We start from the raw sequence: 72,089 nt of genomic DNA, 5'->3' as shown, positions 1-72,089 counted from the left end.
AGCAGATGTTTATAGCTTTGGAATTGTTCTGTTAGAGATCGTGAGCGGGAAGGGTAACATTGCTGACAGGGCAAAGGAGAATCAGTTTGTTCTTCTTGATCGGGTAACTAACTTAAACCTATTACTAACAAAATTGATGGGCCTGGTGGGTCGGGCTGATCCTTTTGACGCCTTTTTATCCATTTCGAGCGAAAAATTAATATGATTTGAAAGACAATAATCTTAAACTAATAAGCGGTTTGTTTTAATAAAGACATTAAGAAGTTTTATGTATTTGAAATCACTTTGGGTAACTTTCAAACCGCGTTTAGTAAATAAAACACAATTATGACATGAAAATAACCATGTGTACGGTTGTCCTTATTTAACTCAATAAATAACAAGTCGTGTTTGGGTTGACTTATTTAATACTATAGTTAAAAAGTTTGGCATGCTAACCCGTTTAATAAACGGATCATGTTTGGGTTGACATGTTTAACATGTATACCTAAACATGTCGGCCCGCTAACCACTTCAGACGTATAATTGACAGGCGGTGTTTGAGTTGACATGTTTAACACGTATAATTAAACAGGATGACCCCGCTAACCTGTTTAGGCGTTTAGTAAGCAAGCCATGTTTGGGATGATATGCTTAGCATTTATAAATTGGTACCACTTGTTAGCGTTGACCCATTTATGACAACCCACCAACCGATTAGCACGTTTACAACTTTGTCGCTAGATAAATGGGTCATGTTAGGAAAGATGTTTTTGACCCAAACAAATATATGTTCATGGGTTGAACATTTAAGCCCGTACATAAACTTTAATATTGCATTTGTTCATCTTGTTTCTTTATTCTAGGCCATATCTTTGAAAACCACGGGTAATTTGTTGGAGTTAGTTGACCCGAAACTGGATTCCAAATACGACACCCAAGAGATGATGGTTGTTATAAATCTATCTCTAGCGTGCACTGCAATCTCTCCAGCCGACAGGCCAGCCATGTCTTCAGTGGTTAGAATCCTCGAAAGAAGAATATTTCCTCAAGAATTTGCTTTTGAACAAACCCGCTCCATGACGGATATAGATCGTGACAAAATGATGAAGCAACTTGAGATTACAAACGAGAGCCATGTCGAGGAAATGTCAATCCCGTACACTGATTCGTCTACATCCGCTGTGGATTTGTACCGGGGAGGCGGTTTTAGTGAATATTTGCAAAACAGATCCAGTGATACGAATAAGTTGTTGTCTTAATAGAAGGATAAATAATAGTACCGTATACCATAAGCTTTTTTATTCTATTTTTTACATAAGGTGTCTTGGATCACAAGTATATTATTTTTTTTTGTTTTTATGGTTCCTGTAATATTATGGTAATTCAGATTTATTTATTTTAAGACCAAAAGCAAATCCTATACGGTTCAATTACCATAGTTTAGAGCCTCCGAAGGTTGATTGTTCTATACATGTACATAGTTGGTATAAATTATTGTACCAATATTACACAACATACTCTAATATTCACCTAAACAATATGATCAATTAAGTATTTGAGAATGGCAAATCAATTCGATTTTGGATTGATACTTGGGTCCCGGACTTGTTAATTTCAAATCGTGGTAGTAAAAAACAGCCTGATTGCGTATTGTTACACTGTGTTAGGCCGAAACCTCAGTGGCGAGGCTTAGACGAAAAAATGTAGGGGGTGTGGGTGGGTGAGGGTGGAGAGACAGGGCGGGACGGAGCCAACCCGGGCCACAATAAAGGTTTGTCCGTGACTACAGTATAAAGTCGTCCGATCATTGCTAAGACAGGACGCGTGGGGAATATAAACATGGTCATTCGGTTGGGATAAATGGCTTCCATTAAAGGTCAACATACTTGATTGACGGGCAGAGTTGAACCGGATACCAATGTTGGTGGCTCTCAGTATAAGAAGAATAACTTTGTCATCACTTGTCGTTTGTGCGGGGAGGCCGTCAATCGATGGATCATTTATTCACGGGTTGTTACTTAGGTGTCAAATGTAATATGGCAACATGTAAGTACTTGAAGTGGAATTCATCCAATCTTTGCGTTTTTCTTAGTTAGGGGTCTTATGACGCTTGAAAAAAACACATGCCTATAACGAAATAAAAAATCGGATGATAACTATTATGAAAACACCAAAGAAACGATGAAATTGACGTAATCGATAGCTTTATTATCAATGGCGATTACAAGTACGAAACATAAACAAAAGGAATTATCAAATAGAAAAAGTAATCTAAACTATTCTAATTGGGGTATATATTTGAGCCCTAACCCCCCAAATCATCAAGAAACCGTTCTTAACAAACTCCTAGAGAGATTAGGCACAAGTAGTCCCTATACTTCTGTCCGCTTATCACTTTATACCTAAAGTATTATATATCAAGTTATCAGCTTATAACATCTTTGATAACTTGACATTTTTGACCCTTCAACTATTATTGACTGAGTTGACTAACACCAATTTTAACCTTACCATAACAATTCTCCACCTAAAGTCATAATTGTTTTTAACCAAGCCCCAACTTATTACAATACTCCAATTTAGGCCCCAGAAGAGTTTTGGTAAACATATCTGTAGGATTTTCATCTGTTTTCACCTGCAACACCTTAACCTCTTTATTATTGAACACTTCTCTAATAAAGTGCAATTTGACATTTATGTGTTTTCTCATGGAACATACTATTCTTTGACAAGTGAACAGCCCCCTGATTGTCACAAAACACCATTGTATCATCCAATTTAACACCCAAATCTGATACAAACCCCTCTAACCAAATAGCTTATTTAACCCCTTGTGTTAAAGAAATATATTCTAATTCAGTAGTTGATAATGCAACAACTTTCTACAACTGAGCTTTCTATCTAACAATATTGCCAAACACTTGAAATGCATAACTAGATATAGATCTTCCTCTATCCAGATCTTTAGCAAAGTCTGAATCAACATAGCCAATTACCAAATTACCCTTGTCTTTAGATGTTTGTTTAAACACTATACCAAGATCTTTGGTACCTTTTAGGTACCTAAAAATCCGGGACTTCTTCCTGGATTGGCCATGTATCTACTCATTGCCTATATCCGGTCCGGTACACACCATAAGATACATTAAACTACCAACATCATTTCCATATGGTATTCTTTCCATATTAGTTCTTTCTACTTAATCTTCTGGAGAATCATTGGTTGAAAGTTTGAAATGTGCAGCAGTGGGAGTTGTTACAATTTTCACATTATCATCTGACATCCCATAGTTAACCAGAACCTTTTGCACATAAAAATTTGTGATAGTTTTAACACTTTCAAACTTCTATTCCTTTGAATCTCCATACCCAAGATCTTCTTGGCATCCCTTAATTCTTTCATATGAAATTCCTTCATAAGAATTTCTTTAGTAGCTTTAATCTCTTTATTATCTTTACAAGCCACCAACATGTCATCTACATACAAGAGAAAATAGACAAAATTACCCTTGCAGTATTCCCTATGATATACACAACTATCATAGGAACTTCTCTTGAACCCATTACTTATCATACACTCATCAAATCTCTTGTACCATTGTCTTGGGGACTGCTTAAGTCTATATAGAGATTTGTTCAATAAACAAGACTTTTCCTCATTATCCACCACCTCATACCCTATTGGTTTCTTTATATAGATCCTTTCTTCCAAACTTCCATGAAGAAAAGCTGTTTTGACATCTAACTGTTCTAGTTCAAAATCTAAGGAAGCAGTTAAAGAGAGAATTACCCTTATTGAAGAATGCTTTATTACATGTGAGAAAATCTCACTGTAGTCCACACCAGCCCTCCGTGTAAACCCCTTGGCCGTAAGTCTTGCTTTATACCTTGGTTCTTCTCCAGGTTTCAATCCTTCTTTTACTTTGTATATCCATTTGCAAGACACAAACTTTTGATCTTTAGGCTTCTCCACCAGTTCCCAGGTACCATTCTTGTATAATGAATCCATCTCTTCATTCATGGCAGCATACCATTTATCTTTATCTCTTGAACTGATAGCCTCATTGTATGACAAAGGTTCAAAAATACTTTCATGCTCAGCAGCCATAAAGGCTACTGCAGATACGTCTTCGGTATCTCTAAACCTCAAGGGAGGTATAATAGTTCTTCTAGTCCTATTTCTGGCTAAACTAGGACTATTTCCAACAATACCAGAACTACCCCTTGTTTGATTTTCATCAGTATTCTTTAAGGCTTCCTCCACCTCAATCTGAACTCCTTGATTGACAGAAATACCCTCAAATGTACTTTCATCCCTACACATCACATCTTTATAAACCATGTCTTCATTAAATTTGACATCCCTACTTACTATAATCCTTTGACCATTCCCTTCCAATCTCAACAACCTATAACCCTTCACACCATCTGGGTAACCTAAAAATATACACTTCAGTGCTCTAGGAACTAGTTTCCATTGGCTTATATGTGCATAAGCTAGTGATCCAAAAACTCTAAGATTACTATATTCTTGCTTATGACCAGACCAAGCTTCCATAGGTGTCATCATGTCCAGGGCTGCTGATGGTGACCTGTTGATCAAATATGCTGCAATAGTCATTATCTTAGCCAAAAAAAACTTTTTGGCAAATCAAAACTTACTAGTACATCTCATTTTTTCACCAGTAGTTCTATTCATTCTCTCAACCAAACCATTTTGCTGAGGAGTTCCTGACATTGTTAAATGCCTAGCTACCCCACTTGACTTACACAACTGGTCAAACTCCTTATTACAAAACTCTAAACCATTATCAGAGTTAAGGTTCTTAAGCTTCTTTTCTATTTATGTCTCTACCAATGTTTTCCATTTTTTAAACTTCTCTAAGGCATCATTCTTATTCTTAAGTATGTAAACCCAAACCCTTCTAGAATAGTCATGTATGATTGATAGATAGTATCTTGCACCACCCAATGAGTCATGTCTTGCAGGACCCCACAGATCAGAGTGAATATAATCTAATATTCCCCTTGTAGTATGTTTACCCCTATTAAAACTAACCCTTTTATTTTTCCCTAACACACAACTTTCACAAAAACTGATGTCACAACTTCTTAGTTTTCCAAGAACTTGTTGTTTGTTTAACTCAATAAGTCCTTGTATACTAATATGACCTAGTCTTTTATGCCAAAGTAATGCATCATTTTCAACACTATTAGATGCAACGTTCACAGAATCAGCCTCTTTGACCTTACCATCTAATAGATAGATGTTGTTATTTTTTCTAGATCTTGTTAACACAACCATAGACCCCTTTACTACTCTATCCTTCCCATCTCTTAACTAACATGATACCCTTCTTTTCCAAAAGTACCTAAAGATAAAAGACTTCTCTTCAGGTTAGGAATATACCCCCATCAGTACAAAGCTTTTATACATATAATATTGCATGAGCACACCCCGTCCAGCTAGGTAAAATAAGCAACAAACATCCCAAACAGCATAACTACTCCAGCCACGAACATGCTAGCCCTAGTCATCATCTGGTGTCCCTACACGAACCTCCAACTCCATAATCCTACCATGAAGCTCGTGAAGCAGATCAAATTCATGGGCTCTCAAGAGTCGGATCCTATCAATGTCATCTCGGATCTGAGTAAGGCTCGCCTGCAGTGCTCGAGTAGACCTCTCCAGCGGTCCAATAGTCAGCCTCATCTCTCGGAACTCAGACTTGGTAGTATTCTTAACCTGGTGAACCATCCCATGTAAATCATCCAGATCCGGTCCCATCATCCTAGTAGTATCCTGTCTCATCCTCCTAACATCAGATAGCAATGCCTCAACATCCCTAATCATCCTCTCAAGATGATGGTCATGTGTGTGGGTCCTGGCTACCAGAGTCGGTATGGTTACCTCTATTGGCTCCCTAGTGTGAGGTAGTGATGGAGGTGGCTGAGAGGACTCACCAACCTCAAAGATAGAGGGAGTACCCTCAAGGTCACGCCAATCCATCCTGGGCTCCTAGCATACGATCGATACTCAGGTCTCTTCTCTGGTGGTTGTTTAGTTTTCTCTGGCTCATCTCGTGCAGCTAAGTTTCTCTTATTGGGGAGTGGGGGATTCTTCCTAGCACTCTTCATTTGTAAAGGTCCGTTGCCTATCCTAAAGAAGATGGGCGGCTCACCTAAGGCTACGTCAGGAGGTGTAGTGCTCCTAACAATCCTCTTCCCACGGCGGGGTGGGGATGGAGAACGTGGAGGTGGGGAAGACAATAGTGGAGAAACTGGTAGTGGCGAGACTGGTGGTGTCTCCATTACAGTATCCTCGTCGTCAGAGACAATCGGCGACTGTGTGGGAGGTGTGTCTGAATGCTCGCTCGGGTCCTCGTCAGAATCCATGACGACAATTGGGTTTTCTTTAGACATGGCTGTGACAACAGTATCCGTACAATGTGATATAAGTTTTGTTTATGTGTATGCATGCAATGAAAACATTTTTTTTAGTCACCGATTATAGACCAGATTATCTAGTTCGCTATAACCAATGGCTCTGATACCAATCTGTCACACCCCGCCAAGGCGGAAACGCGGGCACGTGACGTCATGAATATCGTAAGCATATGATTATCACAAACATAGTAATATTAGGATACTATTAGTTTTCATAAGAGTTTTACAAACAATGAAATGTTTTTAATTAACTAGATAATTATACATAATAAGAGATTTCTCGTATATGACCCAGATATAAATCGGGTTATACATCTGAAATCCCTCCAAGATAGGTATCCTAATTATGCATCGTGGTCCCGGTTCCATGATTTCCTTACAAGCTTGTTAATTCCCTGAAAGAAACATACGATTTAAAAGGTCAACACAATGATTAGTGAGTCCACAAGTTTTAAGAATCGATATAAAATCACGTTATTTATAAAACGTTGAATCAGTTCACAAATAAGTATACGATAATATATTGAAACAAATACGGTAATCCTTCGTAGACTGCGCTAAAGCTATGAACTAATATACGACCTATGAGCCTATAACCAAACCACGACTTATATCCGTTTTACCCTGTTCAAATCTCACAGATGGAATATACGCACCCTGTTTCGATGCAATATCGGAGGTTAGCGCGACCAACCTAAAATAGGGGGAATGTCAAGGAAAATAGTACTATTCGTATATTCTTGTGGCTAACTATGTTAGCTAATGGTTATATTATGCAAGCAATGGACTTATAGCACTACATAGTTCAACTCAAGTTCGTATAAGGATCGGTTGTTTTGTTTCTAACTATCGTATAAAGCAGTTGTGTATGTTTCTCCCCCAGTTGAAAACAACAAAACAGTAAAAAGGAGTCGTGGAACTCACCTTGTGAGTTCAGTGGTTGATTTGCTAGCAATTTTAGATTAATCACAGTTACGCTGCCTTCACACGTCCTAAACACGTAAGGTCAGTTAGTTCATTATCGACTCGCAAGTCGGTTTATGCCAGTCTCTTTCACCCAACTAGTCGTTTCGTTTATTATGTTTGTGTCGGTTGCTTTCACCAACCGAGCGTTTCGTTTGTTATGTTTGTGTCGGTTGCTTTCACCAACCGAACGTTCCGTTTAATTTCTGGACGACCCGTTGGTGATAAGTTTTTATATTCTTTTTGAAAATAAATATTTATATATATAGTTATATAAATATCAAGATTATAATTTTTATTAGTGTCGGTGTAAATTTGGATATAACATGTTTGTTTGGGCGAGTAATAAATATATTTTAAAATTATATATTTATATCTTGATAATTTTTCCTTAAGTTACGACAAATATTTTTGTGAATCATAATTGGTTTATATTTCGTTCAAAACTTTTAAAACCGACTTTATATATATATATATATATATATAGGGGACGGATCATGCGAGAAGTGAAATTATAACGAGAAGTGTGAGAAGTGAATCTTAGCCATTGATAAATGTAATCAATGGTACAAAATACAAATGGCGTTTTTGTAATTACAAATGACACTGATATGGTGATTATTAACGTGAAAGGGCAAAACCGTCAAATATATTTAGGCAGAAAAGAAAAAACGGATCACCTTTATCAAATCCCTAGAATTATGCCTAAATTAATTTACGTTGGCATTATTCCCTTTGATCAAAAAATTATGAGTTTTACTATTAAATTTAAATTGTTAAGGTTCAAGGATTTATAATTGTATGTCGTTTACATATTTTTTTTCTCAATTGGCATAAGGGGCATGATGACTTGACGTCATCCTCACCTTCCTCCGGCTTATCACCGGCAGTCTGTTCAGGGTTCCAAACTCAATGATGGCAACTAAACACGAGGGTTGCGCTCGTTGCGGGACAAAGGGTCGCGATCCCGCGAGGGTGAGCTAACTCCAAAAACCAGTCCTCAGTTCGGATTGCAGGCTGCAACTCGCCTGCATGAAGCCGGAATCGCTAGTAATCGCCGGTCAGCAATACGGCGGTGAATCCGTTCCCGGGCCTTGTACACACCGCCCGTCACACTATGGGAGCTGGCCATGCCCGAAGTCGTTACCTTAACCGCAAGGAGGGGGATGCCGAAGGGAGGGCTAGTGACTGGAGTGAAGTCGTAACAAGGTAGCCGTACTGGAAGGTGCGGCTGGATCACCTCCTTTTCAGGGAGAGCTAATGCTTGTTGGGTATTTTGGTTTAACACTGCTTCACACCCAAAAAGAAGGGAGCTACGTCTGAGTTAAACTTATTAAATAGATGCCTATATTGGGATTATCTACTGAGAATATTCAATCAAAAAATTATGATTTTTATATTGGCTCAATTTGTATAAAGGTAACAACACAATGTTCACCAAGCATTTCAGTTGTGTACTTGTGTAGGGTAAGTGTGTTTTTTAACTATGTAGTGTGTGTAGGATAAGTTTTATTACTGTGTAGGGTATCTAGGATAAGTTTTTGTTTACTGTGTACGGTGTGTAGAATATGTTTTTTTTCTGTGTAGGGTGTGTAGATAAGTTTTATAACTGTGTAGGGTAAGATAAGTTTTTGTTTACTGTGTACAGTGTGTAGGATATGTTTTTTTTTTCTGTGTAGAGTGTGTAGGATAAGTTTTAATACTTTGTAGGTGTGTGTAGGATAAGTTTTTGTTTACTGTGTACGGTGTGTAGGATATGTTTTTTTTTTCTGTGTAGGAAAAGTTTTTTTTTCTGTGTATGGTGTGTAGGATAAGTTTTTTTTACTATATACGATGCATACGATAAGGTTTTTTTTTTATTGTGTAAGGTGTGTCGGATATTATCGTTAACGAGTAAATGTGTAGAATTTGTAGGATAGATATGTTTACTTTGCGTGGTTCGTATATGTAAATTGTTGTGTTGGATGAACATGTTTATTCTGTAGGCTATGCTGAATAAATATGTTTAAAAAAGAAGTTAAACCTATTTATTAAAATATTACAATGCATTTACTTGGTGAAGAAACACTAATCGGCCCCGGGCAGATTACGGATAATCTGGGGGTTAGATAGATGTTTCCCACGAGGGTTTAGACCCGGCAAAGATGGTTCTTCTGATAACCTGCAAAACAGACACCGTGAGCTCGTCACTGAGAAGGGGGGGGTTCCTCCTTGTGACCACCCTCCGGCGTGAGAATCAGACTAGATTGCTCTTGAATATAAAGGTATATTAAGAGATTGCTAGAGCAGATATCAGGTATAATATGTAATACGAGATAGTATATGATAAGATGAGATGATCATACCATTTGGGGTATTTATAGCCGAAGGTAGGTTTCCAAGAAAGTGTAGCCGGCTGAATAGTATTCCTGTTCTACCAACTGTGGCCTATGCACGTGCCATGCTGGTAGTTGGTGGGTAGGCAGCGGCTGACAGTGACCAGGCCTGCTGTGTACTATTCCTTTTCCACCAACTGCCGGCTATGCACGTGGTATGACAGGAGTTGGTGAGTAGGCAGCGGCTAATAGTGACATACAGTACAAGAGCATGCTGCTCGCCATACTGTTGTCAATGAGCTGTCGTATCTTTGGTCAGATCTTTTGCCCATACCTCGTCAGGTACAGTACAAAAGATCTTCCCGTATCGTACGGACTGGCTTATTTGGGCGGGAGTATTCCCCCTCCCGCCTTTGTGCGGGATTGTTCCCGACTTTGCTCATTCCTTCAGGTGACAACTGAATTATTGAGAGCTAAGTGCCTTGTGCGTGTAGCCTTGCTGCGCGGGTGGCCTTCCCTGATGGCTTGTATCCGCAGCTGCGGGAACAGGCGGAGTACTTCACCATTGGGAGGCATTTCCTGCGGGAACAGCTTGCGTACTGCGCGTAAGGACGTCACGTCTCTGAGCATGGTGGGTCCTGCGGATCCGGTTGGTTTCTGCGCAGACGTCTCTCTTCAAGGTGAGTCTTGCGGGTCCAACTGGGCTCTGCTGGGACCTACCTCTTCAAGTCCCCCCAGTCCAATGTTCTTCTCATGAATGTTTAATAAAGTGAGGTGAACTTTTGGACTTAAGCAAAGGGTTTTGAAAAGGGTTTAGTTTTAAGGTTTTCCATGGGGATTCTTCCCGCGGAAGTCCTTGTCACTTGCAGAAATTCCCGACTTTCCTGCTTGATCTTTGGGTATGATGCGGGTAGGTCTGTAACCTCCTCGCAAGTCAGGAGTGTTGAGTCCCACTTGTGTGGATTCTCCATGAGGTTTTGGTAGTTTTGAACATAGTGATCAATTGTGTTAAAACCACCAATTCCATCTTGAAGCTTCAAACAATGTAGTTCCCGACATTCCCGCTATGCGGGGATGTTATTCCCGTTTCCGCAAGCATTGCCCAGAAGATCCTTCTTGGTTTCAATTCCCTGCGGAGCGCTAGGTATGTGAAGGGTTTTGCCTTAACACTGTACCCGCGCTCGTCTAACGGTTACTTTACTTCCAAGGTATTCCTGGCGTCAATTCCCTGCGGGTGCTAAGTATGTGAAGGGTTTTGCCTTAACACTGTACCCGCACCCGTCTTATAGTTACTTGGTTGCCGAGGTATTCTTGGCTTCAATTCCCTGCAGGTGCTAAGTATGTGAAGGGTTTTGCCTTAACACTGTACCCGCACCTGTCTTACAGTTACTTGGTTGCCAAGGTAAGGGGTATTTTCCCGCTTACTTTTGAATCTTTTTGAAATTTTTTGAAATTCGAAGAGTTGGTGAAAGGATAAGAACAGTCCAAACTGCTGAAACGTCGTGCGACGGTTTCTTCTGACTGTGTCAGGACGTGCAGGAAGTTATGGTGACGTGACAGTACATGGTCATTCCAGACGCTTTTTCAGGCGCGTGGGCGCGATTTTTCGGGCGCGTGGCCGCGAAATTAATGGCACGCGGCCTTTCAACAGCTGTTGCCAGCTTGCTTTTTGCCACGTGTCATAGTTTCATTGCACCTTCGATTTCTCTCTCTTCCGCATTAAATTCATCGCATTAATTGCGATTAGTATATAAAGGGGGAGAGGGTCCTTTGTAATCCACACTTTCACTTTTCTCTTCATCTTCAAAACGATTTCCGGCGAATACTCACCTTTTCAGTCGAGCATTCTCTTGAAATCGTTCTCTTTCATACCTGCAAGATGTCTTCTCACGATCTCGAGGCTACAGCCCAGGAGGCTGGGGTGTACGCCGATGACAAGAGTACTGCTGGCGAGTGCCAGTGTGCTCTGCCTGTCGATCTATATCAGTACATCGTCAGGAAGTTCATGCTCGAGTCTCTCGAGCCTGAGTTTCCTGAACCTCATCAGACGGTGTATGATGCCCACAGAGGCAAGATCGGGGTATATGCTGCATTCTTTGTCTATGGGAATCTTAGGTTCCCTTTGACAAAGTTTGTGTACCGTGTCCTAGAGAGGCACGGTGTACACCTGACCGAGGTGCACCCGATGGAGATTGCGAAGATTCGCCACTTCGAGTGGGTGTGCCGGATTCTGGGCATTGAGCCCTTCGTCGACCGCCTGATGACCTTCTACTCTTGGAGGTGCATCCAGGGGTGGTATACTCTGATAACCCGGATCAAGGGTTTGAAGATTTGCGCAACCGAGCGCAGTCTTCGCTCATGGAAGCGGGAGTTCTTTTTTATCTCCGCTCGCGCCATCCCCCTTGCCATGAAGTTCAAGAATGGGCAAGCTCTCCCCAGCCTTCACGCCTCCAACTACCAGGAGGCGGAATGGTTTTCCAAGATTTCCCGAGTCCAATCTCCGGTTTACCGGTTTGCGGAGTCCGGGATGGTGATGCTCGGGATGAGCCGGGTGTGGAAGGATGCGGAGGCGCAAAAGATCCTGATCGTCCTTGAATACGGTTTGAACTCTGTTCCTTACGGTATGCTCTGTCTTCTTTGTTTGTATAGGTTTGTCTTCTAACTGTTTTTCTTTTATTTCAGAGGGGAACGACTTGCAGTCGCTCTTGTATCCGCGGGAGGCTGACAGTCCCGCTCGGATGGGTACTCGCGCTCTAGATGAGAACGAGTTGCCCATCCTTGAACAGACGGCGGATCGGTTCGTGGAGGTCTACCCGCCAGGCCATGAGATCCTGAGCGCCAGGCGGCCAGGTAAGGCGTTATTCAACCCTCGACCCCTCAATGCTGAAACCTCTGCTGGAATTCCTCTAATCTTGTGTTCTGATGAGGAATCCGCAGATGGTCCTCCGTTGGTGCGGAAGAAGAAGGCTGCCGGCGGGAAGGGGAAGGAGAAGGTGGCCTCCACTGCCGATCCGGTGCCTCGGTCTGATTCAGAGGCCGAGAGCGAGGAGGTGGCGGGGAACCCCGGTGGTGATAAGACCACTGCTCCGGAGGCTGCGACGACTGTCACCTCCGGAGAGCCCAGGATGACAACGGTGAGCGGCGTGAAGAGGCCGGCTCCATCGGGTTCATCCCCGCCTGTCCGCACTTTTAGGCTCAAGAAAACCCGTAAGTACAAACTTTATTTTTAACTTCATAGCTTTCCATCATTAATACTTATCTTCTTTGTGCAGGCGTGGATGTTGACGCATTCCAGGGTGGAGCGGGGAGGAGTACCTCCGGACCCATGACGGTAGGCTTGGTCAGCCTACCTGAGGCGACGACCCAGGCGGCTGCGCCTGCGCCTGCTTCCGCTGGTTCAGTTGCTCACTCCGTTGAGCCAACTGTTCCAGCTGTGATGACATCACCGCCGGCTGTCAGTGCCATATTTACCGCATCTTTCACTGAGCCGGCGGTTACTTTTTCTGCGCATTCCGCAGCGGCGACCACGGTTGTGAGTTCACCTCCGGTGAGTTCACCTCCGTTGGTTTCTACCGCGGCGGCCTCCATGCCTCCGACGTCGGCAGCTACAGCCGATCCTTCAGGTATGCTTGGGGCTTCTCGCCAACCTCTGCCTCCTTCCCATCTGCCTGACCTCTTGGATGGATTTCCCTTGGGTTCAGGTGATGGGTTTGGCGGCTATCGGCCTGTTATCGACCCTACAGGTGGGTAGGGTTCTTTTTTTTTTTTTTTTTTTATATATATCATCTTATCCTAACTGCTTTTTGTTTTTTGCAGTGTCGGATTCCAATGAAGTGTATGTTCCACTATGGAACATCCGCCGAGGAACAACCCTTCGCACGCCTGTGGAGTGCGTGGATTGGGCTCGTCACGCAGCTCCCAGTGGTGCGTTGGGGGAAGCCATGGCTAGCTACCAGGATGGTAGGCTAACCAATGAGCTTCGGGTTCTCCTGGCCCGGATGCAGCCGCGCATCGAGCTGCTTTGTCGTGAAAACGATAAGTTAAAAGCAGCTCGCATTCAAGAAGTAGCTCAGGCGCGGGCTGTCCGGGAGGAGAACGTAAGGCTTACCGCAGTGGCTGCGGAAAAGGAGAAGGCCTTCAAGGCCCTCGAGGTTGAAGTTCAGGCCCGGCTCGAGGCCCGTTCCAAGGCTGCCCAAGCTGTTAACGAACAGCTTCGGCTGGCTAAGGAAACTGCACGGAACGCAACCGAGAGGGCCACCAAGGCTGAAGCTGTTGCTGAGCCTCTACGCGTGGAGAATGAGGAGCTTAAAGCCAAATTAGAGGCTCTCCAGCAGGCTCATGATGCCTTGGCGATGGAAGACGCCAAAAAGCTCCAAGAGATCTTGGACCAGAGGGGGGTGCTTGACCACACTGAGCGGAAGCTAAAGGGCGTCGAAGAGGCTGCGGCTAAAGAAGTGTTGCTTGCCAACCTCAACAAAAGTGAAGCCGAACGCGCCCGTAACGAAGCTCAAGCTGCCCTCCAGGAGGCTCTGGTTGCCAAGGAATGGCTTCTTCGAGAAGCGTTGTCTCAGGTATGTTTAATTTCATTATATCTTCACGCTTTTCTTTGTAAATAGAAAAGGTTTTGATACTTGTATTCTTTTGTAGGTTGTGCCTCGGGTCTTCGCGGATACGTCTTATGACGATGCTATGAGCGCAGCCCTCAACGCTTCTCATGAGGATGGGGAAAAGGCCGGCTTCCTGCTTGGTCTAGGGTTCGTTGAGAAAGGCATCCCGCCTTCCAACTTCCCTTTATTTGATGTGGATACTGAAGCTGTATACGACCAAGCAGTGAATCAGTATGCCGCCTTCCCGCATCCGGTGGTGGAGAAGGTGAACGAAGTTGCTGCTGCTGATGATGGGCTAGCTATCCTTAAAGCTTTCCTTGAACCGCCACGCTCTACTGATGGTGCTGGTCCAAGTGGAAGTGGCCCTGAAGCTTGATCCTGAAGATCCCTTCCCACTGTTAGGATAGGTTTAGCTTGTATAGATTTATATTCTTGTAGGCGGGTAGTTACCCGGCCATTCTTGTAATGAATATTATGAAATATAAATCTTTGTGCGGGTAAGACCGCTATTTTCACTGGATTACTTGCTTTATAAACGTTATATGACTTGCATACTTTAGTTTAAATTAGCAATTTTCCAAGTGTTTAGAATAAGTTAACCTTTGAACATGGTAGATAATAAGTTGAAGTTTTGCTTCCTCTTTCGTGATTGTGCGGGTAGGACCGTCACTTGCACTTAGTAGGATGGCTAAACTTTACCTATATCTGACCTGCGTGGAGGTTTTCCTCATCTTTTTAGAAATTTCTAAGTGTTTAGGATAAGTTAACCTTTGAACGTGGTAGATAATAGGTTGAAGTTTTGCTTCCTCTTTCGTGATTGTGCGGGTAGGACCGTCACTTGCACTTAGTAGGATGGCTAAACTTTACCTATATCTGACCGGTGTGGAGGTTTTCCTCATCTTTTTAGAAATTTCTAAAGTATTTTGAATAAGTTAACCGTTCGACGCGCGGTTGTCAATAGGTTCGGTTTCCTCTCATGATTTGTGCGGTTAGGACCGGCACTTTCATTTAGTTGGATGACCAAAGTTTAACTATGACTGACCTGCGTGAAGGTTTGCCGTTTTTTGGGTTTATGCGGGTTTTGCCACCTTCCCCACGCAACGACTTTCCACGTAATTATGCGGTGAAAACCGGCATATCAGTGTTGAATAAATTAACCGTTCGACGAGCGGTTGTTAATAGGTTAGTGTTCAGTTTCCTCTATCATGATTCATGCGGATAGACCGGCACTTTCATTTAGTTGGATGACTGAACTTTACCTTTAACTGACCTGCGTGAAGGTTTGCCGTTTTTTGGGTTTATGCGGGTTTTGCCGCCTTCCCCACGCAACGACTTCTTTCACACTTATGTATGCGGTGAAGACCGGCTTATCCGTGTGGAAAGTTTATAAGTATAAATGTAAAATCATCAGCGTCGATGTTCTAAGGAGAATCATTTCCATTAGAAGTGGCTCTGGGCCTTTTCTTTACAAATTTGGAATTGATTTACATGCAAACTGTGTAATTGAGCTCCCTTCCATGTTGTTGGGATGGGAGTGCCATCGAGCCGATATGCACCTGGTTCGGGATCTCGTTGTTTACGCAGTATGTAATCTCCAACATTGAAGCTGCAATTTTATTCGTGTTTCCACCAACTGGGGTTCTACACGCATCAGCCTGCTCAGCGTTCATTGCGCCACGAGGTGCGCGAGCGTCCCATCTCTGACAAATGCTTCGACCATGTCCTTTACGTCTGTGCATTCTTCAGTGTTGTGGCCTTTTGTCCTGTGAAAGTCACAGTATTTGCTCCGATCAGCATTGTGACGATGTCGGATTATTGGAGCCTTTGGCCATGGGAGCTCCTCAGTGGCGAATATCTCGGTGACGCTTTTGGTGAGTGGCGTCCATCTGGAGTTCTGGTTTGACTGTACGTTATCCCTTCCGCCTAACCGATGTTGCAAGCCGGATGAGGTGTCAGCCAAATGCCTAGCTTCCGCTTTTTGTTTAGTCAGGCGGTAAGGACGTTGTCTTCTCTTGTTTTCTGGGTGTAGAGGTTTGTGCTCTGGGGGAGATCTCTACCCAGTTGCTTCTACGTTTCCGCAAAGCGTTTTGCTGCTGTCATGATGGCATCCCATGTGGATGGCATACCATCTTTACCCGTTAAGGTGCGGATGAGCTCTGGGTCGTTTGCGCCCTGGATGAAAGCAGCGCGAACAAGATCTTCGCTGATATTACCCAAACTTAGCTTCTTTGAGTTGAAGCGAGTGATGAAGTCTGGCAAAGATTCATCTTCCTCTCGAATGCATTTGAGGATTGTCCATTGCTCTTCGGTATACTTTCTTTGTTGGCTGAAGTGTTGGCTAAATTTTTGCTGGAAGTCTTCCCAACCGTAGATGTGGTGGACCGGTAGACGATCGAACCACGCTCTAGCTGGCCCAACAAGCGTCATTTAGAACATGTAACACCACGTAGGTTCCGTCCAACTACTGACGGTTGCCCCCGCTATGAACCTGTTCAAATGATCGTCTGGATCAGATATACCATCGTAAGTGCCGATGTTGGACATCTGTTTGGCACTTTTCGGGACGATTGCTTCCGCAATGTCCTTTGCAAATTTGGACGTTCCCGCCTTTGCAGCATTTGGTGTAAATGCTTTCGAGAAGTCACGTGGATTTCCACCTGTGTTTTTTGGTTTGAAGGTTGCTTCAAAACGCCTTCTCGGTTCGGAGTCCGTTTCCTTACGTTTCCCTTTCGCCCTATGACGAGGGTTTGCGTCACTATCGGATTCCTCCGAATCATCGTCAAAGTATACAAATTCATCAGCCTGTTGGAGTAAACGTAAGCGTTCATCCAACTCAGCTTGGAATTCTTTTTGACGTGCTTCCGCCCACGCTTTAATTTCATCGAGTGTTTGGCGGGGGAGCCTCGTTCGTTCTCTCTCTAACCGGGTATCGGTGAATCCCAGTGAGCGATTATTTACTGCACTTGCCCCAGCTTGGGTAACTGGGGTAGTGTTCGTAAAATTTACTGCACTTGCCCCGGCTTGGGTAACCGGGGTAGTGTTCGTAAAAACTGTGTAGTCGCCGGTACTCCCCCCAGTAGCTGGGGTTGTGGTTACCGGAGTTTCTTTAACCATCTTTCCAGAAGTTTGAAAAAACTGAAAAGAAATGAAGTTCTAGCTTTTATGCACGGATGGCGCCAATGAAGAAACACTAATCGGCCCCGGGCAGATTACGGATAATCTGGGGGTTAGATAGATGTTTCCCACGAGGGTTTAGACCCGGCAAAGATGGTTCTTCTGATAACCTGCAAAACAGACACCGTGAGCTCGTCACTGAGAAGGGGGGGGGTTCCTCCTTGTGACCACCCTCCGGCGTGAGAATCAGACTAGATTGCTCTTGAATATAAATGTATATTAAGAGATTGCTAGAGCAGATATCAGGTATAATATGTAATACGAGATAGTATATGATAAGATGAGATGATCATACCATTTGGGGTATTTATAGCCGAAGGTAGGTTTCCAAGAAGGTGTAGCCGGCTGAATAGTATTCCTGTTCTACCAACTGTGGCCTATGCACGTGCCATGCTGGTAGTTGGTGGGTAGGCAGCGGCTGACAGTGACCAGGCCTGCTGTGTACTATTCCTTTTCCACCAACTGCCGGCTATGCACGTGGTATGACAGGAGTTGGTGAGTAGGCAGCGGCTAATAGTGACATACAGTACAAGAGCATGCTGCTCGCCATACTGTTGTCAATGAGCTGTCGTATCTTTGGTCAGATCTTTTGCCCATACATCGTCAGGTACAGTACAAAAGATCTTCCCGTATCGTACGGACTGGCTTATTTGGGCGGGAGTATTCCCCCTCCCGCCTTTGTGCGGGATTGTTCCCGGCTTTGCTCATTCCTTCAGGTGACAACTGAATTATTGAGAGCTAAGTGCCTTGTGCGTGTAGCCTTGCTGCGCGGGTGGCCTTCCCTGATGGCTTGTATCCGCAGCTGCGGGAACAGGCGGAGTACTTCATCATTGGGAGGCATTTCCTGCGGGAACAGCTTGCGTACTGCGCGTAAGGACGTCACGTCTCTGAGCATGGTGGGTCCTGCGGATCCAGTTGGTTTCTGCGCAGACGTCTCTCTTCAAGGTGAGTCTTGCGGGTCCAACTGGGCTCTGCTGGGACCTACCTCTTCAAGTCCCCCCAGTCCAATGTTCTTCTCATGAATGTTTAATAAAGTGAGGTGAACTTTTGGACTTAAGCAAAGGGTTTTGAAAAGGGTTTAGTTTTAAGGTTTTCCATGGGGATTCTTCCCGCGGAATAATATAGGTGAACTGCTGGGACCTACCTCTTCACTTGGTTTATGGTATTTGTTTTTGGAAAATATAGGTGTGATTGAAAATGACATGCGAAATTCAAACAACTCATGAAACATGATTATGATATTGTTCAAGAAAAATATTAAGTTGTGGTAAATAATGTTGGTGTTAATGTTATAAAGAATGACTAATTATGAGTAACGTGGAATTCCAAGTCTACATACAATGATACATGTATATTGTTAATATTATTGTGATTTCTATATAGCTTTTCTGTATAATGTTAGATTAATGTGATGTCATTAATAACTACCTTTCATTCAATATGAATATTTTTCTCGATACAAATATTCTATTTGATCTTAGTTGGTATTGTGATGTTTAAAATTGTGAACATTGTTAATGATGGTGAAAACCTTTATAATTTTATTATAAACAAATAAAAATAAATAATATGATTTAAAACCTCTTGCAATTAATAGTTACCAAAATTAACATTTTCATAGATTACATTTATACCCTTGTAGATAATTTAATGAAAAAATAAACAAGAAAAGATATGATTGGTTGTAACACTTCTCGCACTTCTCGCTGCAAGAACACTTCTGAAATGAACCAATACCTATATATATATACACACATATATATATATAGTTTTGTTCGTTTAACTCGTAAAAATATTACATTTACGTCTAACATATATATTTATCTCCAAAATTTAAATTTATGTAAAACTATCGTTTGACAAGATGTCATCAAAAAAAAATTATGATATTTATTATTTGTCAATACTATGACATAAAACTAGTCAAAACCATAATTAAGTTTTATAAATCGAATGAACGTTCCAACATAAAAACTTATAAAAGACCATTTTTGTTTATTTGTAGTTATAAAACACATTTATGACTTGAATACATAAGTTCAATACTTAAAATCCATATTTGTTATAAAGGATATATATATATATATATATATCTTTTCACTTATAACTCCATAAAACTATGTTTTTACACTAAAATGATATAAAATCTCCATATGTCCACATTTCACCCAAAACCATAAATCTATATATCTTTTTCACAAATCAAACTCATAAACTTTTAAACTCGTGTTTAGCTCATTTATTATTTTTTTATTTATATAATCAAAACCATGTATTTTTTTATAGGTTTATATTCCATCTTTCAAATATACTAAATTGTGTGCCTAATTTATACCAAAACCCATCTTTTAACAACATGAATTTATTTGCTATTTTTAGGACTTTGTAACACACTATAAATAATTGCCTATTTTCTAGCAAGTATATAAATAACATTCTTGTATAAATACATTTAGTGATTTTTAAAAGTATGATAAACATGTATTTAATCACTTTAATCAAATCTTAGTAATATGTAAACTACATTTAAGCATGTTTTTAACCCATATCATTTAACCCTTTCAAGTCTTTTAAGAAATTTTCAAGCATAATATGTTTATGTTCATGACTATAAGTTCTTTTTAGTTTGTTAAGTGGGTAGATTTTTAGTTGGGTGTTTTAACTAGCATAAACAAACTATATATATAAAGTATAAAGATAGATTTAGAGGAATTTAGCTCACTTAGAACTAGGATTAGAGACTAAAGAAAATAAAAGATCTTGAGCTTGAGCTTAATTTCCACCCCTTGAGCTTGTACACTTTCTTAAGAAAAAGAAACCTCATACACTTGTCACTTCTTTTAGAGCTTCCTACCCCATTTTTAATCTTGAATAAGGCTTGGATTATGAAGAATGGTGAAGAGGTAGGTCCCAGCAGAGCCAAGTTGGACCCGCAAGACTCACCTTGAAGAGAGACGTCTGCGCAGAAACCAACTGGATCCGCAGGACCCACCATGCTCAGAGACGTGACGTCCTTACGCGCAGTACGCAAGCTGTTCCCGCAGGAAATGCCTCCCAATGGTGAAGTACTCCGCCTGTTCCCGCAGCTGCGGATACAAGCCATCAGGGAAGGCCACCCGCGCAGCAAGGCTACACGCACAAGGCACTTAGCTCTCAATAATTCAGTTGTCACCTAAAGGAATGAGCAAAGCCGGGAACAATCCCGCACAAAGGCGGGAGGGGGAATACTCCCTCCCAAATAAGCCAGTCCGTACGATACGGGAAGATCTTTTGTACTGTACCTGACGAGGTATGGGCAAAAGATCTGACCAAAGATACGACAGCTCATTGACAACAGTATGGCGAGCAGCATGCTCTTGTACTGTATGTCACTATTAGCCGCTGCCTACTCACCAACTCCTGTCATACCACGTGCATAGCCGGCAGTTGGTGGAAAAGGAATAGTACACAGCAGGCCTGGTCACTGTCAGCCGCTGCCTACCCACCAACTACCAGCATGGCACGTGCGTAGGCCACAGTTGGTAGAACAGGAATACTATTCAGCCGGCTACACCTTATTGGAAACCTACCTTCGGCTATAAATACCCCAAATGGTATGATCATCTCATCTTATCATATACTATCTCGTATTACATATTATACCTGATATCTGCTCTAGCAATCTCTTAATATACATTTATATTCAAGAGCAATCTAGTCTGATTCTCACGCCGGAGGGTGGTCACAAGGAGGAACCCCCCCCCCTTCTCAGTGACGAGCTCACGGTGTCTGTTTTGCAGGTTATCAGAAGAACCATCTTTGCCGGGTCTAAACCCTCGTGGGAAACATCTATCTAACCCCCAGATTATCCGTAATCTGCCCGGGGCCGATTAGTGTTTCTTCATTGGCGCCATCCGTGCATAAAAGCTAGAACTTCATTTCTTTTCAGTTTTTTCAAACTTCTGGAAAGATGGTTAAAGAAACTCCGGTAACCACAACCCCAGCTACTGGGGGGAGTACCGGCGACTACACAGTTTTTACGAACACTACCCCGGTTACCCAAGCCGGGGCAAGTGCAGTAAATTTTACGAACACTACCCCAGTTACCCAAGCTGGGGCAAGTGCAGTAAATAATCGCTCACTGGGATTCACCGATACCCGGTTAGAGAGAGAACGAACGAGGCTCCCCCGCCAAACACTCGATGAAATTAAAGCGTGGGCGGAAGCACGTCAAAAAGAATTCCAAGCTGAGTTGGATGAACGCTTACTTTTACTCCAACAGGCTGATGAATTTGTATACTTTGACGATGATTCGGAGGAATCCGATAGTGACGCAAACCCTCGTCATAGGGCGAAAGGGAAGCGTAAGGAAACGGACTCCGAACCGAGAAGGCGTTTTGAAGCAACCTTCAAACCAAAAAACACAGGTGGAAATCCACGTGACTTCTCGAAAGCATTTACACCAAATGCTGCAAAGGCGGGAACGTCCAAATATGCAAAGGACATTGCGAAATCAATCGTCCCGAAAAGTGCCAAACAGATGTCCAACATCGGCACTTACGATGGTATATCTGATCCAGACGATCATTTGAACAGGTTCATAGCGGGGGCAACCGTCAGTAGTTGGACGGAACCTACGTGGTGTTACATGTTCCAAATGACGCTTTTTGGGCCAGCTAGAGCGTGGTTCGATCGTCTACCGGTCCACCACATCTACGGTTGGGAAGACTTCCAGCAAAAATTTAGCCAACACTTCAGCCAACAAAGAAAGTATACCGAAGAGCAATGGACAATCCTCAAATGCATTCGAGAGGAAGATGAATCTTTGCCAGACTTCATCACTCGCTTCAACTCAAAGAAGCTAAGTTTGGGTAATATCAGCGAAGATCTTGTTCGTGCTGCTTTCATCCAGGGCGCAAACGACCCAGAGCTCATCCGCACCTTAACGGGTAAAGATGGCATGCCATCCACATGGTATGCCATCATGACAGCAGCAAAACGCTTTGCGGAAACGGAGAAGCAACTGGGTAGAGATCTCCCCCAGAGCACAAACCTCTACACCCAGAAAACAAGAGAAGACAACGTCCTTACCGCTCGACTAAACAAAAAGCGGAAGCTAGGCATTTGGAAGTCAAGGGTAAACTTTGACACCTCATCCGGCTTGCAACATCGGTTAGGCGGAAGGGATAACGTACAGTCAAACCAGAACTCCAGATGGACGCCACTCACCAAAAGCTTCACCGAGATATTCGCCACTGAGGAGCTCCCATGGCCAAAGGCTCCAATAATCCGACATCGTCACAATGCTGATCGGAGCAAATACTGTGACTTTCACAGGACAAAAGGCCACAACACTGAAGAATGCACAGACGTAAAGGACATGGTCGAAGCATTTGTCAGAGATGGGACGCTCGCGCACCTCGTGGCGCAATGAACGCTGAGCAGGCTGATGCGTGTAGAACCCCAGTTGGGGGAAACACGAATAAAATTGCAGCTTCAATGTTGGAGACTACATACTGCGTAAACAACGAGATCCCGAACCAGGTGCATATCGGCTCGATGGCACTCCCATCCCAACAACATGGAAGGGAGCTCAATTACACAGTTTGCATGTAAATCAATTCCAAATTTGTAAAGAAAAAGCCTAGAGCCACTTTTAATGGAAATGATTCTCCTTAGAACATCGACGCTGATGATTTTACATTTATACTTATGAACTTTCCACACGGATATGCCGGTCTTCACCGCATACATAAGTGTGAAAGAAGTCGTTGCGTGGGGAAGGCGGCAAAACCCGCATAAACCCAAAAAACGGCAAACCTTCACGCAGGTCAGATATAGGTAAAGTTTAGCCATCCTACTAAGTGCAAGTGACGGTCCTACCCGCACAATCACGAAAGAGGAAGCAAAACTTCAACTTGTTATCTACCACGTTCAAAGGTTAACTTATTCTAAACACTTGGAAAATTGCTAATTTAAATTAAAGTATGCAAGTCATATAACGTTTATAAAGCAAGTAATCCAGTGAAAATAGCGGTCTTACCCGCACAAAGATTTATATTTCATAATATTCATTACAAGAATGGCCGGGTAACTACCCGCCTACAAGAATATAAATCTATACAAGCTAAACCTATCCTAACAGTGGGAAGGGATCTTCAGGATCAAGCTTCAGGGCCACTTCCACTTGGACCAGCACCATCAGTAGAGCGTGGCGGTTCAAGGAAAGCTTTAAGGATAGCTAGCCCATCATCAGCAGCAGCAACTTCGTTCACCTTCTCCACCACCGGATGCGGGAAGGCGGCATACTGATTCACTGCTTGGTCGTATACAGCTTCAGTATCCACATCAAATAAAGGGAAGTTGGAAGGCGGGATGCCTTTCTCAACGAACCCTAGACCAAGCAGGAAGCCGGCCTTTTCCCCATCCTCATGAGAAGCGTTGAGGGCTGCGCTCATAGCATCGTCATAAGACGTATCCGCGAAGACCCGATGCACAACCTACAAAAGAATACAAGTATCAAAACCTTTTCTATTTACAAAGAAAAGCGTGAAGATATAATGAAATTAAACATACCTAAGACAACGCTTCTCGAAGAAGCCATTCCTTGGCAACCAGAGCCTCCTGGAGGGCAGCTTGAGCTTCGTTACGGGCGCGTTCGGCTTCACTTTTGTTGAGGTTAGCAAGCAACACTTTTTTAGCCGCAGCCTCTTCGACGCCCTTTAGCTTCCGCTCAGTGTGGTCAAGCACCCCCCTCTGGTCCAAGATCTCTTGGAGCTTTTTGGCGTCTTCCATCGCCAAGGCATCATGAGCCTGCTGGAGAGCCTCTAATTTGGCTTTAAGCTCCTCATTCTCCACGCGTAGAGGCTCAGCAACAGCTTCAGCCTTGGTGGCCCTCTCGGTTGCGTTCCGTGCAGTTTCCTTAGCCAGCCGAAGCTGTTCGTTAACAGCTTGGGCAGCCTTGGAACGGGCCTCGAGCCGGGCCTGAACTTCAACCTCGAGGGCCTTGAAGGCCTTCTCCTTTTCCGCAGCCACTGCGGTAAGCCTTACGTTCTCCTCCCGGACAGCCCGCTCCTGAGCTACTTCTTGAATGCGAGCTGCTTTTAACTTATCGTTTTCACGACAAAGCAGCTCGACGCGCGGCTGCATCCGGGCCAGGAGAACCCGAAGCTCATTGGTTAGCCTACCCTCCTGGTAGCTAGCCATGGCTTCCCCCAACGCACCACTGGGAGCTGCGTGACGAGCCCAATCCACGCACTCCACAGGCGTGCGAAGGGTTGTTCCTCGGCGGATGTTCCATCGTGGAACATACACTTCATTGGAATCCGACACTGCAAAAAACAAAAAGCAGTTAGGATAAGATGATATATAAAAAAAAAAAAAAAAAAAGAACCCTACGCACCTGTAGGGTCGATAACAGGCCGATAGCCGCCAAACCCATCACCTGAACCCAAGGGAAATCCATCCAAGAGGTCAGGCAGATGGGAAGGAGGCAGAGGTTGGCGAGAAGCCCCAAGCATACCTGAAGGATCGGCTGTAGCTGCCGACGTCGGAGGCATGGAGGCCGCCGCGGTAGAAACCAACGGAGGTGAACTCACCGGAAGTGAACTCACAACCGTGGTCGCCGCTGCGGAATGCGCAGAAAAAGTAACCGCCGGCTCAGTGAAAGATGCGGTAAATATGGCACTGACAGCCGGCGGTGATGTCATCACAGCTGGAACAGTTGGCTCAACGGAGTGAGCAACTGAACCAGCGGAAGCAGGCGCAGGCGCAGCCGCCTGGGTCGTCGCCTCAGGTAGGCTGACCAAGCCTACCGTCATGGGTCCGGAGGTACTCCTCCCCGCTCCACCCTGGAATGCGTCAACATCCACGCCTGCACAAAGAAGATAAGTATTAATGATGGAAAGCTATGAAGTTAAAAATAAAGTTTGTACTTACGGGTTTTCTTGAGCCTAAAAGTGCGGACAGGCGGGGATGAACCCGATGGAGCCGGCCTCTTCACGCCGCTCACCGTTGTCATCCTGGGCTCTCCGGAGGTGACAGTCGTCGCAGCCTCCGGAGCAGTGGTCTTATCACCACCGGGGTTCCCCGCCACCTCCTCGCTCTCGGCCTCTGAATCAGACCGAGGCACCGGATCGGCAGTGGAGGCCACCTTCTCCTTCCCCTTCCCGCCGGCAGCCTTCTTCTTCAGCACCAACGGAGGACCATTTGCGGATTCCTCATCAGAACACAAGATTAGAGGAATTCCAGCAGAGGTTTCAGCATTGAGGGGTCGAGGGTTGAATAACGCCTTACCTGGCCGCCTGGCGCTCAGGATCTCATGGCCTGGCGGGTAGACCTCCACGAACCGATCCGCCGTCTGTTCAAGGATGGGCAACTCGTTCTCATCTAGAGCGCGAGTACCCATCCGAGCGGGACTGTCAGCCTCCCGCGGATACAAGAGCGACTGCAAGTCGTTCCCCTCTGAAATAAAAGAAAAACAGTTAGAAGACAAACCTATACAAACAAAGAAGACAGAGCATACCGTAAGGAACAGAGTTCAAACCGTATTCAAGGACGATCGGGATCTTTTGCGCCTCCGCATCCTTCCACACCCGGCTCATCCCGAGCATCACCATCCCGGACTCCGCAAACCGGTAAACCGGAGATTGGACTCGGGAAATCTTGGAAAACCATTCCGCCTCCTGGTAGTTGGAGGCGTGAAGGCTGGGGAGAGCTTGCCCATTCTTGAACTTCATGGCAAGGGGGATGGCGCGAGCGGAGATAAAAAAGAACTCCCGCTTCCATGAGCGAAGACTGCGCTCGGTTGCGCAAATCTTCAAACCCTTGATCCGGGTTATCAGAGTATACCACCCCTGGATGCACCTCCAAGAGTAGAAGGTCATCAGGCGGTCGACGAAGGGCTCAATGCCCAGAATCCGGCACACCCACTCGAAGTGGCGAATCTTCGCAATCTCCATCGGGTGCACCTCGGTCAGGTGTACACCGTGCCTCTCTAGGACACGGTACACAAACTTTGTCAAAGGGAACCTAAGATTCCCATAGACAAAGAATGCAGCATATACCCCGATCTTGCCTCTGGGGGCATCATACACCGTCTGATGAGGTTCAGGAAACTCAGGCTCGAGAGACTCGAGCATGAACTTCCTGACGATGTACTGATATAGATCGACAGGCAGAGCACACTGGCACTCGCCAGCAGTACTCTTGTCATCGGCGTACACCCCAGCCTCCTGGGCTGTAGCCTCGAGATCGTGAGAAGACATCTTGCAGGTATGAAAGAGAACGATTTCAAGAGAATGCTCGACTGAAAAGGTGAGTATTCGCCGGAAATATTTTGAAGATGAAGAGAAAAGTGAAAGTGTGGATTACAAAGGACCCTCTCCCCCTTTATATACTAATCGCAATTAATGCGATGAATTTAATGCGAAAGAGAGAGAAATCGAAGGTGCAATGAAACTATGACACGTGGCAAAAAGCAAGCTGGCAACAGCTGTTGAAAGGACGCGTGCCATTAATTTCGCGGCCACGCGCCCGAAAAATCGCGCCCACGCGCCTGAAAAAGCGTCTGGAATGACCATGTACTGTCACGTCACCATAACTTCCTGCACGTCCTGACACAGTCAGAAGAAACCGTCGCACGACGTTTCAGCAGTTTGGACTGTTCTTATCCTTTCACCAACTCTTCGAATTTCAAAAAATTTCAAAAAGATTCAAAAGTAAGCGGGAAAATACCCCTTACCTTGGCAACCAAGTAACTGTAAGACAGGTGCGGGTACAGTGTTAAGGCAAAACCCTTCACATACTTAGCACCTGCAGGGAATTGAAGCCAAGAATACCTCGGCAACCAAATAACTATAAGACGGGTGCGGGTACAGTGTTAAGGCAAAACCCTTCACATACTTAGCACCCGCAGGGAATTGACGCCAGGAATACTTTGGAAGTAAAGTAACCGTTAGACGAGCGCGGGTACAGTGTTAAGGCAAAACCCTTCACATACCTAGCGCTCCGCAGGGAATTGAAACCAAGAAGGATCTTCTGGGCAATGCTTGCGGAAACGGGAATAACATCCCCGCATAGCGGGAATGTCGGGAACTACATTGTTTGAAGCTTCAAGATGGAATTGGTGGTTTTAACACAATTGATCACTATGTTCAAAACTACCAAAACCTCATGGAGAATCCACACAAGTGGGACTCAACACTCCTGACTTGCGAGGAGGTTACAGACCTACCCGCATCATACCCAAAGATCAAGCAGGAAAGTCGGGAATTTCTGCAAGTGACAAGGACTTCCGCGGGAAGAATCCCCATGGAAAACCTTAAAACTAAACCCTTTTCAAAACCCTTTGCTTAAGTCCAAAAGTTCACCTCACTTTATTAAACATTCATGAGAAGAACATTGGACTGGGGGGACTTGAAGAGGTAGGTCCCAGCAGAGCCCAGTTGGACCCGCAAGACTCACCTTGAAGAGAGACGTCTGCGCAGAAACCAACTGGATCCGCAGGACCCACCATGCTCAGAGACGTGACGTCCTTACGCGCAGTACGCAAGCTGTTCCCGCAGGAAATGCCTCCCAATGGTGAAGTACTCCGCCTGTTCCCGCAGCTGCGGATACAAGCCATCAGGGAAGGCCACCCGCGCAGCAAGGCTACACGCACAAGGCACTTAGCTCTCAATAATTCAGTTGTCACCTGAAGGAATGAGCAAAGCCGGGAACAATCCCGCACAAAGGCGGGAGGGGGAATACTCTCGCCCAAATAAGCCAGTCCGTACGATACGGGAAGATCTTTTGTACTGCACCTGACGAGGTATGGGCAAAAGATCTGACCAAAGATACGACAGCTCATTGACAACAGTATGGCGAGCAGCATGCTCTTGTACTATATGTCACTATTAGCCGCTGCCTACTCACCAACTCCTGTCATACCACGTGCATAGCCGGCAGTTGGTGGAAAAGGAATAGTACACAGCAGGCCTGGTCACTGTCAGCCGCTGCCTACCCACCAACTACCAGCATGGCACGTGCGTAGGCCACAGTTGGTAGAACAGGAATACTATTCAGCCGGCTACACCTTCTTGGAAACCTACCTTCGGCTATAAATACCCCAAATGGTATGATCATCTCATCTTATCATATACTATCTCGTATTACATATTATACCTGATATCTGCTCTAGCAATCTCTTAATATACATTTATATTCAAGAGCAATCTAGTCTGATTCTCACGCCGGAGGGTGGTCACAAGGAGGAACCCCCCCCCCCCTTCTCAGTGACGAGCTCACGGTGTCTGTTTTGCAGGTTATCAGAAGAACCATCTTTGCCGGGTCTAAACCCTCGTGGGAAACATCTATCTAACCCCCAGATTATCCGTAATCTGCCCGGGGCCGATTAGTGTTTCTTCAAATGGAATATGGTGGGAGGGTATATGATTACTTTAATTGGTGATTTTTAATGGAGAAAGTGAGAGCCGAGAGTCTTTGTATCTTAAAATGCTTGAAAGGTGTGTTTGTTCCTAAGTGTTTATTATATACTGGGAACAAGGAATGAGTTGGGTATTATAAAAATCAATGAGTGGTGAAATAATGTATTGTTGGAAAGATTTGGAAGTAAAAGGGAATGGAAGTCGACCTAAATTTAGGGAAATGGGTTTGTTGGGTGTGTGGTGGAGTTTATTTCAAGATTGAAAGGATGCATGATGGTCATGACTTTGAATGATGTATGTTGTTGTAAGATGACTGGTGATGACAATATTTGATTGTTCAAAGCTTTTCATTTCATCCACATCTTTGACTTTAGTGGTGCAACCTATATTATTTAAATTCCCAAATAAGTGAGTATGCATGTGTTGCAAATTGTCGAGGTTACGAAGGAAGTTTAATGAGAATTAAATTCTTTAATAAATGGTATTAAATGTAAATTAGAAACTAGCTAATAATTATTAACATGGATTGTTATAATACTTGAGCTATTATTTAGTTTAGTGAATTTAGATGTCAAATTACCAAGGCGGCGAAGAAACGAACTCGCCTACACTCAATGTGTAACTTTACGCGTTCATAATTTGTTTTGTATTCGTTGTCGGTAATTTATATAAAATATAATTTCATAAAACATTAAATTCAAACCTCAAGGTTTGTTAAATATGAATTCGAGTCATTCAAAAATATCACCAACGTTCGTATTCGTCGGACAAGTTCCGTAAATTTAAGTAATTTAATTATAAATAAACTAATTATATGCAATGTATCGTGCATATGCGGCCTATACTAGACTCGTTGGGGTTAAACTTAACAAAATTTAATCATGTGGGAATTAACGTTAAGAAATCATATTTAGGCATTGTACGAAAAATGACCTGTTTTACGGAGTGTCACAGCAGCCATAAAGGCTACTGCAGTATGTCTTTAGTATCTCTAAACCTCAAGGGAGGTATAATAGTTCTTCTAGTCCTATTTCTGGCTAAACCAGAACTATTTTCAACAATATTGGAACTACCCCTTGTCTGATTTTCATCGGTGTTCTTTAAGGCTTCCTCCACCTCAATATGAACACCTCCTTGATTAACATAAATACCCTAAGATGTACTTTCATCCCTATGCATCACATCTTTATAAACCATGTCTTCATTAAACTTGGCATCCATACTTACTATAATCCTTTGACCATTCCCTTCCAATCTCCACAACCTATAACCCTTCACACTATCTGGGTAACTTAAAAATATACACTTCAGTGCTCTAGGCTCTAGTTTCCCTTGGCTTGTATGTGCATAAGCTAGTGATCCAAAAACTCTAAGATTACTATATTCTTGCTTATGACCAGACCAAGCTTCCATAGGTGTCATCATGTCTAGGGCTGCTGATGGTGAGTTATTGATCAAATATGCTGCAATAGTCACTGCCTCAGCCCAAAAACTTTTTGGCAAACCAGAACTTACTAGCATACATCTCATTTTTTCACCAATAGTTCTATTCATTCTCTCAGCCAAACCATTATGCTGAGGAGTTCTTGGCAATGTTAAATGCCTAGCTACCCCACTTGACTTACACAACTGGTCAAACTCCTTATTACAAAACTCTAAACCATTATCACTTCTAAGTTTCTTAAGCTTCTTTTCTGTTTGTGTCTCTACCAATGTTTTCCATTCTTTAAACTTCTCTAAGGCAACATTCTTATTCTTAAGTATGTAAACCCAAAACTTTCTAGAATAGTCAACTATGATTGATAGATAGTATCTTGCACCACCCAATGAGTCATGTCTTGCAGGACCCCATAGATCAGAGTGAACATAATCTAATATTCCCCATGTAGGATGTTTACCCCTGCTAAAACTAACCCTTTTAAGTTTCCCTAACACACAACTCTCACAAAAACTGGTGTCACAACTTCTTGGTTTTCCAAGAACTTGTTGTTTGTTTAACTCAGTAAGTCCTTGTATACTAATATTACCTAGTCTTCTTCAACTCTTTTGAGTTTAATGCAGCCAAGACTTCCCCCATGGACAGAGTTTCTCTACCATACATCAATGTATCGACAAAATGTTCATAAGATGAAAGAAGGGATGTCAAGAAAATAATGGCCTGATCTTCATATTCTAATTCCACCTCAATGTTCTCTAAATCCAAGATGAGTTTATTGAATTCATCCGTATGATCTTCAAGTGTCTTCCCAGAGGTCATATGAAACGTATACAACTTCTTCTTCTTCAAATACAGCCTATTAGCCAGAGACTTAGTCATGTAAAGTGACTCAAGTTTGGCCCAAACTCCGGCTTCTGTTATCTCTTTAGACACTTCTCTTAGAACACGATTTCCGAGGCTGAGTATGATGGCACTATGGGCTTTTTCAAGTATATCTTTCTTTTCTTTATCATTCAACCCCTCTGGCATATTGGTTCTCCCAACAAGGCGTCAAAGACACCCTGATGAACCAACAACAGAGCCCTCATTTTGCCTCTCCATAGACTGAAATCATTCCTCCCATTAAAATTCTCAAACTCGAACTTCATAGACACCATAACAATCACTAATTGCGAAAACCACCGTTGAATTCTTCGAACAATTAAGAGCCAATAGCTCTGATACCACTTGTTATGAAAACACCAAAGAAACGATGAAATTGACGTAATCGAAAGCTTTATTATCAATGGCGATTACAAGTACGAAACAGAAACAAAAGGAATTATCAAACAGAATAAGTAATCTAAACTATTCTAATTGGGGTATATATTTGAGCCCTAACCCCCAAATCATCAAGAAACCTTTCTTAACAAACTCCTGGAAAGATTAGGCACAAGTATTCCCTACACTTCTGTCTCCTTATCACTTTATACCCAAAGTATTATATATCAAGTTATCAGCTTATAACATCTTTGATAACTTGACACTTTTGACCCTTCAACTATTATTGACTCAGTTGACTAACACCAATTTTGAGTTTACCATAACAATAAAATTCATGGTCCTAACCGCTTGTTGGATACTTTAGAAGGATAGAAATGATCTTTTTCTCTTCAGTAAAATAAACTTCGATTGGTTGGCTATACGAAGAAATTAAGACAATGGGTTTCCTTAGGGCTAAAACACATGCAAAGCTTAAACATTAGATTGGTTTCGGTGATGTCGCTTTATGATAACTTACTTATTTGTCATTCCTTAAGTATAGTTTTCTCTAGCATTTGCTAGAGTTTGTCTATACTCAATAGAGCAACCGCAATTTCATTAATCGTTTATTTTAAGCTATAAAACACAAATCTTTAATCTATTTCACTTTTTTAAATTATTTAAGGGCCCTCAGGGGACAAAAGTGAAATTGTAGTAATTTAGACGTTATATTACTAATTTCATGATAATAACATTAAAAGAGGCAGAAGGTTAATCATGCATTATGTGGTGGCGTTAATAGCCGTAAGACAGGGGTGCTTGCACTAATAGGCCGATGGTTAAGTGTTATATGTCTTATGTCCATGGCTTAATAAAAACTATTATCGAGTCGGGGTCTCAGCGGAAACAGCCTCTCAATTCATACGGGGTAGAGGTCTACATCTTACCCTCCTCAGAACCTACCATAACTTTGTTATTGATGGGATTTACTGAGTACGATGATGATGACAACGAAGACGACTTTCTTAAACTATTTTAATAAGATTTCGGGTACACATCAAAATACTTTTTACTTTCCCGATTCGTATCATCCAGGAAACTACATTCTACATAAAGTTTCCATTTAAATATGAAAATTATAGTACTAAAATATTCTACCGACAGTTTTTCTTGTATCTATTATGTTGACTTTTTTGCTTAAGTTTCAGTTTGACTTTTTGTACCGATGACCAAGTCTTCCCTACTCCCTTGTGAACATATGCTAGCTTCTCTGTTGTCCAATCAACACCAACTCACCCTTGACTCGATATCTAATGTTATGCATAAGATGTTTAAAAAAAATCCTTACAATAATATTTTTTGGTAAACTTGCGTCAATGCATAAGATGTAATGCACGAGTGAAATGTTTATTTTATATTCACCTATCATCGTAGTTACATTAATCTTACAAATAGAATGTCGTACATATTTTCCCTATTTATATTAGAGGAGTCTATTCGTACCTAATATATGAGAGGAATAATGTTTTTTAATGAGGGTGAGTCCATCAAATTTGTTAAGGGTATGTTTAGCATGTCTTTTTATTTTATGTTCACGTATCATTTAAGTTACGAATCTAAAGAGATGAAAAGATCGATAGACACCTGACCAAAAGATTATCGTTTATAAATAAAATGATAGAACCAAATGGTTGGTATTTTTTACAATTTAGAATAGCATTTTGGTGTGTGTGTATATATATATATATGGGGAAGGTTCATATACATTTTAATCTTAACATGAGAATGTAGGAAATAATACAAATTTATAAAAAAAATGAGAACGTAAGAAACAATACCAATCTACATAAACATTGATAATAACAAAGAAAAAAACCTAAAAATTACAACAAAAGAATCAAAATCAAGAACAAAATAATAATAAAATATACAACAAATATTTATAACAGCAAAAGAAAAAATCTAATAATAACAACAAAATATAAATCAGTAAATACTTATAACGTCTCATAATCGAAAATTAGCAAATACGAATAAAAAATAACAGCAAACACCTATAAAAATAAACTTAATCATAACAACAAATTGGTTCCCACTGTTTTCATGTTAAGAATAAAATGTATTTGATCATGTTTCATATATATATATATATATATATTATATGAATGAAATCATGTTTATCATTTTCTAAAATTATACAAACTAATGAATTTAAAAAATTGGATAAAACTGAAGTGTTTTGGACTGGTTAGGACTGTCGAAAGCCATAGGTGGCAGTGCAACCATTTTTTATTTTTTATTTTTTATTTTTCAAATCCAGCCGAATGAGAGATGAATAGTCTTTTTTTTTTAAATGGCCAACAAATTCTAGCAAAGTGGGTGCACACATTTGGTAAAGGTCATCCATGCCCACAATCGCAAAACTAGTTGCCCGACCTACTACCAATTTCAGTGAAAACCTAGTGCCCGAAGGTCTACTGTGGTAAAATCTCGGCTCATTCACAACATTTTGTCACGCACAAGACTCGAACCAATAACATAGTCTAAAAAAAGTCACCGGGATACGAAACCGCTGGTATTTCTCTTTTGATAAGAGATGTGACTAATGAAGGTCCGACACTGCTATCTAAAAGTATTTATGATAACGAGTGACATGAAATGAAATATGCATGCAACTAAGTTGTTTCACATAAAAAAAACAAAATAATAATTTATTATTAGAATAATATATATATAGTACAGAAAGCCAACTAATAAAAAGCACCAAACACCAAAAGTCTTCTATTTTAATTTGCCAAGACATATGTTTAATTTGAAATTTGAATTTGTTTGCCAAGGGGTGTGGAGCGCGACAGGGGGCGCGTGAGCCCATCCGCTCGCGCCCCGGGGCGCGAGCACCACACCACCGAGGCGCGAGAGGGGCGCGAGAGGGGCGCGAGCGCGGAAAAAGAGGCAGGCGCAAGAGGGGTAGCGGCTGGGAGTAGGCGTGAAGGGGTCTTGGGTTGCGTAAATAGAGCCGTTGGGCTCTTTGTTTATTAAAAAAAAAAATTTTTTATTGAATCATTGAAGGGCCGACCACCGTGGTCAGTTCCACCGTGGTGATCATGAAGGGCCGACCCTCATAAACAATAAAAAAAAATTTTATTGTTTATTCAATAAAAAAAAAAATTTATTGAATCATTCAATAAAATTTTTTTATTGAATCATTGAACGGCCTGCGCGAGGTCAGTTCCACCGTGGTGATCATGAAGGGCCGACCCTCATACTTGAGGCGGCGGTGTCACAGGATCTTTGGTTTTGGCATGCTTTTTTTGGTGTTGCTGGGTCAAATAACGACCTTAATGTTATCGATCAGTCACATTTGATCAACGACCTTATCGACGGGGTTGAACCACCTCAATCTTTTCTTGCAAATGGAGAACTCTTCAAGTACGGGTACTATCTGGTCGATGGTATTTACAACGAATGGGCTGTGTTAGTTCAAGCTTTTACAGATCCAATCGCCGACAAACGGAAGTATTTTACGAAGAAGCAAGAGTCTGCTAGAAAAGATATTGAAAGAGCTTTTGGAGCTATAAAAAAACAATATTATGTTCTGGCGAACCCGATACGTTATTGGACTCGGGAGAGGATAATGGACGTCGTCTACACGTGTCTTATCCTACACAACATGACGCTAGAAGACGAGGGCAAAGCTATATGCCAAAACTACCAAGGTGACATTCCGCCACAACCGTCCACAATCAGTGATCAACAAAAACTTCATAACATAGCAAATATCAAGAGCCGTGAGATACACGGGGATCTTCGACATGAGTTGGTTGAACATTTGTGGGCGAGTCGACCAGATGATCTTGTATTAGATTAGTTTTATTATTAAATATTATTGTTTGTTTAATTTTTAGTATGTTTTTTTTATTATGAATTTTCAAAAAAATGTGTGTTTTTTTAAATAATTTCTTGTTTTTTTAATAATACGTTTTTTTAATACATTTATAAAAAAATAAAAAAAAAACCGCTCGCGCCCCCTCTCGCGCCCCTCCACACCAGGGCCCGGGGCGCGAGCACCAAAACCAACACCCATCTTATCAAGTTTCTCTCTCTGCCACACGTCACAATATTATTGGCTGGAGCCCCCACTCGCGCCCCCTCTCGCGCCCCCCACACCCCTCAGTCTTAAGGGTATGTTTAGCATGTCTTTTTATTTTATGTTCATGTATCATTTAAGTTACGAATCTAAAGAGATGAAAAGATCGATAGACACCTGACCAAAAGATTATCGTTTATAAATAAAATGATAGAACCAAATGGTTGGTATTTTTTACAATTTAGAATAGCATTTTGGTGTGTGTGTATATATATATATATGGGGAAGGTTTATATACATTTTAATCTTAACATGAGAATGTAGGAAATAATACAAATTTATAAAAAAAATGAGAACGTAAGAAACAATACCAATCTACATAAACATTGATAATAACAAAGAAAAAAACCTAAAAATTACAACAAAAGAATCAAAATCAAGAACAAAATAATAATAAAATATACAACAAATATTTATAACAGCAAAAGAAAAAATCTAATAATAACAACAAAATATAAATCAGTAAATACTTATAACGTCTCATAATCGAAAATTAGCAAATACGAATAAAAAATAACAGCAAACACCTATAAAAATAAACTTAATCATAACAAATTGGTTCCCACTGTTTTCATGTTAAGAATAAAATGTATTTGATCATGTTTCATATATATATATATATATTATATGAATGAAATCATGTTTATCATTTTCTAAAATTATACAAACTAATGAATTTAAAAAATTGGATAAAACTGAAGTGTTTTGGACTGGTTAGGACTGTCGAAAGCCATAGGTGGCAGTGCAACCATTTTTTATTTTTTATTTTTTATTTTTCAAATCCAGCCGAATGAGAGATGAATAGTCTTTTTTTTTAAATGGCCAACAAATTCTAGCAAAGTGGGTGCACACATTTGGTAAAGGTCATCCATGCCCACAATCGCAAAACTAGTTGCCCGACCTACTACCAATTTCAGTGAAAACCTAGTGCCCGAAGGTCTACTGTGGTAAAATCTCGGCTCATTCACAACATTTTGTCACGCACAAGACTCGAACCAATAACATAGTCTAAAAAAAGTCACCGGGATACGAAACCGCTGGTATTTCTCTTTTGATAAGAGATGTGACTAATGAAGGTCCGACACTGCTATCTAAAAGTATTTATGATAACGAGTGACATGAAATGAAATATGCATGCAACTAAGTTGTTTCACATAAAAAAAACAAAATAATAATTTATTATTAGAATAATATATATATAGTACAGAAAGCCAACTAATAAAAAGCACCAAACACCAAAAGTCTTCGTAATGTGGAATTAATGTTATATATTAACTTATGATATCAATTTACGACTCGTCACAAATTATTGTTACTTGTATAATTTTCGTTGGTCTCGTTGTTGGTCTCTCTCATGATAATGTTTATCGGTGGTGGTAGTACTTGTTGATATTACATATGAGCTTGGATTAATCCTCATAAGCGTAAAGCGTTAGTGGTAATGCGGAATTAATGTTGCAAACGGTTGTCTTGTATTATTCGAAAGTATTAAGTGTCCCGATATGGTTTCTACTTGCTTAACAAAAAAATATGCGGACATGTGGTAGTGGTAATGGATGGTAGTGTTCGGGTTAACCCATTTATTAAATGAGTCATGTTCAAAACAGCCTTATTATTATATATCCTATAAAATATTATTTACTTTTTGGTGTCCCCTATCACTTAGTTGGCAAAGGAAGAAAAAACCAACTTGGGTCTTAAATGGGCAAAATGTCGTTTTCTATAATTATTGTCAGTACGATTTTCTTGAGACATAATATTTTGACAGCTTCTTGAAACATACTTTGACAGCTACATGCATAATCGGTTTTTAGGTCTTGGATAGGATTAAATGATGTGATAACAGTTACGTAATATTAATTTTTTGCTTTATTTTCTTATAATAAAGAGTTAATGGCCATTTTCGTCCCTGTGGTTTGTTACTTTCGCCACTTCAGTCCAAAATTTTTAATTTTGTCAATTTAGTCCTCATAGTTTTAAATTTTAGCCAATTACGTCCCATCCGTCTAACGGCATCCAGCTATGCCGTTAGTTTAAGGGTATTTTTGTCTTTCTCCTTTTAATTTTGAGTTAATGGTCATTTTAGTCCCTGTGGTTTGATATCTTTGTCAATTCAGTCCAAAGTTTGAAAATTTGTCAATTTAATGTTCAGTTTAATTCAGTTTTTTTTATTTTTTATGTTTTTTGTTTATAACCCTAAAGAGCATAATTCAAGCCCAAAACCATCGAGCAACCTCAAATACTGGTATGCATTTACTCTGTTGACAACAGTAATCATACCCCCCCTATATTTAGTTTCTAGACATTTCCTAAAATCTTCTCCATGGTGGAATTCAATGGTAAAGTGGTCAAGGTAATTCCCTGAAATCGAATTATACACAAAAAACTAAAAATTGTTTTGTTGATTAATGTATAATAGTTGATTACGACCCAGATTTTCGTTATGATATGTTAATCTCTAAACCCTAAATATTATGCATTCATCAAAGAAACGATTTTTAGTTTTTTCCGTACAATTCGGTTTCACGGAATTGCTTTGACCACTTTACCATTGAATTCCACCATGGGGGAGAGTTTAGGAACCGTCTAGAAACTAAATACGAGAGGAGGGGGTATGATTACTGCTGTCGACAGAGTAAATGCAGACTTGTTTTGGGCTTGGATAATGCTCTCTAGGGTTATAGAAAAAAAACTGACTTAAATTGACAAAATTTCAAACTTTGGACTGAATTGACAAAAGTATCAAACCACAGGGACGAAAATGACCAATAACTCAAAATAAAAAGGAGAAAGACAAAAATACCCTTAAACTAACGGCATAGCTGGATGTCGTTAGACGGATAGGATGTAATTGGCTAATATTTAAAACTATGAGGACTAAATTGACAAAAATACAAATTTCGGACTGAAGTGGCGAAAGTAGCAAACCACAGGGACGAAAATGGCCATTAACTCTATAATAAACATCAGACTCTCATCTAGCAAGAAGCTAGAGACCAATGACCAACATTAGATTTGGTTCTCAAGGGGTAATGTGTCTCCCTTATAATTTAGAGGTCGAAGGTTCAAATTCCGCAACACGCATGTATAGATGGTTTGATTATAGGAGTAAATTAAGAGTCGTTAAAAAAAATTGGTATAATATTATAATGTACATTATTTGGTCCAATGAAAAAAGGTTTCTTTTGGATCGATTTTTCATTCATATATAACTAATAACTTTTGTCTATTTGTTTGTCTGAAGCTTGAAATTGTTAATTTCTTGTTTCTTACTGTGAGAGCAGAGATGATATGGTTAAGGAAATATATTGTAATTACATCAATTAGTCTAATAAAATTGTTTCTTGTTTCTTATTGCAATTCGAATGCCACATCTGATCCTGTTTTGCTTTATGATTGACTGAGAGATTAGTGAAACATTTTAGCAAAAGTGTTACAATCCTGATTCCAAAAAGCAAGCTATAACAAAAGTTAAGTATTTTGACACATTGTTTTAAAACTTATGTATCAAAACTAGGCTTGTAAACGAACCGAACGTTCGGTGAACTGTTCGTGAATTGTTCGGCGGGAAGTTCGTTTATTTAATAAATGAATGAACATGAACAAAAAGTTTGTGTTCGTTTAATTAAACTAACGAACATGCATGAAAACATGTTCCGTTCGTTTATGTTCGTTTATGTATGTTTATTTATGTTTGTTTATTTATAATTAAATATTATTTGGATGAGTCAAACTACTTAAAGTTTTATATTTGTTAATTTGTTTTCATTTATGTTCATTTATGTTTGTTTGTGCTCATTTATTTTCATTTATCTTTGTTCAGTTATATTAGTTTAGATTTTAAACAAACGAACATAAATGTTCATTTTTTAAATAAACGAACATGCACATAAATATTTGTTCGATTAAGTGTTCGCGTTCGTTTAAAGTTAAATGAACGAACAGGAACACGCTCTTGTTCATGTTCGTTCAATTCGTTTACATGCTTTCATTATTCACATTGTTGAATTCATTGGTCTTAATCTCTAGGCTCTACCGATTGTATTCGCGTCCGTTTGTGTTCGTGAACCGTTTGTGAACACATTAATTTCCTTAATGAACAAACATGAACATAAAATCTCGTTTGGTAAGTGTTCGTAAACACATTAATTCCTTAACGCACGAACACGAACAAGGCCTTGTTCGTGTTCGTTTACAACCCTAATCAAAGGTTATTACATATAAACAATGCATTAAACTTTTAAGTTTGAGACACTTTCAAAAGGTTGAATTAATATGTAAAATTCAGACACTACCTTTGCAAAAGGTTTTGACGCATCGCAAGATCACCTCTTAACCCTTGTTCTTTTATGCACTGTTTGTCAAGGTTTTAATGCACCTTTATAAAATATGAGCTTCAAAACAAATAACATCAATGCAATAACCCTATTGGCAATTTCTAATTAAAGCCTTGGAGTGCAAGGCAAGAAACTTGGCGTGCAATGCACAAGTTATTAAAAGAATATACGGATCCTAATATTTCCTAAAACATGTCAGTTTAGGATGTTAGGTTGATTTAATTATTTTAACTAATATACCTTATGTATAGGAATCGTAGTCAAGTACAAACGTGTTTAAGTTTTGTCTATATTAACCGTGTATGTTTCATTATTGTAATTAAGTTTCTGAATGCAATAAGCGTATGTGTGTTTGCAAACAATTTGTTTAGAGGTAAGGCTCACCGGAAGCAGTCTCTCTATCCCTATGGGGTAGAGGTAAGGCTGCCTACATCTTACCCTCCTCAGACCCTACCATAGCTTTGCTATTGGTGGGATATACTGAGTACGATGATGATGATGATGTGTTTGCAAACAATTTGTGTTACCAATTCAGTTCTTGAAACTCGTGTTCCTTTTATGCATTGTCTATGAAAGTTTTGAACTTTTGATGTAATATTGAATCAGTGTTGTAAAATCATACTGTCTCCGTCCCATTATAAGTGTCAAGGTTTTAAAAACACAAAGTTTAAGGTGAATTGAATGATTACTTTTTTTTTTCTTATCAAATGACAATAATGCTCTTGAAAAGTGGGTTCATCAATATTGTTTATTAATGTTTGTTGTGTGTGCTTAAGGGTAAACTTGGAAATTGTCTAATAAATTTTGAAAGTTAACACTTGTAATTAGACAAATAAAAAAAGAAATGTGAACATTTATAATGGAACGGATGGAGTATTAAATACAATATTATTGTAAGAGAAACAAAATAATATTTAAACTTATATAAAGCTCTGAACTTTTCAATATGACTTCTTTTTCTTATTAAAAAAGAAACACTGTTTATGATTTATGTAACATCTACTTTTTTTGGTTTTCACATTGATATAATAGGTGGGACGCTTAGTTATGCATTATTGAAAGATGACAAATTAAATAAAGTTTTTTGTAACTTTGTAACAGAAACTGAATAATAAGTCATGGTCTTCCCAACCAGCATTAATGTCCCAACTCCCAACTACCACTTGGTACCGAACATTTCAATTACTTAGATATTTATAAGTACATCTATATATAACTCATTTTGAAAACATATATAGATCCAAGCAACATGTTATTGGTAATTCTTCTCTGTGTTACATTGCTACCTTTTGCTTTTGCATCCATCAACACAACATGCCTTCCTCCGGAAGAAGGTTAGTTTATAATATATGATGAGCTCGATATTATTTATTGCGCGTTTTATTGTTTAATTACTTAAAAACGTCTTTTTGTAGTGGATACGTTGAAGGAGATTGGAAGAACACTCGGTAAGGACTGGAATTTTGAACAGGATCCATGTGTTGGTTGGGAGATTTCTAAAAATGAAGCATACGAGAATAACCTCATTTGCAGTCTCGAACCAATATGCCATGTCGTAAGCATGTAATTTATTGTTCCCTCGCTTGCTTTTTCAGTTGAATTATTATTGAAGATGTTTTTGAAGAATGTTTTAATTAGATAGAGATCGCGATTCGCACATGTGAAAACTTAAAAGTGCCCACTGATTGGTCAAAATGGCGCAATTTAATGACACGCATTCTTATATGCTTGTGAACAAAGTTTTAAGTGATGATTTGATTATCTTAAATCAGATTAAGTGGTGCAGATGTCACCACTTGATGACACGTGTGTAAAATCTTGAAATTAGTGCATACAAAATACAAAATGCAGTTAGATAATGTTTTAGGTGACAATTTGATTATCTATGATTAGATCAAGTGACATAGGATGACACGTGTTTTAAAAGTCTTAAAATTACATAAAAATGCATTTGTACAAAGTTTTAAGTAACGGTTTGGTTGGATTCGCCTTAGCAAAACCTTTCCAAACAAATCAAATTCGCAATTGGTTATTTTGACTTAATTGTGAAATGGGTAAAGTGAGTTTTATCAAATTTGCACTTGTGGCATGATGTGGGTGATGCAGATTTCTTTTTATAAATTGTGAAAGACCCTTCATATATTATTATTATTATTATTATTATTATTATTTAAAAAAAAGGTTTTGAACTTACTTTCGAGGGACTTTAATTTAATTCTGTCAATTTAAGGTTTAACGATATTACTACAAAATTGGGCTTTGCGACACAGTTGTGGTCGCAAAAATGTAGCAATTGCCCTATTGCGACCGTTTCACGACTAAGGGTGGGGTTGGAAAAACACACATCACAATTGCCTTGTTGTGACCAAGTTCAGACCGCTTCTATGCTTTTGCAAAAAAAAATTGCAACTAAAAAAAGGTCGCAAATGTTGCAACCGGTTTTTGCTACAACTATGATATTAGTAGCAAATCGGTCGCAAGTTTTGCCACCGTTTTTTCGGTCGCAAACTGTTGTTGCAGTTGCCCAATTTTCTAGCTGGCAGTCACATTGCAGTCTCTATAAGTTCCTACATCTACATGCCCACCACCACTGTCACCCGCCGTCTCCACCATCGTGCCAGCTACCTCTATTTTCGCCAATAGCGGGAAAATATATATTGATAACCTCTTTTCAAAACGACTTATTTCAATTAGTCTCCATCTTAGTCCTGAACCCATTTTAGCTCGAACTAATTTAATGTTCCCTATATCCGGAACTCGTTTTGTTTAGAGCCTAGTTTCACCCCACCAGGGCCGTCTCCAAGAATTGTTAAAATATTTTGGGCCTTAAGTAAAATGAATATTTTGTTGGGTTTAAATGGGCTTACTTGGTTATAAAGTAGGCTATGTAAAAAATTTTTGTATAAAAATAGGCTTCAAAATGTCTAAAATGAGATTAAAACCCACAACTTTTTGGTTGGTAGTCATACCCCTTTGCCACTGGACCAAGCTAGTTGTTATGTAATAATTGTGTCGGGCAGGGGGGCGTCAACCACAACCCCCCCCCCTCGAAGGCCGATTTTTGAATTGAAGGATCTTACATTCTAAAATGTTACAAATATTAGTGTTTCTGAAACTGAATGATTCCTGATGCAGAAGCCTGAAAGGACAAAGCCTACCAGGCACTCTCCCACCGGAACTTGTCAATCTTCGTTACCTCCAAAATCTGTTCGTTTTATTGTTCCATAAAATCAACTTCATTGTTTGTTTGTGTTTGATGTCTGATCAATTCATTTTGATCATATAGAGACTTAACTCGCAACTATCTCAGTGGCACCATCCCTCCACAATGGGGTTCCATGGAGCAAATTGTAAACATGTCAGTCTACTTTACCTATAATCTCGGGTTTTCAACTTCGGATATCGTGTTTCAGTGGGATATCCAAAAATTTCAGATAGTTATTTAAATATCCCAATCCTTATCAGAATTTTAGAAATAAAAAATTTTAAAGAAATATTTTTTATTTTATAATTTTTTTAAAAATATTTAAGAATTTAAAAAATTATTTCGGATATCCGAAATTTCTAACTAATAATTAATATATAATAATTTTTAATAAATATTTCAGATCACTCAGATATCCGAAATTTTCAAAAATGGCTATCCGGAAATTCGGATATTCGGATTTTGGGTTTGGATTTTTTTGCACACTAGTGTGTAACGTGTTATCGACTTAGGATCTTAAAGCATTACATTTGAGTTTGACATCAGAAAGCTCACTTGCAGTTCTCTTCTGGTGAATCGTTTAACCGGATCAATCCCAAAAGAACTCGGAAACATCAGCACACTGAAATCTTTGTGAGTTTCTATTAATCTATTATCTCTATTTGGTATTTTACTGTTTGTGACTGCAATCTTATTGTTAATTAGTTCGGTTGAGGACAATATGATGTCTGGAGCAATTCCTGCTGATCTTGGGAAGCTTACAGGCATCGAAAGATTGTAAGACTTGGTGAAATTTACTCGTATTAATTGTTGCGGTTGCTTCAGTGTTGTAGAACTCGCTAGACGCTAGTCAAGCGGTGGGTACCGACTCACGATCAGGCTGGAATTTTCATATGTAATTTTTCAAAATACGTCAAATATAAAAAATCAAACATAGGTCGTAAACATAAAAAAAATCAATGAGAAAACCAAGATCCGATTGTCTTTTAAATGTATAAAACAGAAAAAAATGATAAGTAAAAGGGGTCTGATTATGTGAAATTGCATCGGGCTGATTACTGATTTATCCCCGCCTAGATCCGATTTTTACAACACTGGTTGCTTTGTGTATCTCAGTATCTGATCGATGACTGTATATATATTATTGTAGATTTTTGAACTCCAACTTTTTTACTGGAATATTGCCTGAATCATTCGCAAATTTGATCAATTTGAAGGAGTTGTGAGTTCTACTATCATATTGGATCCAGTTATCCTTTGATCATTATACGGACATATGCAATTGACTAATTTAGTTTTGTTTCTTAAACAGTCGGATTGGCAGTAACAACTTTTCTGGGAAGATCCCGGATTTCATTGGAAACTGGACAAGTCTCACCAGCCTGTGAGACAATTTTGTTCTCTTTGTTTTCGGTTTATTCGCTATAGCAATTATATTTAAATAGAGTTACTGAATAACAGAAGGATTCTGGCCAGTGGGTTGGAAGGGCCAATACCTCCTAGCATCACTCTCCTGACAACCTTAACAGACTTGTTAGTAATTCCTCATTATATCGATTATATGATGTGCTTGTCACTTTGATCAAATGTTTGTATTGACTTAGTCGATGGATGCAGGAGAATCAGTGACTTGAGAGGACCAGACGCGCTTTGTCCGCCCTTTAAAACCACACCTTTTAAGGACTTGTGAGTGAATTGCTTCTTTTTTAAATCTAGTAAGACATATTTGGTGTTTAAAAGATCAAGGCATATCATGCAAGTGCGTGAAATACCTCATAAGTTCAAAGCTATTTGAGGACAATCAACTTATTTTTGGAAAGAATGCCAAATTCTTAGTTATGTAGTTCTCCTTTTACGGTTCTAAACAGGGTAGTTGCAATAGTTTTTTTCTTATTAATATCAAATGTATTTGGTATATAGAAGGGACCATACTCTTAGATATCTCATAATTCTTCTATAAAAGGTCTTCCATAGCATATAGAGTGAAAAAGTTGTAAGATATGAGTTGGTTTGATAATTTATTCTATTATGTTCTTTTATTCATCTTTGTGTTATCACATGATCACATCTATATCTCTTATTTGAATGACTTCAAATAAAATAATATGTCTAACTTAGTACAATCTTGCCAGGATTATGAGGAATTGCAATCTTATCGGCGAGTTACCAAAATCAGTTGCTGCATCCAAACTCTTGTTAGTAATTATCACATTTAACTCAAGTATCCATGCTATAAAAAAATTCTTTTCACGGATATAAACAAAGTACTTGTTCATTTAGTTTTATCGTCTCGCTCCCTCTCTCCTTATGTTAATCTTTACATGATGTTTGCATTCTATTCATCCAAACTCTTCCCGAGTTCATTTAAGGATGGAAACGAAATGAAATAGAAGGAAAGTTAGAAATTATTGCATTCCGAAGGTTTTTTTTTTCTTTTTTATGGAAGGAAAAGAACGTTAATTCAAGGATGAGGATTGTTTAATTTTTATTTAGTTTCAATATTTTTACAGAATTTCACATCTTTAGTGTTTGTTGTTCTTTCAGAGACTTCAGCTTTAACAAACTTGTTGGATCCATTCCTGCCGAGTTCTCTGAACTAACTGACACAGACTACATGTAAGCATTTCGTTACCTGTATGAGACATTTAAGTTATAATGATGACGCTCTACTAATTTATAGTGTTGATATTTAGCTATCTTTCTGGGAACTTTCTATCTGGACGTGTGCCTGAATGGATGACCTCTTCAGGAGATAATATGTAAGTTTATTGTACTGTTAGAACCAAAGTTGGTGTCATATTTGTATTTATAAGAGAACTCATAATAGATGGACTAATATTGCTGACTTTTCTTCTAGTGATCTATCATACAACAATTTTAAATTTGAAAGCTTAAGGGATTCAAATTGTCTGACCCGACAAACGTAAGAACGACACCATCTTTTTCTTTCCTTATTACACCATCTAAATTTCGGTGCTTCTGTTTTGTTCAGAAACATGTTTTCTTCGTTTTCAATGGATAAAACGGCGTAAGTTTCTATTCCTTGAATTGTTTTATTCAAATAAGAATTTGGTGATGTTTATATCTTTATACCATACTCTTTCTACCTTTTTAATGTTTACCAGAAGAAGAGTCTCATGTTTGGGGAGTGGTTTATGTCCAACAAGTATGTACGTTGAAGTTACATATTATTACCGTATATTTTCATGAAAATTTCGACGCATTAATTAGTTTTTGTGTTAGATTTTACATCCCTGCACATCAACTGTGGAGGAGGGAAAGTAAAAATCGGAGAAACTGAATACGAAAGTGACATAGAACCAGGTAGTGCTTCATATTTCTCTGCAGTAGAAAATCGATGGGGATTTAGCAATACCGGTAACTTCTTGGACGACAACAATCGAGACAGTTACACTACTCAAGTTTCTAGGGACTTGTTAAACGCTAATCTGTACACGAGTGCACGAAAGTCAGCTTTATCTTTGACTTATTATGGTTTCTGTATGCACAATGGAAGCTACAATGTAAGTCTTCACTTCGCTGAGATCGATTTTACTGATGATGGAACGTATAGCAGCCTTGGGAGACGTCTATTTGATATCTACATCCAGGTGAGTTCTCATGGATATAAATATATATATTATCACTAAGATCAAGTTTTGTTTCTGTAAAAGTAATGGACTATACATTTGAACTGAATTGTGTAATTACAATTGTAGCTTTTCAGTTAAGTATATATTGTGCGGTAGGAAGTAAGTACGTTTCTTTTTGGCGGCTTAATTTATCGTTGGTTATAAATGGTTGGTAGGGTGTGCGGAGGGAGAAGGATTTTGACATCAGTGCTAAAGCAGGTGGTGCTAGGAAACCAGTTGTGATGAATTATACCGTCGATGTTAGAAGCAGTTTAGAAATCCGTCTCTATTGGGCTGGAAAAGGAACGTTAAATGTCCCGATGCGAGGAACTTATGGTCCTCTTATTTCAGCTATTTCGGTTAATCCAAGTAAGCTATTACTAGCTAACTCCTAACTCCTTATGTGGTGTTCATCATTTGGAGTGTGTTCGATTTATGACGATCATGTTAGTCTAAATAAGTTCAAGTTAGTTTATAACATGTAAAACAAAAAAGTGCATTTAGACGTCGAATTAACGTTAATTAGTTATGATAATACATTTCTACTCCACAATGTATATGGATAACGAACTAAATGAAACAAAATCCTTCTTTTAGTTGCTAAGTAGAACAAAAAGTAAACTAATATAAGTGTACAATATGTTATCAGCCAAGTGGTATTTTCTATGTACAACGACTAATAAGTGACAAATGAAAAGGTGTGTTGGTAGTTTATTCAGTTTTTCATTTTAGATGTTAATTGATACCTCGTGACATCATATTTTACCATACACTGATTTAGTTCATAATCGTAAAAGAGAGAAGAATAATATTTAGACGAATACCGTGTTTACAGTGAGGAGAAACCTTCGGTATATAGGAATCCAGAAGCCCTAAACAGACCTATAACTGGCCCGTGTGCTAAAGACGACAAATAATAATAATAATAATAATAATCTAGGAAAAGGGTTCAAATAAAAAACAATTGTTTTCTGAGAAGTGTGAGAAGATTTTAAAATAAAATACATCATCTAAATATGACACTATAATATGTAAATATGAAACTATACAACTTTTAGAAACTACCAATCTCAATCACTAGATCCTTGATCCAATGGTCTACATCTATTATTATGCTTCTCACAAAACTATTATTTTTTACGTTAACCCTACCCAATAATCTAGATATTTAGTAATAATAATATATATTTCAGTATTTATAAGTTTTTTAGCATTTCTTAAAGCATCTCTAGATATAGGATACTAGGATCACATTTGTTGTTTGATTTCCTTCCATAACAATTGTTTTCAATCTTTGTTTATATAAATCATTCAGAATTCTACGTTCCACAATCGCGGGAAAAGGATAACGGTATATCTAAAGGGATTGTGGTTGGAGTTGTGGTTGGAGCAGTTTGCTTCATCATCCTAATTTTAGCACTTTTATGGTGGTTTGGTTATTTACGCCACAAAGATACTATCGGTATGATATGTCTACCCGGACTAGTTAAATTTAGTAATCTCCTAACTTGTTTACATGTTCTCAATCACATTTGCGGCTCAACAGATCTGCATGGTATAGAGCTGAACGGTCTAGAGCTCAACACTGGTTCCTTCACTTTGAAGCAAATCAAAATCGCAACCAACAATTTTGATTTCGATAATAAGATTGGAGAAGGCGGTTTTGGCTCGGTTTACAAGGTACGTTCGATCACATCACATTGAGAAATTAGTTGTACAATGTTGAAAATTAATATTGTTGTATAATGAAGGGAGTGCTACCAAATGGAACCTTGATAGCAGTTAAACAACTATCCTCTAAATCAAAGCAAGGAAATAGAGAGTTCTTGAATGAATTAGGCATGATATCCGCTTTGCAACATCCACATCTTGTGAAGCTGCATGGATGTTGTATTGAAGGAAACCAGTTGTTACTCGCGTATGAATACATGGAAAATAACAGTCTTGCTCGTGCTTTATTTGGTAAATAAATTCTTTGATCCGTTTTAACTTATAGAGATAAACATAATCTAAATCATATGGCTTAATTTACTTAATGTTTTGAAGGGCCTAAAGAATGGCAGTTGGAAATTGACTGGCCAACAAGATACAGAATTTGTATACAAATAGCTAGAGGGTTAGCTTTTCTACATGAAGAATCAAGATTGAAGATTGTTCATAGAGACATTAAAGCAACTAATGTGCTGCTTGATATGGATTTAAATGCCAAAATTTCTGATTTCGGTTTGGCTAAACTTGATGAAGAGGATAACACCCATATAAGCACCCGTGTTGCTGGAACTTAGTGAGTCCTTTATTATTTACAATATAATATCATATCCAATACATTAATCATTAAAGATTTCTCTTTTTGTTTACAATTTTTAGTGGATATATGGCTCCTGAATACGCGATGCGCGGTTACCTAACAGATAAAGCAGATGTGTATAGCTATGGAATCGTCCTCTTAGAGATTGTAAGCGGGGTGCCTAACATTGCCGACAGGGCAAAGGAGAATCAGTTTGTTCTTCTTGATCGGGTAAGTAGTATGCTTGATATTTTCAACTAAGTTTCAAACCGATTGCGCTCAACACTTTTTTGTTCTTTATTTTTTTGTATTAATAACTAGTTTATTGAATAAATTCATGAAAATAGTAAGGGTTAATACCATATTAAAGTCCCTCAGACTAATTTTTTGTTTCTTTATATCAGACCATTGCTTTGAAAGCCACGGGTAACTTAATGGATTTAGTTGATCCAAAACTGGGTTCCAAATATGACATCCAGGAGGTGATGGTAGTTATCAATTTAGCCTTATTATGCACAACAATATCTCCAACCGGTAGACCAACAATGTCATCAGTTGTTAGCATGCTAGAAGGCCGAATTATTCCTGAAACGTTTATTGCTGAACAAAGTGTCTCAATGTCTCAAACGGTTCGTGACAAATTGATGAAACAACTTGAGATAAAAAGTGAGAACCAAATGACGGAAACATCATTCGCGTATACTGATTCTTCAACGTCGGCTGTTGATCTTTACCCGGTTGATGGGTTCAGTGAGTATTTGCAAAGGAGAGATAGTGATGCAAAGAAGTTGTTATCTTAGATTGAATACTTGAATAGTTGCATACATTGATTATATGGATATAGAGTACTTATTGTTTGATATCTACTCAACATTTATATGTTATAAAGTTGTGATGTAATTTGTTTATTCCAGTTTATAAGGTGAATTTCTTATATTGTAATTGAGTTAGTAAAAAAAATTTGGAATTGTACAACAAATAAAATGTTTGTCCTTCCATTTACATCTTTATTTACATAGTACAGATGTTAATGTTATTGTTCTTTTGTAAAAAGTTAATATGATGAGCCTTAATTCAGTATTTCTTTTATATATAACTCAGTATATCTAACTATACACTAAAAGTTATATAATAAAGCTGTATTTTGTCCATATTCGTTTGATTAACAATTTCACAAACGTTTCACAAACACATAGCCAAACAGGGTTTGATCATGTTTGTTCATTAAGTTTATAAACAAACACAAACGAACATATAGTAATATGAAAAATAAAACACAACGTTCTTGAACTCAATTTTTGATTTAATCAATTACTCACCCAAAAATATAACGTTAACTATTCGACATAATTATCTGAAAATAATTAATATAATAAAACTAAAAAAAACGATTAGTTAACTTTATGTCGAATAGTGTGATCAATTACTCACCCAAAAGTATAAAGTTAAATATAAACAAAAAAAAACGATTAGTGACCAGACATTAACAAGCATAACCGAACGTAAATGGACATACATAACAAACACACTATGGAACATTCACAAACCCAACCACCGTTCGTGTTTGTTCATTTAACTATCCAATCTGAATACCTTGTTTACATTCATTTATTTAATAAACAAACGAATATAAACGAACTTTCCATAGTATAATTCGCTATCCCATCAAGTAACCTAAAATAAAGTAGTTACATTAATTGGGAATTTAAAAGACAAATTCTTCTCTATGTTGATAGAATGAGTTTTAATTTTTATAGGTTATTTGTGGGGTGTCGGTCCTATTTTATAAAATACAAGGATCCTATGTGGCAATAGAATATAAAAGTAAGGGCGAAACTATAATTTATAAGTTTTATAAAAAGGTCAGGCCCACCAGTATGAGCATGAAATGATAGGACACTAGAAAGTTATGTATCCACTCGCTATGGACCAAATTTGGTGTTCTTCCATTCTCAATTTGACACCTTGCACTTGAATTATTTGTTAAATGTATTGCTATTCTCTTGATCATATATTTAACTAAAAATTATCATCTAACTGTATTTAAATACGTTCTTTATAATCTATTTTTCTTTTTATTTGTTGATTTTAAAGTTACAAGATAGAAATAAACAATTTAGGTCGGGCTAAGCAAGTTCGTATTGGGTCAAGACGACATGACTAACATCTTTCGTAAGCTGACATATATGCTCGACCAGTTTATAACTCATTCCACTTGAATTGGCTTGTTTATATCATTCCAACAAGAGTTACGTTCATTTACACGTGCCTAATTAAGATTCAACAGTCCTACCATATTAGTTGTGTCATGCACATCTACTAAACTAAAGGGTAACACAGCCATCTTACTAGTATAAATGATTTGTATAACCATTACAAGCCATAACCAAAGACAAGTGTGGGGAGTCTCTTGAAGCTAGCTACACATACCTAATATTAACATGAATTGTTACCCATATAAAATTTATATCAAAGTAACTAGACATCTTGTCTAATTTGGTTTTAAGGTTAAAAGATGAATGGATGATTGGTCATTCATTGTATTGCAACTTCGTATGGTCATTAGATACGCACGTGGTCCGCCGCCATGCATGTGCTAGGGACATAGAATAGTGTTTGTGTTAGAAAATAAAAATATATTGGTTGAAAAGTAGGTGGATCAATATCACATCAATTCCTATATTAAGAAGATTATGTCAACCTTACTTTTGATTTTGAGGCCGTTAGAGAGGATTTCCAGCCAAGAACAATTGATTGTATTACATTGTTTAACTCTCACCTACTTTTCCTATATATTGTATTCTATTGTCTTCTTTGTAAATGCATCAAAATAATAAACGATTCTTCTTTCATCTCATTTGCAATCCTTTGTATTTCAATCACAAACTATTTCAATCACAAACATGGTATCAAAGCATGGTGTATGATCTTAGGATCAACCTGTTCATAACCACTCAAAATCTACCCCAAATATATTTTTTTTGTAAACCTGTGAGCAATCATCATAACCGGGAACAACAATGATGAGCTCGCGTTGCAAATAACAAACCTTCTCAAGGGCGGCCTCAACAACCAAAATCAAACCTCAAAACAAAACCTCTCAGATAGCTTGAAAATTAGCCTCAAGCTAAACAGTCAAAATTACGCCCTATGGGCTCGAATGATTCGAGTAGCCATCGGTGGTAAATCGAAACATTTGTTAGGTCACTTATCGGGAAACCCGCCACCACCGGAACCAATCGATGAAACATATGAACAATGGGAACAAGACGACTTAGTCGTGTTCTCTTGGTTAATACAAAATATCGAACCCGCTCTTGCAAGCAACTTAACTGAATTTCCCACAGCCAAAACCTTATGGGATGCGTTGGTGGTTACCTACAGTAGCGGGAAAGATAAATTACAAACCTTTGATCTTCATGTTAAGGCGAATGGAATCAAGCAGAATGGGTCACCATTAGAGGATTTTTGGATCGTTATGCAGGGCGTTTGGGGTGAAATTGAAAGGCGAGATCCGAATCCCATGACCTGCACAATTGACATTGCAACCTACAATAAGATCCGGTCAGAACAAAAACTCTTTCAGTTCCTCAATGCCCTTGACCGACAATATGATGCCATAAAAAGGGAAATCCTCCGATGGGACCCGTTACCCTCGGCTGAGGGCGCCTACGCAGCCGTTCGAAAAGAGATGGCACACCAAGGAATACTAGGAAACCTCACAGATAGTTCGTAGTCTCAAAACGGGGCGGCGGCGGGATTGGCTGCCAGAGGGTCTCACGATTCAGAAGGGCAAGGTTTAGGGTTCTTGTCAAAAGGACGGTCGGGTTATAAGAGTACTAGTAATTCATCATCTCGGATTGATAAGTCTAACTTGAAGTGCACTCATTGTGGGATGTCGAAACATACCAAAGACCAGTGTTTCAAACTCGTCGGCTTCCCCGATTGGTGGAATGATGGTCACAAGAAGAACAATAAAGAAGGGGGAAAATCTGCTTCTGCTGTAAGCAATCCAGAAACCACCGCTAGTAACACCGCCAACCACCGCGCTGTCGAAGGGAGGAATAGTGGATTCAGTGGGATGGCGTCTGCTGGAGATGGAAGCGAAGCAGATGCGGATTGCAACATGGATGGAGGTATCGGGTTTGAGAACCTTATCTCAAACCTTTCTTTTTTAAACCCTATTTTTTTTAAACCCTGCAATATTTAAAATGTTAAATGAATTCAATAGAGATGTTGATATATCGAATAACTCAAAAAATATTGAGTTAAATAACTCAAAAGGTAATGAGTTAAATATTGATACTGGCCAACGTATATTGAAAAGTGGTGAACATAACTCAAAAGGTGCTGACCAACATATATTTAATAACTCAAAACGTAATATGACTTTACGAAATAAAATTTCCCAAGAGTCTATTTGTTATGAAACTAACCAAAAGACGTTTCATGAATCCATAACAAAAGAAAATAATTTTTCTCAAAATGATAATTTTTACACAACAGACCATAAAAATTTTGATGAACCCATCTTAGAAGAAAACAATTCTTTTAGTCAAGCTAATATGGTTAAAACTTGTGAACAAATAAATAAATCATTGATATTTGATTGTGGTGCTACCGACACCATGACTTTTGAATTATCAGATATGATTTCAAAATCCAGACCCAAAATTGACCACATTAAAACCGCAAATGGAGGAATAGTTCCCGTAAAAGGTGGAGGAACTATTGAAATCTCCCCAACTTTAAAACTCTCAATTGTCTTTATGTTCCTTCTTTGTCACACAAGTTGTTATCTATCAGCCATGTAACAAAAGAGTTAAATTGCTCCGTTTTAATGCACCCTACCTTTTGTATATTACAGGACATCAGGACGGGAGCGATTATTGGGCGTGGCACTGAACGTCATGGATTGTATTATGTGGACGAAGTGACTCAACATGGTACCGTGATGCTTGCTCATGGAACTATAGACAGAGAAGCTTGGTTATGGCATAGAAGACTGGGACATCCATCTATCGGTTATTTACATCTTTTGTTTCCAAAACTATTTCCTTTAAATAAAACGTTAAATTGTGAAGCTTGTGTTTTGGCTAAAAGTCATAGACATACTGATGTGTTGTAAAACACACTTAATTTCCTTATCGTTTTATCATGATTTAATTGCTTTTTAGTTTAATTATTAAGAGGTATAGCTTGTTTTTGCTTAATTTTACAAAGATGGATGTTTACTTGTAGGTTATGAGTTTTAATGAAGAAAAGTGGCAAGTTTGAAGACTCTAGGGGCTTATTTGAGCAACTTTGAAGACTACAACTCAAGGCCCGACCCAAGCCCACAAGTTAGAAGCCTTACATGCATAATATATTAATTAAACAAAAGAAAAAAGAACCCTAACAGCCCATCAATCCCGAAATCAGCCCCCAACTAGTAAAAAAATAACCCTAAAAGCTCCCATTCAAGAGGAAAATTCGTTTTTTGCAATTCTTGAGCCAAGGGAAGAAGAAGGAGGCTAAGGACAGTTGTGGACAGCAGCTACGGGTCATATACATTCATAATCTCAGCCATATAACCCTAAGTAATCATCCATAAACTTTGTCCTTTGTTCAAGAACCCTAACTTGTTAAGTTTAAGCTTTTTGTTGGATTGTTTTGCAAGTACTTTGAAGTTTGACTTGTGTTTGATTGTTCTTGATCATTGAATGAGTTTTATTATGTTTTGGTTGAGTTATTTGATATTTAACTTAACTATATGCTGCTGTCCAAAATCAATGTTAGGCTAAACTAGTTAGTTCTACCTAGGTTAGATGATTGTTGTTAGGTTTTAGTAAGTAGTTTGGATTGTTGATGATCATGGCTTAAATTGTTAATGTAAAGTTTGGTTTAACATTGAATTAGGTTGTGTTTAGTGGCTGTGAATTTGTTAATTACACTTATAAACCTCTTGCTTTAATTAATTGAATGAGTTTTGATTGATTGTTGCTTGTTAGGACTCTTTACTTAGTGTTTAGGGTTTGTTTGCGGGTTGATCAACCGTAAGGTTTAAGTGAGTGTTTTAATTTAATATAATCAGCGGGTAGACACCTTCCTTGAGACCGAGAGGTGATAGGAAGTAAACTCGTCTCATAGCTTTTACTTGTTACGATTAGAATCGCGCGAGAGCGGGTTCAGTTCTTGTCGGGTTTGGGTTTGTGAGGGATTAGTTGACCTAGTTTAAGTTAAACTGAATTGTTCCTCTATCCTTGGTTGCGTAGTATTCGTCTCCATTAGGGTAGTGTGTCGGTGAGACCGAGAGGAGAGTCGGCATTAGAGCACGTTAACAATTCGTCACCCGGTTTGTTCTTTAAAATCAACTAAAACAAGTTAGAGTTTGTTAGAGAGACTGAGAGGTAATTTGACTTTCTTAAACAAGTTTTGGTTGTGTCATCTTTTATAACCGGTGTCTTGAATATTTTCAATCCATTGTCTTGTTATTTCTATCAACATGATTCATTCCTAGGTAGACGTTTTTATCACTGCAATCAAAGTTTTCAAAGTTTTGTTAAAAGTTTTCATTTAATTAAGTTAAGTAGTTTATTCAATTTTAAATATTAAAAAATCATTTAAATAATATTTTGGTGAGTCTTGGTTAGAGTTTCGTAATTATAAACGTTTTCACGTGTCTTCGAGTTCGATATCCGGACTTTCCTTATCTGTGCTATACGCGATCGGTACACTTGCCGGTTTTGTGTGGTTTCTATAGGATTTTTGTTTTTATAAATTTAAAGCTTAATTGTGATTCGTTCTTTATTTATATTATACATTTTCACACATCAAGTTTTTGGCGCCGTTGCCGGGGAACACGGTTTGAAGCGTTTTAAGAACGACTCGAGTTAGGACTTGCCTTATTTACTATTTGTTTGCTTAATTGTTTTGTTTGTTAGTTTAAAATAGTTTAGTTAATTAATATTTCTTTTATTTATTTTAATAGTTGTATGCGACGTACTCGATCTCTAGGACCACCAGAAGTTGAAGGATTTCCCGAACCAGAGAGAGAGCTTCTTGAGAGACGTCGTACAAAATCGTCTTCTAGTTCATCTACATCCGTCGGTAATACATTCTCTTCTCCTACTTTATCTGAACCCATCGTTAGGGATAGGATTATAGCCGACGCACCACCGAGGAGGACAGTCGCAGACCGGGCTCGTCCGGTCGATGCTGGCGTGAGATCCAGCATTGCTCCACCAGCTATAGGAGTTCAAACGACTTGGCAGATTCCATCTAATGTTCTGAACACGATTGCTCATTCTGCTCAGTTTCACGGGTTGCTCCACGAGAACCCGCATTCTCATCTCACTCGCATTGCACGTATCTGCGACACGTTTTATCTTGCCGGCGTATCCGAAGACGCCATAAAACTCCGAATCTTTCCGTTCTCACTCGTTGATCAGGAGAGTCTGTGGCTTGAGTCCCTCCCACAGGGATCCATTTCTACTTGGGCCGCCATGCAGACCCAGTTCCTGGAAAAATACGATCCTCCGGCTAAGGCCGCTCGTTTGCGTAACCAGATTCATTCTTTCCAGATGGAGGACACTGAGAGTTTCTACGAGGCGTGGGAGAGATTCAAAAACCTACTTGCTTTATGTCCAAACCACGGCCTACAAGACTGGGCGGTTGTCGAGAAGTTCTACAACGGAGTGACGTACGCAACTCAGAGTATGCTCGACACAGCTGCAGGAGGTAACCTACTAACGACGAAAGATACGGATGAGTGTATTGCCTTGTTTAACGGTTTAGCCATGAGTGGATACCAGCGACCACCAGTTAAGAGCACCAAAACCGTCGATTCCCTATCACGCGGCATGCATTCGGTCGACACGAGCACCGCACTTGCGGCACAAGTTGAAGCGTTAGCAAAGATCGTGAAGGACTTGCAGGTGAAAAGTAAGTTATGCGAGATCTGTAGAGGGGGACACGATACCGTTCAATGCCCCGTAGGTTTCCAGGAGGAGGCAGTCGACTTCGTCAATAATCCAAACCGAAATCAACATTCTTTAAATTCTTATAATTTGGGGTGGAGAGGTAACCAAAATTCCAACTGGAGGAACGGGAATCAGTCCGGCTTCCAGCAACGTCAGAGCCTATTCCAGGATTCCGGTGAGGGAACGAGTAGTGGGGAGAAGAAGCCCACGTTAGAGGAGATGATGGCACAGCAGACACAGATGTTGTCGCAGTATGTGACTCGGGGGGACTCACGTCACAAAGAAACTCAAGAGAAATTCCGGGAGCACGAGTCATTCATGAGAAATCAAGGAGCGTCAATTCAAAATCTTGAGCGTCAGATGGGAGAGATAGCAAGTCGTCTAAATGAAAGGTCGCCAGGTACACTTCCAAGTAACACTGAACAAAATCCGAAGGCGTTCGCGAAGGCTGTGACGACAAGGAGCGGTGCATGGGCACGTAACGAGCCCGTGATTCAAGAGGCGACGAGAGGAGTCGTTAACGAGCCTGCGGTAGATGTAGAGGAGCAGGTAGACGAGGAGATTCAGTTGGAGTCTCCACCGGTCAGGGTGCATCAGAGCCACAGCCCAGGAAGTACAGCACAGGCCGAGAACCAGCCACTACCCAGCACACCACCGAGAGTCTACAAACCTAGACTCCCGTATCCCGGGAGAGTCCGTAGGGATAGAGACGAGGAGCAGAACTCCAAATTTCTTGATCTTCTGAAGCAACTTCATCTTAATGTCCCATTCCTTGAGGCACTCACGCAAATGCCCAAATATGCAAAGTTCCTTAAGGATATTCTTTCGAACAAAGAGAAGCTAGCCGAAGTCTCTTCCATTCCTCTGAGTGTTGGTTACTCTGCAGTCTTGCAGAGAAAGTTACCAGAAAAGATGTCCGATCCTGGGAGTTTCACAATTCCCTGCATCTTAAGTGATAATACGGTTGTCCATGCGCTGGCAGATCTTGGTGCCAGTATTAATCTCATGCCGTATTCCGTGTATCGCAAATTGGGTCTAGGCGAACCGAGGCCTACCCGTATGAGTATCCAGCTTGCTGATCGTTCTGTGAAATACCCCCGAGGGGTGGTCGAGAACATGCTTGTTCGTGTCGACAAGTTCATCTTCCCGGTGGACTTTGTCATCCTGGACATGAACGATGACGATAGTGTCCCACCCATCTTAGGCCGACCATTCCTTGCCACTGCACAGGCATTGATCGATGTCTGCGAGGGTAAATTAATCTTAAGAGTTGGGGATGAGAACGTTAGTTTTGACGTTCGACAGTCACTGAAACACCCCAAGTCTGCTGATGACTCCTTATACTTCATTGATACCATCATGGAGCATGTCGGGGAGTTTCTCAGCGAAATTTGTGGAGGATCTGCCTCCGACACCCAGATTCTCGATAGGGAGATTCCGGAGATTGAAATGGTTGCCGTAACCAATCAGTCCTTAAATGACGACACCGAGTCGCATACCCCTGAATCTGGCGTGTCTGCTAAGATCGTACGAGAAGATCCGATGGACCGACCTTCGGTCGAGATTCCTCCTTCTTCCTTAGAGATTAAGGATTCGCCTGCCCACCTTGAGTATACGTTTTTAGATGAAGAGAGGAAGCTGTCGGCTATCATTGCATCTACTTTGACGGAGGTCAAGAAGGCGAATGTGGTTATCTTGGATATCGAGGGTTGTCATGAAGAGCTTGTGGAGGATACCTCTATGGAAGTAGATGATACGCAATTTGACCCGGGAGGTGACATTGAAGAAATAGGAAGATTAATTTTTAGGGAGACATCACAGAAGAGAGAACATGTATACTTGGATCAAACGAACTTGAAAGTGAGGATACAACATACGAAACAAAATAAAAAGTTGACACACAGCAAAGATGACATCCTCCTTCATTACACGACTCGTATAAAGTTTGGTCCGGGCAAGTATAAGTCTTGGTGGTCCGACCCGCTTCAGTTTTTCAAAATCTCTTTAAATTTTTCTGGTAAGTTTTTCCTGACTACTAGTAGACAAATAAAACGAAACGGGTCGAGTGGAAAACGGATAAAGGAGAAGCCACCTGATTGAAATTGAGATTTGGGGTCAGGCTGAGGACCCGTTAAACTAAGCGCTCTCTGGAGACAGACCGAGAGGTGACTCGGTATTAGAACACGTTAATAATTGTTTTTCCGGTTTGTTCTTTAAAATCAACTAAAACAAGTTAGAGTTTGTTAGAGAGACTGAGAGGTAATTTGACTTTCTTAAACAAGTTTTGGTTGTGTCATCTTTTATAACCGGTGTCTTGAATATTTTCAATCCATTGTCTTGTTATTTCTATCAACATGATTCATTCCTAGGTAGACGTTTTTATCACTGCAGTCAAAGTTTTCAAAGTTTTGTTAAAAGTTTTCATTTAATTAAGTTAAGTAGTTTATTCAATTTTAAATGTTAAAAAATCATTTAAATAATATTTTGGTGAGTCTTGGTTAGAGTTTCGTAATTATAAACGTTTTCACGTGTCTTCGAGTTCGATATCCGGACTTTCCTTATCTGTGCTATACGCGATCGGTACACTTGCCGGTTTTGTGTGGTTTCTATGGGATTTTCGTTTTTATAAATTTAAAGCTTAATTGTGATTCGTTCTTTATTTATATTATACATTTTCACACATCACATACATTTATTTCAAATAACACAAAAGTTAATTTACCCTTTTCACTTATTCATTCAGACGTATGGGGTCCAGCTGAAGTAACTGGGGGGCAAAATTTTCGTTTTTTCGTTCTTTTTGTTGATGATTGTACTCGTATGACATGGATTTATTTTCTAAAACATAAATCTGAAGTTTTTGATAAATTTAAAAATTTTTATGCCATTATACATACACAATTTAAAACCAACATCCAGGTTCTTCGATCCGATAATGGGGGGGGGGGGGGGGAATTCATTAACACCTCAATGACACAATTTTGTCAAGAAAAAGGGATAATTCACCAAACTTCATGTTCCCACACCCCCGAACAAAACGGGACGGTCGAACGAAAAAACCGCATTCTCTTATAAATAACAAGGTCCCTTCTAATTGAATCTCAAACCCCCCAAGTCTTTTTGGCCTGATGCTCTCGCCACTGCCACTTGCCTTCTCAGTCGGCTACCAACCAAAGCCCTTGACCTAAAAACCCCTCTTCAAACTCTTTCTGAATTTACTAAACTACCACCCACGCTTACGTTACAACCACGAATATTTGGGTGCTCCGTCTTTGTCCACATACCTAAAATAAATCGAACCAAGCTCGGTCCTTGTGCTGAAAAATGTGTTTTTGTGGGCTATGGTGTTAACCAAAAAGGATACCAGTGTTATAGTCCAAAAAGACGTCATATGTACACTACCATGAACTGTGACTTCCTTGAAACCGAGTTTTTCTATACCTCCCAACACAGTGGTCAGGGGGAGAAAGAGGATAATGACACACTGAGTTGGCTAAAATGGGTTTCATCATCAGAAGAAGCCAATCACAATACCCAACCAGCAGATCACGGTACCCAAGATGAGTCAGTAGTTTCACAACAATCAGATGAACCAACAATTAGTGTCCCAAACCAAAATTCTCCCAACCTAGCGTCTGAGGTAAGTAATTCTCAAACACATGAAGATATACAAAATGAAGAAACTCATGATATTGATATCTCTAACAATTGTGAGATAGAAATAGAACAAACAGTGCAGGAGAAACAAGAACAAGAAACAATGCAAGAAGAAACAACCGAGAGATATGTTCTCCCTCCAAGGGTAAACAGAGGAATCCCAGCTAAACGGTACTCCCCAGAAAAAAAAAGACTAGGCCCTCCAAGTATCCCATAGCAAACATAGCTGAAGGGAACTTATCCAAAGAAGCCAAAGCCTTTACTTCTTCGCTATACGCAGAAAAAATCCCAGCCACTGTGGAACAAGCCCTTGACTCAAAAAATTGGAAAGATGCTATGGATACAGAGATGAAAGCTCTAATGAAGAATAACACATGGGAAAAATGTGACCTCCCACAAGGAAAGAAACCAGTGGGGTGCAGATGGGTCTTCTCAATCAAACATAAATATGATGGAACTATTGAAAGATATAAGGCAAGACTGGTAGCTAAAGGTTATACCCAAACATACGGAATCAATTACTCAGAGACATTCTATCCGGTAGCCAAGATTCACACTATCCGAGTTCTTTTCTCTATTGCCGCAAATGAGGGATGGTCTCTTCACCAATTTGATGTTAAGAATGCCTTCCTACATGGAGAGTTAAAGGAAGAAGTTTATATGGACGCGCCTCCTGGATACACAAAAAATTTCAAGATAAAGGAAGTATGCCGTTTGAAAAAATCTCTCTACGGGCTTAAACAATCTCCTCGAGCTTGGTTCGGCAAATTTACTTATGCAATGAAGAGATATGGATTTCGACAAAGCAACTCCGATCATACATTATTTCTTAAACAAAGAGGTAAACTTGTAACTAGTTTAATTATATGTTGATGGCATGATCATTACAAGGAACGACGAGGAAGAAATGAAGAATTTAAAGACAAATTTGTTCAAAGAATTCGAGATGAAGGACTTGGGAAGGCTGAAGTACTTTCTTGGAATTGAAGTACTAAGGTCTAAACAAGGTATTTTTATATGTCAGAAGAAATATATTCTTGATCTTCTAGCTGAGACAGGAATGATAGATTGCAAACCTGCCGACACCCCAATGGAAGTTAATCGAAAACTCCATATGGAATAAGGGACAAATCTGGATGACAAAGGGAGATACCAACGCTTGGTAGGTAAATTAATATACCTCTCGCATACTCGTCCAGATATTGCATATGCGGTTGGGGTGGTCAGTAAGTTTATGCATCAACCACAAGTTACTCACATGGAAGCCGTATGGAGAATTATTAGATACCTCAAAGGAACACCAGGTTATGGAGTCCTCTTTCAACCAAACAAACATCTAAAGATCCAGCTATATACGGATGCAGACTGGGCAGGAGATGAAGATGATCGAAGATCAACATCGGGATACTTTACTCTACTGGGAGGAAATTTAGTAACATGGAGAAGCAAAAAACAGAAAGTGGTAGCATTATCTAGTGCCGAAGCTGATTCCGTGGAATTGAACGGGGTCTGGCAGAAGTACTATGGATACGAAGACTTTTGACCGAGATCGGGCTTCCCCAGATTGAAGCCAGTAGGATCATGTGCGATAACAAAGCTGCAATACAAATATCTGAAAATCCTGTTCAACACGATCGAACAAAGCACGTAGAAGTTGATAGAAATTTCATCAAAGAAAAACTTGAAACAGGGATTATAGAATTACCGTTCGTTCGATCAGAAGACCAGTTAGCAGATATATTAACAAAAGCCGTCAATGGAAGAATCTTCAAAATTTGTCTCGTCAAGTTGAATATCGGAGATCCCACTACTCAACTTGAGGGGGAGTGTTAGAAAATAAAAATATATTGGTTGAAAAGTAAGTGGATCAATATCACATCAATTCCTATATTAAGAAGATTATGTCAACCTTACTTTTGATTTTGAGGCCGTTAGAGAGGATTTCCAGCCATAACAATTGATTGTATTACCTTGTTTAACTCTCACCTACTTTTCCTATATATTGTATTATATTGTCTTCTTTGTAAATGCATCAAAATAATCAATGATTCTTCTTTCATCTCATTCGCAATCCTTTGTATTTCAATCACAAACTATTTTAATCACAAACAGTTTGCCCTTGTGCCCTTCTTATGTCAACAGGACATACTATTATTCCTTTCCTTTTCACATATACTTTTTGTTATATTTTAAAATAAAAATGTGAACTCAGTTACGTTTAATTTGGCTGTTGGCGTTCTAGTCATGTAAAATTAGGATGATGGTTAACGCTTGAGATCTTATAGTCATGGATTCGAAACTTGCCTTTCCCACAGTGGTGAGTGTCTTCCTTAACATTCCGTCAAACTCAGGCCTGAATCGTCAAACTCAGTATGATCGGTTAACATTCCGTCTCACAGAGGCTCACTAAAGTATTTGAGGTAGTTTTAAACGATATTCAAAAAAAGGTTACCTTCAATTTGGTTTCACCGGTATATGTTAGAGTTCTCAATAAACCTTGCATCTTTGTCTTCTGCTTCTTTAGTCTTATTTCTTGTTTTATCACTGTTTTCATGTTATCTATACCTTATTATCTATATATAGTAAAGGAGAAAGTTGGTGCCACAAATCTGATTTGGGCTCCAAAACTTTCATATATATAAGATACTTGTGCAACTTAAACAACTAAATTAGTTCTGGTCCGCTGGCTTTGAAGTTGTTAGAAGTTTGTGTTTTTGTTATATACCCAGGTTCGAATCTCTGCAAGGATTAAAACAAATGTTTTTTCAATTTTTTTCCAATTTGTCTCATTATTGGCCATTAGGCCTACTTAAAAATATGTTTTGATTCTCACATATTCAAACAAATTCAAAGTATTTATAAAACAAGCTTATTATAAATCCAATTCCTAGAACTTCTAAAATGTACCATCCGAAATGTTTTTGTTTTTTTTGTTAATTCGTAACAAACGTTTTGTTTTTTGATTTACCAAATTCATGTCGTCTCACCGTTATGATGTCCGGGACTGACAATTCTTGGGTTTTACCGAATCATCGTAGATCGTCCAGTACCGACAACACTCGGATTTTAAGCACGCTTGGGTTTTACCGAACATTATTTTAGTCCCGTTTTCGTAACAAATGCAAACGAAATCGACAAAATGTGTGTTGACCCACCGCCGAGAATCTCGGATTTTTACCGGCGCCCCGGTTTTACCGACTCACCACCACAACTCCCGAATATGAGCCGACTCGCCGCTGCACCGATCGAGTTTTACCAACGACCAGGTTTACTAACCGAATAAACATTGTTTTCAATATATTAACAAAAAAAATATCATATGTTATACGAGTGTCGATGAGTCATTACCTCAGCGTCTGGGCTGACTGACGTCACCTCAGTGGCTCACCTCTATTTTTATTTTTTATTTTCATTGTGTTTTAGTTCCAATATCATAGCAATTACCGACTAGATTCACGTTGACGTACTGTTGTCGTACGGGACCAACCGCGCCACCCCATTGGCCTACCTCAATTCTTATATTTATTTTTTGTTTTCAATTTGTTTTAGTTCCAATATCGTAACGAACGTAGTTAATACTGACTAAATTCGCGTTGCCTCGTCGTTGCGACACCCGAGTTTTACCGACCGATTTACCGTGCAACGTGCGGGTAAATCACTAGTTTCAACAGTATCTTAAACTATGCGGCGGTAAGACCATTCCCAATAGCAACCAAATCCAACCCAGTCTTTTAATAAAAAACTAATTTCTCTCTCATCAAGAAAAACAACTCAACCCAATATAAATTTCCACTCTCATTTACAACCCAACCTCAATCAACATTTGTGTTATATAAATAAAATTTATGACATTTAAAATATATAAAAAAAATAAAACTTTAAATAATAAGTTTACGAAACAATAATATTATATTGGAATAATAATAAGAAAAAAAAAATACATATTTTTGAATAATCTCGTTTTTAATAAATTTTATATCGAAGTGTTTAGAAAAAAATAAACATGGTTGTGTTTTTAGTTTTTTTTAAGCAAACAATTTAAGTTATTAAACAAAAACTAATTTATATATTATATTAATTGTTAACAAAAAAAAGAATGAAAAAACATTAACTAGTAATTGCATAAAATGGCTTGGCTCGTGGGTGGATTTTCAAGCTCAAGCTTGGCTCGTTTACTATCTGTCGATTATTATTTTATATAATTATAATTATTTTATATAGTTTATTCTGTTATGATAATTATTAAATATAATTTTAAAATACTAACTTGTTTAGGCTAGCTAGCCGACTCGGGCTCGTTTATTAAACGAACTCACTTTTAGGCTCAAGCTCGGGCTTGGGCTCAATTAAGCTTGGCTCGATCGAGCTTTTTAATTAACCGACCTCAAAAATATGAGCGACACTTGTGGGCCTTTGTTTTCACTGAACGGGGATATTATGGTCCCGTGGGATGATTAAGGGGTTGATTTCCCTATTCAAGTCTTCATTTACTCGTCGTGGTCATCATTTGTTCGTAAGGGCGTTTATTTATTCGATAGAAAGGTATCGCTTCTGTTTTCACTGAACATGGCTCGCAACGACTCGTGGGCCATTGTTTTCACTAAACGGGGATATTATGGTTCTGTAGGATGATTAAGGGGTTGATTTCTCCATTCAAGTCTTCATTTACTCGCCCTGATCATCATTTGTTCGTTAGGGCGCTCATTTGTTCGCTAGAAAGGTGTCGCTTCTGTTTTCACTGAACGAGGCTCTCAACGACTCGTGGGCCTTTGTTTTCACTGAACGAGTATATTATGGTCATTTGGGATGATTAAGGGGTTGAGTTCCCCATTCAAGTCTTCATTTACTCGCCTTGGTCATCATTTGTTCGTTAGGGCGCTCATTTGTTCGCTAGAAAGGTGTCGCTTATGTTTTCACTGAACGGCTCGCAACGACTCGTGAGCCTTTGTTTTCACTGAACGGGGATATTATGGTCTCTTGGGATGATTAAGGAGTTGATTTTCCCATTCAAGTCTTCATTTACTCGCCCTGACATCATTTGTTCGTTAGGGCGCTCATTTGTTCGGTAGAAAAGTGTCGCTTCTGTTTTCGCTGAAGGGGCTCGCAACGACTCGTGGATCTTTGTTTTCACTGAACGGGGATCTTATGGTCCCGTGGGATGATTAAGGGGTTGATTTACCCATTCAAGTCTTCATTTACTCGCCCTGGTCATCATTTGTTCGTTAGGGCGTTCATTTGTTCGCTAGAAAAGTGTCGCTTTTGTTTTCAATGAACGGGGCTCGCAACGACTCGTGGGCCTTTGTTTTCACTAAAATGGGATATTATGGTCCTGTGGGATGATTAAGGGGTTGAGTTCCCCATTCAAGTCTTCATTTATTCGCCCTGGTCATCATTTGTTGGTTAGGGCGCTCATTGGTTCGCTAGAAAGGTGTCGCTTCTTTTTTTCACAGAACGGGGCTCGCAACAACTCGTGGGCCTTTGTTTTCACTAAACGGGGATATTATGGTTCCTTGTGATGAATAAGGAGTTGATTTCCCCATTCAAGTCTTCATTTACTCGCTCTGGTCATCATTTGTTCGTTAGGGCGCTCATTTGTTCGCTAAAAAAGTGTCGCTTCTGTTTTCGCTGAACGGGTCGCAACGACTCGTGGGTCTTTGTTTTCACTGAACGGGGATATTATGGTCCACTGGAATAATTAAGGGGTTGATTTACCCACTCAAGTCTTCATTTACTCGCCCTGGTCATCATTTGTTCGTTAGGGCGCTCATTTGTTCGCTAGAAAGGTGTCGCTTCTGTTTTTACTAGACGGGGCTCGCAACGACTCGTGGGCCTTTGTTTTCACTTAACGGGGATATTATGGTCCTGTGGGATGATTAAGGGGTTGAGTTCCCCATTCAAGTCTTCATTTACTCGCCCTGGTAATCATTTGTTCGTTTGGGCGCTCATTTGTTCGCTAGAAAGGTGCTGCTTCTGTTTTCACTGAACGGGGCTCGAAACGACTCGTGGGCCTTTGTTTTCACTGAACGGGGATATTATGGTCCCTTGGGATGATTAAAGATTTGATTTCCCCATTCAAGTCTTCATTTACTCGCCCTGGTCATCATTTGTTCGCTAGAAAAGTGTCGCTTCTGTTTTCCTTGAACGGGGCTCGCAACGACTCGTGGATCTTTGTTTTCACTGAACGGGGATATTATGGTACCGTGGGATGATTAAGGGGTTGATTTACCCATTCAATTCTTCATTTACTCGCCCTGGTCATCATTTGTTCGTTAGGGCACTCATTTGTCCGCTAGAAAGGTGTCGCTTCTATTTTTACTAGACGGGGCTCGCAACGACTCGTGGGCCTTTGTTTTCACTGAACGGGGATATTTTGGTCATGTGGGATGATTAAGGGGTTGAGTTCTCCATTCAAGTCTTCATTTACTCGCCCTGGTCATCATTTGTTCGTTTGGGCGCTCATTTGTTCGCTAGAAAGGTGTAGCTTCTGTTTTCAATGAACGGGGCTCGCAACGACTCGTGGGCCTTTGTTTTCACTTAAAGGGGATATTATGGTCCCTTGGTATGATTAAGGAGTTGATTTCCCCATTCAATTCTTCATTTACTCGCCCTGGTCATCATTTGTTCGTTAGGGCGCTCATTTGTTCGCTAGAAAAGTGTCGCTTCTGTTTTCGCTGAACGGGGCTCACAACGACTCGTGGGCATTTGTTTTCACTGAACGGGGATATTATGGTCCCGTTGGATGATTAAGGGGTTGATTTACCCATTCAAGTCTTCATTTACTCGCTCTGGTGTTCGTTAAGGCGTTCATTTGTTCGCTAGAAAAGTGTCGCTTCTGTTTTCACTTAACGGGGTTCGCAACGACTCGTGGGCCTTTGTTTCACTGAACGGGGATATTATGGTCCCTTGGGATGATTAAGGGGTTGAGTTCCTCATTCAAGTCTTCATTTACTCTCCCTGGTTGTCATTTGTTCGTTAGGGCGCTCATTTGTTCGTTAGAAAGGTGTCGCTTCTTTTTTCACTGAACGGAGCTCGCAACGATTCGTGGGTCTTTTTTTCACTGAACGGGGATATTATGATCCCTTGGGATGATTAAGGAGTTGATTTTCCCATTCAAGTCTTTATTTGCTCGCCCTGGTCATCATTTGTTTATTAGGGCGCTCATTTGTTCGCTATAAAAGTGTTCGCTAGAGAAAGGCCTAATGTAGTCACTAGTTACTACGTAATTATTAGTAACATGTGTATCGCACAAAAACTATAAAAAATTGTATACATGGATATATGTTTATAATGATTTTATAATATTGTAAACTTTTAAAATATTTTATAATATTAAATTAAGAATTGATAAAATTATCTTACAATAAATGATTTTGAAGCTGGCAAAATATATATTGTTTGTTATGATTAATACGTTTTGGTAAGTAAGAATATAAAGCTATTAAATATCATTAATTATGATTAATATGTTTTAAAATTTTAAATTTAATTAATTATTAATCAGGTGGATATATGATAAAGAAGGTAAAAGTATATGTGGCATCCTATGTGAACATACTAGAATAAAATCATTTGTTTACATACATTGTACAAAAAAATGGGCTACGACCACATGAAAAAACCAAAAGGTCGCGTCACAGTAGGTATTATACTATCACACTCGCATTTTAGTGCCCGTAACAACTCAAAAATGTGGCTAAAGAGTACCAATATTTGTTGTTGGAATTATTCATTTTGTTCTAATAAGTGTGGCTAAGGGTGCCAACGGCCACATCTATACATTTTAAATGTGGTCGTTTATGTTATATGTTCACAAAAAATTATGCTTTCGCCACATCCATTTAAGAAAACCATGACTAAAGAGTTTTTGGAATCAAGTGTAATAAATATGGCTAAGGCCACATGAATGTATTGAAAGTGTGGCCGTTTGTGTAATATGGTCACAAAAACTATGCTTTGGTCACACCCATTTCAAAAACCCTTAGCTAAAGGCTTACTGGAATCAAGCATAACAGATGTTGACTAAATGGTAGTAACGGCCACAACAGTGTATTCTAAGTGACGTTTCTATTATATAGTCACAATAAAGTTTGTTTTAGCAACATATAAAAATGTTGTGGCTAAAGAGTTATTATAACGTATCATTTTGTCCAAATAAGGGTGGATAAAAGCTAGCAACAATCACATGATGTGTCATTAGTGTGGTCTTTTGTAATATATAGCCACAAAAGGTTTACTATTTTAAGCAAAACTACATAGTTTTGATGAGTTTCGGGTCTAAGTTTACATGTATGACAGCATCGTATTCACTTTCCCCTTATATTATTAAATACTTATGGTATGTTTGTTTGGAGAAAATGAAATATAAGACGAAATGAAAATGACAAAAAGATGAAATTAATTTATAAGAATAGAACTAATTAATAAATTATATTATTTGATATTGTAAAAACTGTATTAATAAAATTATTTTGGGCACTCATGTGAGGTATTGCTAAATATTCATCTTATCCTTCTAGAGGATTACTACTTATGAGTTAAGGACCCGCCGGCATGCATTTATGTAACTCCACGTCCACTTCAAACCCATGGCGAAAGTGTTGTTGTAATCATGTATTTTGTCGCATTAATTGTGGCTAAAGTGTAGCAACATCCACATAAATTCATAGTAAGTGTGGTTGTTTGTATTATATAATCACATAAAAGTTTAGTCACATTCATTTAAAAAAATGTAGCTAAAGGGTTGTAACAGCCACATGAATTTGTTGTGGTTTGCTGTGGCCATTTTCTTGTAATTGTCCATTTAATTTCAAATTTAATTTGAGGAATAAAATTGCACTAAACATGAGAAAACTAAAAATTAATTAATCAATGATCTACTGACAATATAAGCCAAAATATATCCGTATTTATAATCAGATATTCAACTTATATAGTAAAGATGTAGGGCTTGCTTCTATTGGACCTGGAGTTAGTCAAGGTACTGCTGCGGGTCAAGCTGTAGAAGGTATCACGCGACAGCCCGAGGTGGAAGGAAAAATACGAGGTACTTTATTGTTTAGTCTAGCTTTTATGGAAGCTTTAATAATTTATGGCCTAGTTGTAGCATTAGCACTTTTATTTGCTAATCCTCTTGTTTAATATTATAACTATGAAAAAGAAAAAAATTTCATATTTTATTGCAACTTCTAAATCAACCTCATTTGCTTAATTTGTTGAATTGGTTCTTGTCTTTTTTTCCTTTTATGGCTTCTTACTAATTTGGTATCTAGAGCAACAAAATATGAAAACAAATTATATGATACCCAAATAAAAACAAATATGCATGAATCCTTTTGGAAAACTCAATACATATCTCTTGAATGTTTGTTTTTTTTCTTGTTCCAAACAAGATCGCCTCTCTATGGCATAGCTCGACCTTCGTTTCTTTTCAATTTTCCATGTTTTTCTGAAAAACATACAGCTGATAAGGTTATGAATAATTATCAATTGTAAAATAAAAGAAATTGTGAAATACTTATCAATTCTTTGAACAAAGTTTGAGATACATTAACATTAGTAGTCTCCACATAATTGACATATAACTCAATTAATTAGGATATAAAATTACAATCGACGGTCACTACAAGAAAGTCAGCGGTTTGTTAATCACTTAATCATCTTAGTGTGCAATTTAGTAGGTTAGTTAATATGGTCAATTGAATATACCCTTGGATCAAAGTTCAATGTCAATGTCAAAACAAATCAAACTGAGTTCAATGTGGTTGTATGTTAGTTGGTTAGTTGTATGTTAGTTGGATTGATCAAACGGTTTAGTTAATCAGTTACAAAGTCAACATTAGGATTGGTTGGTTAATCAATTAGAAAGTCAACATTAGGTTTGGTTAGTTAATCATGTTAATATGCACTTTAGTAGGATATTTAATGTGCTGAATTGAAGTCAAATGAACTATGAACTTAGATTGGTAAAAGTCAATAGGTCAAAGAAAGTCAAACAAAAAAGTCAAACATGGTAGATTTTAATTTTGGCGGGAAAATGTATAACACAACGAGGGTTCAAATTTTTATATATTACACAATCACAAGTACACAAATGCAGGGATATAAGGGTCTCTTTATAGGCTTTTTAACGTTGGGTTCATATCAAGGTTTCGATTACAAATAAGTGTTTGCCACGGGTGTGCACCGTGCAAAAAAAACCACTCATAGGCTAATGTTGTAAAACGGTGTTGACCATAGAGGTGCATTTTGCAGTTTACTATAGTTAAAAAAAGAATTTTAAAAAAATATTATTATAATCTCACGTCAAATATGAAATAGGTGTATAAATATAAGTTGATATATAAGTTTTAACTACTATCTATAAATATTTAATTTATCATTTCTTTTCGTGAAACAAAGGGTGAGCCCGTGAGGGGTTGTAACACAGTTTTTTTTTGTTATAATTATATTTTTAACCTAGTTAATTTTTATCATTGAATTCTTAACATTTCCCACATGTTCCATGATCAAGAAAGTAGCATCTTCCTTAGGGGAAAGTAGTATTACATATAACCCAAAAAAATGGTTTTGGATGCTTTCTAATTGTCTCTTCAATAATGGTTAGGCTATTGTTGGAGACTGCATCAGTTAGAGACGATTGTTATTTGTGGTGCAAATTAAGAGAAGATAGTGAAAACTTAGTAAGTACAAGAAAAGAAAAGTGAAATAAGAATGATGAAATGCATTTGAGGTGCAACGAGACCTAATGATGCGTTGAGAGAGAGAGAGTAACAAAATCCTTATCTAGTACACGTATTTATGATATTGCGAGAAAAACATGTATGAACTGAAACAGAACATGTGAAGATGATGTGGCATCCAACTAATTTGCATTAGAGCACATTATACGTCATATATGCACTAATTCATGTTCCCGAGTTTCATTTAAGAAAGTAAAGGAAATGAAATGAACTCGGGAACACAACCCTAAGGAAAGAAAATGAACAATTAATAAAGTCCAATGACAGAAAAGTTAAATATAGCATAATACCAACAACAAAGCATAAAACACAATGAAAATATGCACAAATGTAAAGGAAGGGGGTGTTATTCGGGCCAGATTCTTCATATTTAAAAAATTAAAGTCTAGACTCGAAACTCAACCCAAATCTCTCATGGTTCTTCTCGGGTTTGGTTAATCGGGTTTCGAGTATCCTAAAAAACAAACAAAAATTAAAAACACTAAAATAAAAGCTAACATGTTCTTTTTCACGCATAACGTAAATAACCAATAACACAACAACATTAACCC

General features: G+C 39.1%; 3 protein-coding genes and 1 pseudogene across 3 annotated transcripts in view; all 4 read left to right on the top strand.

The window, feature by feature from the left end:
• LOC143634387 (putative LRR receptor-like serine/threonine-protein kinase At1g53420) overlaps nt 1-1,241 on the top strand; it is a 9,937-nt gene extending 8,696 nt beyond the window's left edge. The window contains exons 20-21 of the mRNA XM_077102486.1: nt 1-103; nt 846-1,241. The exon at nt 1-103 is cut by the window's left edge and continues 48 nt beyond it. Coding sequence (XP_076958601.1) covers nt 1-103; nt 846-1,241 — 499 coding nt within the window. The remainder of the gene's footprint in view (nt 104-845) is intronic.
• A 7,035-nt stretch (nt 1,242-8,276) lies between these two features.
• LOC143634401 (18S ribosomal RNA) lies at nt 8,277-8,626 on the top strand (annotated as a pseudogene).
• Nucleotides 8,627-41,102: 32,476 nt separating this feature from the next.
• On the top strand, nt 41,103-50,183 carry LOC143634367 (putative LRR receptor-like serine/threonine-protein kinase At1g53420). The gene is made up of 24 exons (XM_077102470.1): nt 41,103-41,391; nt 41,473-41,620; nt 43,193-43,264; nt 43,344-43,415; nt 43,824-43,895; nt 43,968-44,039; nt 44,413-44,484; nt 44,575-44,646; nt 44,724-44,795; nt 44,880-44,948; nt 45,395-45,457; nt 45,807-45,878; nt 45,956-46,021; nt 46,120-46,185; nt 46,255-46,290; nt 46,388-46,428; nt 46,506-46,873; nt 47,071-47,263; nt 48,210-48,356; nt 48,441-48,574; nt 48,646-48,856; nt 48,941-49,178; nt 49,262-49,412; nt 49,586-50,183. The coding sequence occupies exons 1-24, from the start codon at nt 41,307-41,309 to the stop codon at nt 49,979-49,981; spliced, it is 2,988 nt and encodes a 995-aa protein (XP_076958585.1). The 5' UTR covers nt 41,103-41,306; the 3' UTR covers nt 49,982-50,183.
• Nucleotides 50,184-52,341: 2,158 nt separating this feature from the next.
• Nucleotides 52,342-52,917, top strand: LOC143634386 (uncharacterized). The gene has a single exon (XM_077102484.1). The coding sequence runs from the start codon at nt 52,342-52,344 to the stop codon at nt 52,915-52,917; it is 576 nt and encodes a 191-aa protein (XP_076958599.1).
• Nucleotides 52,918-72,089: the final 19,172 nt, after the last annotated feature.

This window comes from Bidens hawaiensis, unplaced genomic scaffold, assembly GCF_021521415.1.
Source record: "Bidens hawaiensis isolate Kalapana, Puna unplaced genomic scaffold, B.hawaiensis_p1.1 tig00007048_1, whole genome shotgun sequence".
NCBI lineage: Eukaryota > Viridiplantae > Streptophyta > Magnoliopsida > Asterales > Asteraceae > Bidens > Bidens hawaiensis.
The sequence above is the reverse complement of the archived record's forward strand: the minus strand, read 5'-3'. Positions and strand labels throughout refer to the sequence as shown.

What these genes read in the sequence shown, in the direction of transcription:
- LOC143634367 (XM_077102470.1), top strand. Translation starts at nt 41,307, where the DNA reads ATGTTATTGGTAATTCTTCTCTGTGTTACATTGCTACCTTTTGCTTTT. An exon ending in ATGGAGCAAATTGTAAACAT is followed by an intron (nt 43,416 to 43,823) that starts GTCAGTCTACTT and finishes GCTCACTTGCAG; the next exon opens with TTCTCTTCTGGTGAATCGTT. An exon ending in ACCCGTGTTGCTGGAACTTA is followed by an intron (nt 49,179 to 49,261) that starts GTGAGTCCTTTA and finishes TACAATTTTTAG; the next exon opens with TGGATATATGGCTCCTGAAT.
- LOC143634386 (XM_077102484.1), top strand. Translation starts at nt 52,342, where the DNA reads ATGATTCGAGTAGCCATCGGTGGTAAATCGAAACATTTGTTAGGTCAC.